The 72,089-nt window shown below is 37.0% G+C and overlaps 1 protein-coding gene across 1 annotated transcript; it reads left to right on the forward strand.

The window, feature by feature from the left end:
* The first annotated feature begins 5,271 nt into the window (after positions 1-5,271).
* ajap1 (adherens junctions associated protein 1) lies at positions 5,272-54,446 on the forward strand. The gene is made up of 6 exons (XM_079898153.1): positions 5,272-6,147; positions 31,821-32,551; positions 49,798-49,885; positions 51,749-51,991; positions 53,026-53,148; positions 54,366-54,446. The coding sequence occupies exons 1-5, from the start codon at positions 6,119-6,121 to the stop codon at positions 53,096-53,098; spliced, it is 1,164 nt and encodes a 387-aa protein (XP_079754279.1). The 5' UTR covers positions 5,272-6,118; the 3' UTR covers positions 53,099-53,148; positions 54,366-54,446.
* Positions 54,447-72,089: the final 17,643 nt, after the last annotated feature.

Raw genomic sequence — 72,089 nt, forward strand, 5'->3', positions numbered from 1 at the left:
ATGCCATATAGGTTTGGAATGATGTAAGAGTGAGTGAATAATGACTGAATTTAAATGTTTGTGTGAATTCTCACTTAAAAAAAAGAAGTGCACTTAATTCTATTTTAGTTTAATGAAATATAAGGCCACTTAAGTGTACTTAAAGAGAGCAAAGGTTCATGACTATAACACACTTAAAATGAAAAGATTCTTAAAAGATATGTTGACTACACATGTAAAGTACTTGATTATGATTTCAACTGTAGTCTGTCATTTACAAATATATGTAAATACATGTTAAGTTCATAACTTTTAAATGTACTTAATTGCAAATTCATTATTACAAATGTGTAATTACAGTTATATTTAAATGCATGAGATACTGTACAAGTTTCAATAGAAATGACAACGTTTAATATAGTTCACCATAAATAATTATTGTCAGTACATTCAACAGGACACTTTAACCATATTTCAAAGACAATAGAAGCAATTATGAAAAATACATATACTAAAGTGGATCAAAAAAGCACTCTTAAAATCAACTAATTGTTTTTAATGTAAATTTAAACTACTGTACATTTCCATTTAATTGTAAATAACATGCTCTTAAGTGTCTGAAAACATTACATTCAGTTTCATTAAGTATTTGTGTTGAATTATTTTTATGTTTGATTATGAGTGTTTTTTCTATGATAACTACTCTTTTTAAATGTAAGCTAAAGTGTACTTCTTTTTTTCACAAGGGATCTCTTTGAGTCTAATATGTCCAGCATCATCATTGCGAACATTTTGCAACTTTTTAGTGACCAATCTATCAAACCAAACCTTCAAAGAGTTAAAACCATCAAATAAGCCCTTTTAGGTGCTTATTGCTCTGTTAACTATCTTGGTCTCACTGCTCATTGTGCTCAAATAGGCCCTTTTGTTTCTCTCATCTCCCAACGTTTCACTATCAGATAGAGGAGATGTCCTCTCTTCAGTCCGGTTGTCATGGTCACTGTCTTATTGTTGTGGCAGCTATTTGTGTCTCATGTTGTGTTCAAAGTGATTTGCAATTATTCCACCTTTTAAGGGGTTATTACAGCTCTGAATATTGTGAATATTGAGCACATAATGCAGAGCATTCCTTGAAATATACAAGGCCCACTGTTCTTTTGTACGAGTAAAACAACTGTTAAAAACTGTCAAAAAAATGTAGTCATAAAAAAAGTTAGTCAAAAACGTATTGTCATCTTGTAACTGATTATTGATTTGACCCTGCATGGCCAAATATTATATTGGTTTCAAGGTGTTCCACTTATAATTTACTGTGTTGCGGGTTCAGCAGAAGGATCAATAAATCATTATGTTGTTTTACAGTTCTTAATATAGAGCATTGATTAACTCCTCAAAATATAAACATGTCTTGATGTATTGATTGCTAGTGAGTATCTCATTAATGAAGTGACATTTGGGGAACGGATGTCTGACATATGCTAACTAGGCACTACTAGTCAAAACTGAAGCTTAAACCGTATGGTCAAGTGACTAGTAAAAATGTGTATGTATTTATCCAGATGTGGACAAAGTAAACTGAATGAGCATCAAATCTGTTAACTAAATATTCCATATACAGTTTCCATATGATAACTGTCTGTATGCCTTGTATAATTCATAAAATTATTATTATTTTTATTACTACCTTTTAAAAGTTTGGGGTCAGTAAATAAAAAAATAAAAAAGTTTAGGGCTGTCACGATTCCTCTATTTAAATTTGAGTCTGCCGTGTGGAGTAAACAGCAAAATTGGAAGTGGCGCATTCCACGGACGAGAATCCATGAAACGCATTATACTGTTTTCTAAGGCTGCACGATAAAGCCATTTAAAAACTACTATAGCATAGTGTTATTGTGAATTCACTAAGGCTGCAATTCAGTTGAATAAAATATATGCCCTGCTGGTTATATATTAAATATACATATTTTTTTCAATTGAATCGCATTTTTTTTGAATAATTATTGTAATATTATTTATTTTGGCTATATGCGTGTAGGTTATGTGTGTCTCAGAGCTGCGCCTTTTGCTTTCTGATGGATCATGCGACACTCAGGACTGGAGCAACGGCTGCTGAAAATGCATATTAAATTAAGAGCTTAAGAGCCTTTGTTCAAAAACAGATTTTTTTTGGAGGGTTTCTTGTTTGTTGAATTTATGGTTCTGGTTGAAGTATTGGGTTTATGGTCACAGTGAATGGTCCATAAACCACTGTTGAACATAAATATAAACATAAATACATAATGTTGAATAAGTTGAATAGCATGTTTGGTTTTTAACATGCTTTACACAATTAAGAAACATCCTTGCAGATTATTCTGGCCTAGAAATGCCTGCAGGCTAATTTTGTCTAGCCCACATGAACAACAGAGCACTCTCTGCATCAACCCTGTACCTTCTAAACACAACTTTATTTCCAGATGGACTAGTACACCCCAAATGTCAGAAATTGCATAGAAGCATAGAACCGGATTGACTTGCCTGTGATTATGTATCAGGCTGTCAGTGGATGTACTGTGGGCGGTCCGACTAAGGTTAGGGATTTGATGGATAGGTTGTTGATCCCAACAACGTGTCTGTCTTGTGTAAATCACATTGGGCTCCTATGGACAGTGTGGTGAACAGTGATTCAATATCTGCAATCTCTTTCATGGTCTGTTTCGAAAAATCTAATCATCATAAAACATCTAAAGCTGAAAAATCCTGCAGCTGCTTCAATACAGACTGTATCTGTATAGGTTTAAAATGAAAGTTTTAAAGGAGTCATCGGATGCAAAATTGCATATAAATGTGTCTTTGCAGTGTGTGGACACAACTACCATACAATGAAAAAAAAAAGCAGTTGCTCATTATCATTTAAAGAGACACGAACCGAAACGTGTCGCTGTGAACAGAGCTGTTTTTGAGGGTGGTTTTACACAACCATTGAGGAAGTTTAACCAAAGTATGTTACAAACTTTACACTAGGACTTTTAAGAATCTTACCAACTTGTGAAAAATTGGCATCCGACGACCCCTTTAAGAATCAAATAAACTTTCATTCATTAGCATAACCTCTGCTTTAAATTCATGACAAAGAATTCTCTTGTCCACGCCTTCACCTTTGGCCTCCTTGACAACATACACTAACTCACAATAACTCTTGGTCTTGACCCCTTAGCCTTTCAAATTAGAAGCAGCTAAATGAATGCAGTAAGATTCGGCTAATTACCAAAGACAATACACTGCGAACTTCACTTAATTTGCATATGATAATACAGTTGTCTGAAGCTGAAGTAATGGCTCAATTAAAACAAGACAGATAAGACCCCAGTTTCTTGACAAGTTTAACTAATCACAGTTATCGAATTATTGCAGGTTAGCAACGTGCCCAAATTGTTATTGAACTTGGAATTGCTGTGGTCGATGTCGTTGTCAAAATGCTTTTTTGAGTCAGCATTTCGGGCTCTTTACATTGGAGGCTTAAATCATCAGTGTAAGGATTACACAGTAATCCTGTGTTAGTAAATACCCAGCCTGATACATACAGAACGTAATGAATAACTCACTCAGCAAAACTGCTCAACTCTTTTCTAAGGACTGAGGTTTCTGTTAGGATTTCGTGTTTTACAGGAAGTGAAATGACTGTATTCTACCATACATACCCACAGAATAAAGATTCTCAATTTGTTTGATTTATTTTCATCTTTTTCAGCGTGGATTGAACACAAAACTGATATATATTTACATACAGGTTAAATGAATTGACAAAGTATTTATCCTTTTTGTTCTCCCATTATATCAGGTTTAAAGGAATAGTTCACTTAAAAATGAAAATTCTGTCATCATTTACTCACCCTCAAGTTGTTTCAAACCTGTATGAGTTTATTTCTTCTGCTGAACACAAAGGAAGATATTTTGAAGAATGTCTGTAACCAGACAGTTGATGTACCCCATTGACTTCCATAGTAGGAAAAAATTTCAGTTTGGTTACCGAATATCTTCTTAAGTATCTTTTAAGAAGATATCTTCTTTTGTGTTCAGCAGAAGAAAGAAATTCATACAGGTTTGAAACGTCTCAAGGGTGAGTAAATGAAGACAGCATTTTCGTGTTTAAGTGAACTATTGCTTTGAGATAGTGTAAATGATCTCTTACATATGCTAAAATATAAAGTTTCTCCAAAATGCATTTCCAGTAAGATTGTAATGGCGATAAAATGCAGAGCTGATGGAATCTGCTGAACATTTGCTGTTAAGGCTGGATTTGATATGCTGTACTGCTCTTTAATGCTGCTTATTTATCTCTTCATTTTCTATTTCCACAAACACCCGATTTATACTGGCACAATTTAAAGCAGCTTTCCTAGATGATCACAGACGTTGTAAACATTCTATGCCTCGCATTTAGAAAATTCATCTTTTAAACTCTGCTCATCTGCTGTAGAAAGTGGTATACATATAAGCCTGCTATTATGTTGATGTCTTTCCTTTGTTTTTATAGTGAGCTAATGACATTTTCTTGATGGAATCCTCGCACAAACCTTTTTGTATTTTTATGAAGGCATTATTTATTGTGTTTATTAAGCCGTTTCCTCGTGGGGGTCATTAGCTGGTCACTACCAAATGTGTGATAGGTTTAACTATCCTTGTGGGGATATTTTGGTCCACAATGAAGGCAAAACGTGACATTTCATAACATAACAGCAAGAGTGTATTTTCTTCATCAGGGTTGTTTTCTCAAAACCATTCTCTCAAACGCACCAGCTTAATGAGCTTTCCTGCTGTTGCCCGACAGTCTACAGAGTTTTTATTCATTTTCAGCCGGCTAAAGCCTGTGAAATAAACAGGAATTCAAGATTATTTAACGCCACCGCTGTCTCTTTCTTCTTCTTCTTCTTCTTATATGGAGTGGAAGATCAATCATCTTAACAACAAAAAAGAGTTTCTATGTTTCACAAGGAAGAAAAATGTAGCATTACACTCTCATGTAATTTTCAGGATATAGCTGTTGCTTCAGTAAACCCACCTGACACTGTATTAACCTTGAGATGAGAAACTGATCTCCCCCTTAGTGGAAACTATGTACTGTACTGGTTGAGCTTTTCATAGCCCATATGCAGACTGATTTATCTCTGCAAGCAAAGATTGGGATAGAATTGAGTTCGGATGAACTCCTCTGAGGGGAAAAGGGGGAAGGATGTCTAAAATATTACATATTTTACTTTAAAATGACGTCACAGGTTTGTCAGCTAAAGCAGGACTGGCAGGTTGTTAGTCAGACGGAGGAGGAAAGGAGAGAGAGTATGTGAGAGAGAGAGAGAGAGAGAGAGAGAGGGTGGATAGCGCGCGCAGTGGTGATAACACTATCTGTCTATCTACCAAATGACGAGCGTTGCTTTCACGCGCTCTACTCATCACGCGCGTCCGTGAAGTGGTGTTTCATTCCTCACTCTTGTTTTTTTTCCCCCCGCATCACCAATTTATTTGGGCTCTAGGAAGATTGCGCGAACTATCGAAGATCTTCTACAGCCGATGAATGACATGCTTTTACGCCACGGAAATCTCAATGTTTTGTCTTGTCGTTTTTTGCCTGCGCTCGGTCTCATAATGACAATGTAGAAAAAGTGCGCGGTGACCGCGAGCGCAGCGCACGGGCGATGTTGACGCCGTCACCTTGCCGCCTGGTTCCCATCGCTTCTTGACTTTTTTTCTCCAGTGGAGTATAATCTAGATGAACTTGCGAATGTAAAAGAAGGCGGCTGTTGAGAAGCAACTGAACCGTCCAGCTGCCCACGCTGTCGCTGGGTCGCTCTGCACGTCCGTGCGCACTTCTGAGGAGAAAACAGCGAGCAACTAAAAAAGGGGACAAGACGCGTCCTTGTTTTTTGTTTGTTTGTTTTTTTGGTGAATATTTCGCACAGTCCTCGTTTGGTGCGCTCTGGAGAGACGTGGAGCTATTTCAAGCGTTCTGTTTCTCGGATATAACATTAGAATGCTAGCATCCATAACATTTGGAGTAAGGTGTCTAACTTAAGGTGACCATTACGCTTGAGCGTCGACGTTTGTTGGAACGCATAAATGGACGAATACCAGAAGGACTGATTCGGAATTGTTGTCTGGAAAAATGTGGCTGAAACGGTGTGTCACACGCAGGTAATAAATATCCCTTTTGAGATCTCTCAGCTAAAGGCTGAATGCAATAAACGCCCATTGCCAAAATCCTGTCATCTGTGAAGAGTTTTGTGGCAAGTTGATGCGCGTCATGCTGTTTTCACTCAACTTGCTTTTAATGTGATGTCTTACTTAAACCTCACAGCTTTGCTTTGTTATTATTCCTTTGGAAACCTTTTAAGTGATGCTGGTTTTTATGAATAACTAGGGCTCGTAATTAACAAGATTGCAATCGAGTTGAAGTTATTCACACAGCTCTCGCTAGGGGCCGCCAAATAACCGCCATTCAATACCAAAGACTTGACGCGCGCAAATTAGGTCGAGTATCAGCTAAACACACCCTCACATACCACAGTATACCATGTCAGAACAACATTTTCTGTGTGGTCAAGACATTTATGCCATTTTATGAGTCACATCTCTCACTGTTTGTGTGACATTTTGATCATAGGGTTCAAATGGTGTGCAATTTGCCAGTGAAAAGTCAAGTTGAGTCAGAATCATATGAGCTGTAATGGCCAGGGGTTTATTTATGGTTAACAGGAGTTCTTAGAACTTATATGGCAAGAGTAGGATTAAATCAGACATGCATGCAACACATCTTTATTATACATTCTGCATGGACAAAAAGTCAGCCAAATGTTAAGTAATACACTATGCTCGTGAATTACAGCAGCCCATGCATATAAGAGCCACAAAAAGGAAGCATTTGAAATGTTCATTACTCCAGTCTAAATAGTTTCCTATCACTTAGGAACCCCATTCCAAAGATGATGAAAACGGCACAGTTAAAAGTTTGGTTATTCAAAGTGGCAGAATTTGACTGCTGTCCTTGCCATTACATATGTTTAGCAGCTGTTCCAGAGGCATGTGGAGAGCATGTTTAAGGTGGGAATGATGATGGAGCCAGGTGAGCATCATTGTTCATTCTCTACCTGATGAATGCAACATCTTGCATTCACCGTTTCTCCAGGTGCACTCTTGCAGTGACATACAAGAAAGTGTATATTTTACATATTATTTTGCTGCATGTTCTGTTTAGATGAGTTCTTACTTTGTAGAGCAATGTCATACTGTCCAGACTGGTCTTCCAACACAATCCAGAATGGTTAGTTGGGCTTACTTAAACATTTGTGCAAACCCGTTGTTGTTTTATGGTCAGAGACAGAAAGTGTACAGAAACTCAAGGATCTTGGTTTTTAGTGGCTTTTCTCTGCGCTTTGTTAATTTAAAGGATCAATAATTATTAACAGTTCAGTATGGTATGACAGCAGCAAAGAAGAAAGTTTAGAGTTTAGCAGTGTGTTACATATGGAGAAAATTAGATATGAAATTGCCGGTAAACCAGAGGAATTATTTTTTCTTTAGATCTGGGTGATCTGCTGTTAAAAAAACACAATGAAATACAACAAATGTAACCTCCCCATGCATTATATATATATATCCACATATTTTTTTAAAATTAATTTTACAATACACAGTGGCATTATTAAGGCATGCTTTGTTGCACACCATCAAGGTCTGAGGTTGATCAGCTGCCAAAGTTATGAGACAGCGGGGAATCTCTCTCTTTTGTGGTTTATAAAATTCCTCACTATCCTGAGTAAGCTGAACAGCCTTGATGAAGATTATTAGCTGCATCTCTTAATTGCTCCATCAACTGCTTTAATATCTTCACATCAAGGTTATGCATCCTCTCACGGTTCTGGCTTTCTTCCGAGAGCCTTGATTCTCCAGTGTACCTTGAGGAATTACGCTGATGTTCTCATATTAAGACAACCTGGCGGAAGGCTCCTCATATGCAACAGACTGGGCATGTATCTCAGTGTTCAGTTAACTGACCTGGAAGCCGTTAGGGGAGTGAAGAGTGACGTGGGAATGTGGGGAATATCAGCCCGTGTACTGACCTGAGCAGCAGCTGGTTCATTACGGGCTCTGTCACTGGAAAGGATTAGCTTGTTTTTTTGCTTCGACACGAGCCGGTGGGTAAATTTCATTTTTTTTGAAATGTTTAAACGACTCAATTTGATCATATTTTTACATTTTCTTCTTCTCCCTGTCAGACGGGGCTCTTTAAGTGCACGCTGTACAGCCGTCAATGTCTTGTATGGCAGCACACAACTATTGCATTACCATGGACACTGTAGCGTGTAATAGCATGCCACTTCTGTAATTTTTTTTCTTCCTGGATGTAAGCTCGCTCGCTCGCTCGCACACAGTAATGCATGCCTGTTTAGTGCGAGGAGTGCTTCTGCTCTTCATTTGGCACTCTTGATGGTTTGATATAATGGCAGGACGATTTGATTGCGCCCACCCCCGCTTAAACTATTATGTAACAATGTCTTCAATGGTTCAATAAGCCAGAAACAACTCTCCATACCACAGCCAATGGCGCAAAAGTCAGTAAAGCTGAAGTTATTTTAATCAGGAGAGTTTTTAAAGGCCAGGAAAATTTGAGTCTGAAAAAAATGTCTACGATTCCACTCAGGAATAGTCACTCAAGGTTTTGACTACTTCAAAGGCATAAATAAAATTGAGACACCGTGTTTAAAAAGTAGAGCTCGACACATACTGGTTATGTAACTTTTGCCATTTCACAAGGGAAATTGCCGGCATTAGCATATGCACATTCAGAGAGTTTCTTCAAAGCCTTGATCGGAGTCAAGTAAAATATTATATAGCATCCCGTCAGATTGAAAGCATATGTTATAGATCCGAGGTAATTAACATACAGACTCTCGAGACGTGCACACTCTTAAAAATAAAGGTTATTTATTGACGTCTATAATTCCATGAAGAAACTTTAACATCTGTGGATCCTTTCCATTGTACAAAAGGTTCTTTGTAGTGGAAAAAAGTTCTTCAGATTATTTTATTTAAAAAAAAAAAAAAAGTCTTTCTATACAGGTTTTTTGGGGAACCGAAAATGGTCGCTGCAACACCCTTTTGTTTGGAACTTTTATTTTTTAGAGTTCAATGTTGAGTCACCATGGCAGCCGAGTGCCCTGTACCCTTCAGCACGGCCTGTCTAACAGGGCAGAGGGGGCACACCTGAACCGCACACACACACGTTTCATGTAGTGCCTTTGTTCAATCAATACCACCTCTATAAAGCCTCACATTTATCCGTCATGGCACAAGACCAGCAGTGGCTTGCTAGCCCTCCAGGGCCATGTCTCTCTCCCTCTCCTTCTTTTTCCACACACAATCTTGAAAATGAACGGTAAACACTTTAATATGAGGTTAAAAGGACTCTGAGGATTTTTCCAAATATCCAGGATGTCTAGGTTCGGCATGAGAGCAAGAAAGGAAACATTTAGTAATGCAGAAGTGTATGTTTTTTTTTAAGCTTGAATGTATGTGCACATGTTTTATTGAGACTGTGGGCCGTGTACACAGTTGTGCTGAGGGATTTTAGTAATGGGTCTGTAAATGCCGGTGGCTGTTCTGGCTCTTTTATCTGCAAACTTTTCGTTTGGAAGATCCCTGCAGTACAAATGCAATGCAGATCTTTTCATCCGTAATAACAGCTGATCCTCTCCTCCAAGCCATGTTCTGTATTAGACACAGATAGAGAGTTAGGTTGTGTGTGTGTGTGTGTGCCTGCACATTTTTGTTGTTGTTTACTGTGTTAAAGAGCCACTTGACTGTACTTACTTGACCTACTATAACACACATACACACACACATATAAGTCATCCAGCGTTGGACACAGTCTGTTAACGCCCATGAAGAAAAGGATAGTATGCGGGTTCCTATTTACTTTCGAGGCAGTTTAAACCAGTTTACGTTGGCTCAATGTCATTGGAAAAGAATGTCTTTACTGGATTATTTGTGCATAAATGACTAAGTGGGGGCATCAACGTTCATTTTCACCTGAACATCTGTTTAACAATCCGTAAAATTACATCTGATAAATATCTATTCTTTACCATTACATAACAAAATGTGTGTAGATGCTGAAGAGATTCTCATATCATTCACAAACATTTTTTTTTTTTTTTTTGCACAGTTCCACTTATTTTTATTTATTTATTTGAGAGGTGATCTCCATTTCAAACTATTTAATCCGCTGAATAATTAGGCTGAATGGCAGAATGATTGGATTACAATTTGGATCATTCGTCAGGTTGCTGTTTGGCGTTCACTGTAGTATTTGTTGGATCTGATCTTAGCATTGTCTTGGCATTTTGGATTTAATGGGAGTAAACAGAATGCAGAAATATGACATTTCACGATTCAGCCAAACAGTTGTCCTGGAGGAGATGCTAGTGGCATCAGTCCATTATTCATCCACTCAAGAGGAAAGAAAACCATTACATTTATTACGATCAAATTATGTCATAATTTTCCACTAATCTGTTCTTGTGAATCTGCTAGTAGCAGAGGTGGCAGCTAGCTGTAATGGCTCACAGACTTCTATTCATTCATTATCCATGGCTGGCCCTTGCTTGAATTTGAATAATATTTAATCTACTCGCACTGAGTTTTTCACTTTCACTTATGACTGGTTCAGGGGTGGATCTATGGGTGGGCCACAGCTTGCCTCACCCTGTTGTTTTTTTAAAAATATAATTTTCTAACATTTAACAATTCTTCAATAATTATTTTAAATGTGATTTGTTTGATCATGCATTAGAACTGTATTCTAATATTAAGTATAAGCTATATAATCTCTTCAGTTACGTGCCATATGGATTCCAACATGCAGCGTCCTTTTTATGTTATTACAAAAATGTGATGTCCATCTGTGATGCATTTAAGAAAGAAACACGTCGAGACAAAGATGACAGGACGCCGTTACAACTTGCCACTTTTGTCTTTTGAAAGAGAACTAACAGATAATTAAGATTATGACAATATCAACATCTCTCTCTCCTGCTTTGTTTTTGTTTTCATTTTCACGTGCAGACCATTAGCATCATATGAGGAATACGTTTAGCTGTGTTGCTATGTGTCACAAGTAAGCAGTTAAGTAGGCAACACTGGCTATGTTTACATGCAAACATTTTGTTTCAATTGAAATGAGTTCATTCCGATAGATGAATCTGAACGTAGTGTTTACATGAACGATAAATAAAGTGATCAGGTTGATGTGCATGTTTGTCACAAGCTTCAAATCAGAATAGATTTTTTTGACATGCAAATATACAGAGTTTCCCTCTGTATGTGCATACTATCAAAATCCTTTTCTGTATATAGTATTTGACTCTATTCTCTTACATTGCTTCTTTTCATTGTTTTAAAGAGATTACTTAATATATATATATTTCGGGTCCTGATTAGGAGACAACAAGCACATGAACAGTTATGCTGTGCTGCTTATATTATATCAAATTGTTATTATCAAAATATAATATATTTATCAAACAGTAAAAATGGCCCTTACCGCACCCAAAATAAAGTGTCTGTGGATGAGAGTATGAAGTGAGGACTGATGGAACGTTGTTCTGCTCCACTTCACAGACAATTACTGGTAGGAGAATTTTAGAAATTTTATTTAACAACAACAACTGCAGCTCGTTCCACGTGTCATACGTGTGTCATTACGCCATTTCTACATCATTGCACATGTGCAGTCTTTTCCGGTATCGGTTTTCAATCCGATCAAGTGTTTACATGTGCTCTCAATTGGATTACAAAAGGAATAAACCACCCCTTTTCAGTCCAAATGAGCCGTCAATCAGATTACTAATGTATTATTTGGTTGCATGTGTCTCTAGAACACGAGCATCTCGCTTATAATAAATCCATCCAACATATCTGCACCGGGAGTATTTTTTGACATGACGCACCACAACTATTTGAGGCTGTTTGCTTTGACGTGTGCATGACCTGTTTAATCTTTATCTTGCATACTTCACCTTTAAGTCATGGGCCTTTATAGTGCCGTGCAGGGACCAGTCCGTCAATTTTCTTTCTTCCAAAAAGAAAAGATGTGAATTATTCCAGCCCACCCACACTTTTAGATGCCCACCCATCATCCACTTTCTGCCTCTGCCAGCCCTAATTCACATTTACAATAATGTCAAAAACCTGAAAAATATTGAGATTGAATTTTTCTATAGAAACATTTAATCTCAATATTTTTCAGGTTTTTGACAATATTTGACATATACATCTCAGTATTTATTTATTATGTCTGAAAATGCTGGGTGTTATTTATTTATTTATTTATTCATTTATTTATTTTGACCAAAAAGCTATTATTGTTAAATAAATTCAAAATATGTAATGCAAAAACTGAAACACACACAAAAAAGATGTTTTCCTTACTATTTTTCACTAAATTTACACTTGGAGTGATATCTAATCCTTATATTGACTACATCAATATTCAGCTTCTTCAGAAAACTTTTTTTTTTTTATTGACTATGCAAACGATTAAGAAATGATTCAATGAAACAGACAGTTAGAGATTCAGAAAAATAAAATAAACTTGCCTAACTAACTAAAAATCTTTGCTCTTTTTTTAAGGTAGCAGTTTTCTATTTTGTTTTATATATTTTTCAGATTTTATTTTTCATTTTATATTCCTAGGATTTTTTCAGTCAGCCCTATAGTTTGATTAATTGAATAAGTGAAACATTTGTCCTCAGTCTTTAAGTTTCTTTCAGGTCAATGTTTTTTTGCCTGTGATAATGATTTGCGCTCGAGTTCCCCATAACACCACATCAGAGTGCGCAGACAGGGGAACTTTAGCTTACATGCTAATTACAAGTCTCAGATAGTTTAGAAATGTAATTGGACAGTGTAATTGCTAACTATGCGTGACAGCAATATGGACACCAGGGACACATAAACTGCCACAGAGAGTTCCTGAAGCTAACTGGATGTTTTACATACACTGTGACTTATTGAGGTCAAGCAGGGATCGTTTATTTAGCGTGACGAAGCATTAATGTGCTGAAATGCCATATATCATGTTAGTCCAAACATGAGCTTCTGTTGGTATAGGAGCTATCAGAAGAGATATAAATGAATGTGCTCTGTGCACCAATGAATCCTCTGAGTCCATATCAGCTGGTGCCCAAAGAGTTGTTTGCGTAGCCATATACGTTGCACACTGAGGGTATGGATATACCAATAAAGCCATCCTTTCACATTTAATACATAGCAAACAGAGGTAAATCTAGTAGGATCAATGCACTCTTCCATGGCTTGGATTGTGTGTGTGTGTATAAATAGATTATTGGTAAAAAGATTTTGTAAGGCCTCATACTCACTAAGGCTGCATTGATTTGATTAAATACTGTAAAACAACTGTTTTCTATTTGAATCTATTTTAATATCTCATTTATTCATGTGATGGCTAAAGCTGAATCTTCAGCATCATTACTCTAGTCTTCAGTGTCACGTGATCCTTCAGAAATCACATTTGTGCTGATTTGGTTCTCAATTATTATCAGTTATTATTGGTGCTCAATTATTAATAATGGTTCTTATTATAAATGTTGAAAATCAATGTTTTGCTGCTTAATATGTTTGTGGAAACTGATACATTCTGTTTAGGATTCTTTGATTAAAAGAGTTTAAAAGAATAATATTATAGAATATTTATAACATACATGTCTTAACTGTCACTTTTGATCAATTTAATGCACCCTTTTTTTGCATCCAACTTTTGCATGGTACTAAATCATGGTTTCCACAAAAATATTAAGCAACTGTTTTCAACATTGATAATAATAATAAATGTTTCCTAAACCGCAAATCAGCATATTAGAATAATTTTCTGAAGGAGCATGTGAAAAAAATCAGCTTTGCCGTCACAGGAATAAATTACATTTTAAAATACATTAAAATTGTTTATACAGTTAAAATTATTTAAACACAGTATTACTGTTTTATACTGAATTTTTATCAAAACGAAATTGACTTAATGAGCACAAGCGATTTCTTTCTTGCTTTGAATTTTTTTCCAATACCAGCATATTCAACATTTTACTCATGCATGCAACATCAAATAAAGGATTTATAGGATATTGTTTAAAACTTTTTTTATTTTATTTATTAACATTATGAACAGTAGTACTTTGCCATTACTGGAACTAAACACTAGGCTGAAACTCAATCAGAATTGGTAAATCAAAATTAATTCAATGAACTTGCGTTGAAGCTTATGATGTCTCTATGGAGATTTGATTGACATCACATTTGATTGGACATGAACAGTAATGACAAAGTAGTATAACGCTTGGCAGATAGCAGTAGAGTATGACAGAGAGAAAATAGATGACTCTGCCCCAGATTCTGTCCAAGGAGCACGCAGAGTCATCTGATGGACACTTTTGAGGTAAACATATCCAGCTCGGGGGTCAGTTAGGAGTTGCTTTGATCCAGCGGTTACTGATATTCCATATACTCAGATCCGTTAAAAGGTCTTATTACACGGCTCTGTGGAATACTTGATTCTGATTGGTCAATCACGCCATCCAGCGGGAAGTTATTCCTAGATGCAAGCGCTCCAAACAGATAACGCAGGCTCATCCGGGTAACTGAATTCAGCAGTGCTATTTGCCGGCTAGGAACGTTTGGTGAGCTACTAAAATATTAAAACTCAGTCGAATCAATATTTTGTGTACATCCGTGGTCTCACTCTATCTTGTTTCATACAAAAACAGCTGCTGCCATTTTGTGACTATTGTTTTGTACACTGTTGGATTATAAGATACAAACAGGTACGATTTTAAAACAGTTTAATCTGAAATCAATATATCTTATCCCCATAATTATTTGTGTGGTGAAATGCTGTGTAATAAGTGATATGAATGACGGTATATCTCTAAATTGTCCGTTTACTTTCCAGGTTGCATCGGCTCTCTCCGCGGAAGCTTTGCTTTTAAAGACCTTATCAAATATTTAAACTCAGATCAATATTTCGTGTCTAATTATTTACTTATGTAGCAAGTAGCCGTGTAATAAGTGGGATAATGTACATCCAGCCGGTGGTTCTCTCAAAATAACCCCCTGACAGGATGATGAGGACACCGACGCGAAGCGGAGGTGGATGTTCATTATCCCTTACCTAAATGTTGATGAATCTCGCCCCTTTGAAACTTGATGCCCAGTTTGAGATTTGAGTCATGACCTTGAAACCAGACAGTATTTTAGATCAAATTCAGCTTCAGTGACGGTGTCAGACCCCCACGGCCCTCTCCACACTTTTCCATATTTGCCTTCAATGGGGAGCTTTCTGCTTAAAGATGATTCCATCAAACCGGCTTTATGCTTGGTTAACCAATTAATTTTCTACTGAAGACTTCAATATGAGGAAGATTTGAACATCCTCACACGGGCAAAACTAAATCTTTTCTCCCTAAGAAAAAGAAGACAGTGGTATTCCTTGACAGAGCTCAGTGTTTTGTTCCTGATTAGCAGTCGGTTGAGAAGTCAGGGACACACTTAACGATTATAAGGCCGATTGTGAATGTAATTTTATACGTAGCCTACGACTGTTCACAGTCGGTGTTCACAGTCGGTGTTTAAAATCTGCTCCAGTCGTTGGAAACAGTCTGAAAGTGTGTTAAGTTCAGTCTTAGAATGTAGTTAAGTGTATAAGTTAAATGCTTTGATATTTGAGGCATGCTTCAACAGTAGGCCTATGCAAGTATGACGTTGCGTTGTGCATCAGGGTTCCTGCTGTTTTTGGAATGCAAGTCAGTTTTATTTATGCCTTTTTTCCCTGCAGTTATGCAATACAGCATAGTCAACATGAATCATTTATCTATCAGATGACTGATTCTGGAATGCTTCACAAAAATGTTTTAGATGCACTAGCATGAATTTAATATGTTTAAACCCAAAGGTAATTTTAATAATATTAATGTATGATACCATATTACCCTAATTTACTTATACCCAAGTTTAATATATTCAGTAAATATTTCACTTTCACTTGGCTAACAAAATAAAACCTTTAATTAGTTGAGCTAGTTTAAATTCTTCATTATTCTATCATTAGATTATTTATTGAAATTTTTTTTTACATTCTTCTTCTGGCCCAAAGACTATAGAATAACACAAGATTGTAAAAAAACAACCATAGACTGTAAAAAAAAAATGGACGTAGTGTCCGTGACGTCACGCCAAAAGTGGGCGGACCCGGCCGTCTCCATCTTGGCAGCGCATGACTCCCGGATAACAGAAAATGGGAAAAGAGGCGGGGCGTGGGTGGAGCTGAGGTGCCTGGTTGCTGAAACTACGCCCGCCTAGCTCGACGTGATCAAGTTAGCTCAGTACAGTCGCAAGGGCTGTGCCAAGTGTGCGACCGCACAGGGTCTTGCGCTAAAGTGATAGCTGACTTGATGATGTAAAGCCAATAGTTAAAGTTCCTGTTTTTGCCCTTCGAAATATTATAATAGTTAAAAGACATAGCTAAAAGTGAGACTGTGTATCGTGTTGCTGTATTATTCTGCTAGTTTAAAATGTATTATGCAGTAACGATATTGCTCTGAGCGTGTGCGTGTGACTGTGATTCATGCGCATACATGTCAGTCAGCGCAGCATCGCACGTCGAGTTCGTAGAGAGCTTTATTTAGTCCATTTTAAATTCTGATTTTGGTCACCTCTCAAATGGGTCAAACCATAGATATTACCTAAGAAGTTCAAGTAAATGCGCTAGAAATCAGCGCTCATTTAAGGATGTGCATTTATTGCATGGACAGAGAAAGCACCGACACCTGGAGGATTTCATCTGACGTTAAATAAGCATAAAGTCTATCTGTTCCCTGAGAGCAACGGTACCGCAGTGTAGCCTCTATATCTATAGACGTTTTTAATGAAAACTCAAAAGCAACAAAATTGTCAGACATCCATTATCTAATTTTGGACGTCCAATTTGGGTCCACTAAAGGGGTTGTTTTGTAACGCCAGGCGTTACAAAAACAGTGCTGGTTGTTCCCTCGATACTTGACAACGACGGAATTCAAAGGCGTGGGCGAAGGTATAATGGGTGTATTAAATTGCATGAAATAATCCCGAAAAAAAGTACAAACACGGCAGAGATGCCAAGTTCAGTGGCTGAAATTAGCTGAGGTGACGTGACGCTAAAAGCCTCTATATCTATAGACGTTTTTAATGAAAACTCCAAAAAGCAACGAAATTGTCCATTATCCAATTTTGGACGTCCAATTTGGGTCCACTAAAGGGGTTGTTTTGTAACGCCAGGCGACGTCTTTTTTCAACGTCTACCGCACGTCTAATGTTGACGTCCGTGACTCCGTGGGACCTCCGTGTAAGGGCTATTTATAGTCCAAATGTGGTCGGTTGTGGACGTCTTTTCAACATCAAATTTAGACTAATTTTAGACGTCGTTTTTATACAACTTCTATAACTGTAGTCCCATGTTTCAAAAGGGTGGAGGACATGTTTTCTGTACCATGTATTAACATTTACATTTATGCATTTGGCATACACTTTTATCCAAAGTGACTTACATTGCATTACACATTTACATTTCTATCAGTTCTTGCTTTCCCTGGGAATCAAACCCATGATCTTGGCGTTGCAAGCTTTGAGCTACAGGAAAGCTATATTAAGCTGTATTAATTTTCCTGTAGCTTTGTTTGTCTCAGCAGCTAGTTTCAACAGAAAATGCATTACACCTTTGTATGCGTCTCCAGTTATCACCTGCTGCTGAGACAATCAAATGGAGTTTTTGGAAAATGATCTTAAATAATTATAAATAATCTGTATTCATATGTATTAATCATGTTTATAACAACAATGTTGATATTTGTAAATAAAAAAATATTACATATTAATCATGTAAATTTCCTGCACCTGTCATAGACGTCCAAATGATGTCCAAAAAAATTACTCAGTTCGGTCAAATGTTGAAAGTCAATATGACATCCAAGTTGGGTCATGGTTGGATGTCCAAATAGTGGACCTAGTTCGGATGTCGAATAGATGGACTGACGGACCCAATATAGACATGATCTGCACGTCTATCCGACGTCCAATGTTTAACTGGGTAGTGCATGTTCTCAAAGGAATCCAACTGAAAGACAGTGCTGGTTGTTCCCTCGATACTTGACAACGACGGAATTCAAAGGCGTGGGCGAAGGTATAATGGGTGTATTAAATTGCATGAAATAATCCCGAAAAAAGTACAAACACGGCAGAGATGCCAAGTTCAGCAGCTGAAATTAGCTGAGGTGACGTGACGCTAACAGCAGACAAACTGCTAGTAGTGACAGCAGCGGCAATCCACCTGTCACTCAAGTGGCCACGCCCTTAATTATGCAGAACTTAAGGCTTGATATAATTTAAATGGATGAGTTCAAATTCACCCCCTCACAGTTTTCATGAAGGGCAAAATTAGCTATATAGACCAAAACCAATTTTTGTACCAGGCTGTAAATATGTTTTTTTTCTGCTGTAAAGTTGGGAATTTTAACATGGGGGGGATATATGGAATTGACTCCGTTTTGGACTCCCTTGTCTCTAGCAGCCAGTCGATGAATTGCAGTCACTTCCGTATTGGCTTCAAGAGAGAGACTGGAAGGTTGCCGCTCGCACAAGATGCATCACTCGTATTGTTTTGAATGGGGAAAAGTGAATATGTCTTAAATTATGTCTGAATAAGTCCCGCCTTCTCAATCGCCAGTTGGTTAAGTCATCGCGTCACTGCAGCTGCCGTTAGAAGCTCCGGTTCCCATAGTAACAGTCAGATGCGCGCTTCCACTGCGCATGTGCAGTAGCTTGATCCAGCCTGAAAATTTTCGTTTTCTGTCATGATTTGAGCGTTTAGAAACAAAATTTATGAGACAGTTGTTGTGAGATTTCATTGGTGATTTCAAATATGTAATTTAATCGTAAGATTGGTGAACAGTTTTGGAGAATTTGATGTTTCCCCATTCAAAGAGATAGTAGCTAGGATAGGACTAGGATAGACTTTAAGTGACAGCTAATGTTAAGTCTTGATTTTGTTTCGGGGGTCTATAGAATATGTTTTCATGTGTAAATGCTCTAAAAACACCTTATTTTACGTTGTTGCAGCTCCTCTTTTTTCCAGTCTGTCAGTAACGTCTGTTTAGTTCCTGTCCCTATGAAGGCCCTCCTTCCAAAAAGCGCAATGTGCTCTGATTGGTCAGCTGGATCAGTGTGTTATGATTGGTCAACCGCTTTGAACGTGTTTCGGATATGTCTCTCCCCTTACCATAACCATTTTAGATCCTTTGCAGATCTTTTTCATATTCAAACAGCAACATTACACACTAAAGAAAGTTAAAAATGTAAACAAAAGCATAATAGGTAAGGCAGGTCAGAGCCAGAGAGTATTTTAGGTAACATAAGAAAATGAGGGTGAATATTGTTCAGGATTACTTTCTGAGTTGCAGGCTCTCTCATCTGTGTGTAATTTATGTATTGATGAATTTTCTGGTGTGCCGAGTCGTAAATTGCTTTGACCATCAAATCAAGTTGTGGCATAAGGGCACATTATACACACTCACTCACACACAGACACACACACACATCCACATTCATCATCTCAGCAGCGCTCTGGCTCCTCTACACTGATCTTCCTTTATGTTCAGTAAGGTCAGTAATCTCATCTCACAGATCTGCTTAGGGAAACTCTCTCTCTCCTTCTCCTTCACTGTCGCTTAATTAGTGTCTTGTCTTTAATGCTCCATATGTGTGTGGTGGGAGACTCGTGAAGTAGAATGGCAGGATTAATCTAGCAGAGGCGGTGCAGAAGAAAATGGAGTCCAGCACTGCTTATAATTTGCTTTTTTGCTCCGCTGGACAGGCGTTTTGCTCAGACGCTTGAGCCAGAACTGACCTTAAGGCTTTAAAATGCAGCAGTGTTGACCTCTCTCCTCTCTCCAACCGTTATTATTCTCGTCCACTCTGCCTTAAAGGTATAAACTCTTATTAAAGACAGTGAAAAGAACAAGTCATTGTTTCTTATCTATTGTGAATCCTTCGTCTCGGCTATCTCTCTCACTTTTTTTTCTCTCGGGAGCCATTTGAGAGCTTTTTGGAGTCCTGACCAGCATCTGATACCAAGAACCAAAAGAATAGTTTCTTTAGTACAAGAAAAGACAAAGACTTTAAATAGTTGCTATTGAGATACATTTTGTAAAATATACAAATATTCAAAAGTTTGGAGTTGGTAAGATTGTTTTGTTTTGTGTTTGAAGTCTCTTATGCTCACCAATGCTGCATTCATTGTAACAAAATACTCTAAAAACAGCAATATTGTGAAATATTATTATCATTTAATCTTCTTGGGTCAACGGATACGCCGGCTCGTCCTTCTGGATTTTTTTTTCTCATAACAGCGGAAACAGCTTAAAATACTCCGTCACTTTTTGTGATACAGAAAACAAGTAATGCATGCATCATACTTTTATTTGTGTACTCTCACAATAACGACAAAACTTGCGCTTTATTTGTTAAAAACAGGGTGTGCTTTCTGCCTCTCAATCTCTGTGAACTTCTTTCTGAAACACGTGACAAAAATGAACCGAAATCCAGCGAATACTTGCCACACAGACATGAGAGATATGACTTAGAAAAGTTGAAGTGTCTACTTTTAAATTTAGTAATTCATATCGAAAACAAATATTCTCTGTTTATGTAATCCGTATGAAACCAACGAGAGGTACAGTTTCTCATGTGTCTTCTCATTATTTTTAATGTGACCACACGCTGCACAGGCTATTCACATGGCAATCGTCCACGTGACGTGAATCACGCAAACCTGTAAATGCCCCCTTCACCTCTATAAACTGCATAAAGCTTCATCCTTCCTCTGCTTTTCAACGAGTTTTGAAGTAGATGGGCTGTAGATTTTTTTTTCTATTTTGAAATATAATTTATCCCTGTGATGTGATGGCAAAGCTGAGTTTTCATCAGTCATTACCCCAGTCTTCAGTGTCACATGATCCTTCAGAAATCATTCTAATATCCTGATTTAGTGAACAAGAAACTTTTCTCATTATTAACAATGTTGAAAACAGTTGTGCTGCGTAATATCTTTGTGAAAACTTTTTTCTTTTTCTTTTTTTTTTTCAGGATTCTAAAACAGTATTTATTGGAACTAGAAATCTTTTGTAACATTATACATTTCTTCACTTTTGATCAATTTAATCCTTTTTTAATAAAATTATAGTTTTTTTTTTTCAGTAAGAAATCTTCTAGTTCCTCTCTTCTAGTTGTATTTCATGCTCCCTCACGGCTTGCTGTTTGTCCAACCTTAGAAAAGCCTGTGGGCATCGCAGACAGGTTACAGGTGAGGCCGTGTGCAGGTGAGACAGCACATTTCCCGTCTTGCTCCCACGCCCGTGCTTGAGACAACCTCGTAGTGCAGCCGAGCTGAAAGCATAGATTATTAATAGAGCATATATAGCCTGTGGTTTTAGGACCAGAATTAAACAACGTTGATGCTTGTCATTTAGAATTACACTGAGCCACTGAGCATTAAAGAGGCCTATTTTATAGACAGGTACTCAGTGATCCGGAATAAGCGAGGACATGTGGGCTGTCCATTCCGTTTTACTGATGAATCCACAGAAACCACATTTATTTCGTTATTATTATAGGTCTTTTTGCATACATTTTTTGCAGAGGCGGTTGTCAGTATTATTCCTGTCAGGCACTAAGAAATCCATCCTTTTCTCTGTCCGAGTGTAGGGGAGATGCCAAAAGCAAACTTTAAAGTCTCCTTCTATAATGCAAGAAGCGAGGGATAAAGCGAATGCACTATCTAATGTACTATCTGTTTTCCATCAGACTGCTTTTGGAAAAGGCAAATATCACTGTCAGATAAAGAGAAGAACGGTTGATGCTGTTGTCTCTCTGTTTCTTTCTGTCTATCTATCTATCTATCTTTCTGGCTTTTCATTAGGCAGTTCCATCCAGTCAGATGAATAGGCATGTTTGATCACGAAGAGTTGCCCCCGGAGCAAGAAATGCATGAGGGGAGTGAAAGAGAGAGAGAGAGAGAGAGAGAGAGAGAGAGAGAGAGAGAGAGAGAGAGAGAGAGAGAGAGAGAGAGAGAGAGAGAGAGAGAGAGAGAGAGAGAGAGAGAGAGAGAGCGCAAAAGGACCCTCATGGAGCTATTCATGAGCTTCTTCTTGTAACGCAATGCAAATGAAAGGATTCTTGTATCTGCAGAGTTCTATTTTAGGTGTGTGAAAAGCAGCATGGAGACTTGCTCAGGGAGATACTCACTATACAACCCAGGAAAGATGGGCTGAATGGACAGGAACTGTGTGTGTGTTGTGTGTGTGTTGTGTGTGTGTGTGTGTGTGTGTGTGTTCTGGCACACATTTACTGTATGCATGTGCTGCTGTGTATGTGTGTACAGTGCTGAGTGTTTGGAGGATCTCATCATTTCAGGGCTGCTCAACCCACTTGCTCACTAACACTTATGCTCTCTTGAGCCACAAGCCATGATGCTTATCAGAAATCCCCAACACTGTATGAACACATGATGGATTATGCCGCTGCGGTTTTCAAAATTACCTTCATCTTTACTGATTTTTACGTTTTCTTCTCGGCATCTTCAGCATAGTAGCATCTTCAGTCCTACTCCCTGTCTGCCCAGAGAAGATGAATGCTATGTCAAATAAATCAAGAAATCTTTTGATCACCCTGGATGACATTACCATCATTAACATGAAGACAAGTATGTAATTTAATGTGACTGAATTGACCTGAATTTCTTTCTTTTTTTTATGATTAACCTACTACTGAAAGGTAGTTTATTTCTTTTATTCAGCAAGGACACGTTACATTGATCAAAAGTGTCTTTAATGACTTTTAAACTGTTAAAATCAATTTTAAATAAATGCTGTTGTTTTGTACTGTTAATCAAGGAATCCTGAAAAAATGTATCATGGTTTCCACAAAAATATAAGGCATCAACTGTTTTCAATATTGATAATAATAGGACTGGGCATTGACACAAATTTCACGATTCGATTCGTTTCAATTTACAAGGTTGCGATTTGATTTGAGATTCGATATTGATTAATTAGGGGCTATCATTAGCAAATTTAAATATCTCTCAACTAATGCTATAAACTATACAGGGAATATAGTATTAACACTATAATATTAAAGGTTAAAATTAAAACTTAAAATGACACAAAAGTAAGTTTTTAACGTTATAATAATACATTATACAGGTTACATTATTATTTAATGATAATTATGTTTCTACTTGGGGTTTTTTTTTCCGGACCGAATGCAATGATTGGAGGTTGCAAGATGTATACGTGAGTGCAAGTGGAGGTTTGCCGCTCATTCAGAGGAACAGAGAGGGTGAGGCTTCTAGAAAGTCTCATTGTGAAGTCACAACCAATTTACTGACAGTAAACAAACAAAAAAACAACAACCCATGCCCACCCATGCCTTGCCCTGACATCTTTTCCCAATGTTGTGCAGTTGTGACTGGCAGCCAGAAGCCGAGGCGCTGTCCAAGGTGCTGAAGAGAGACCTGCTGCTCATTTGATTTGAGTCTCAGCTCCAGACAGCACCAGCTGTCTAGCACGTCTCTGAAACAACTCAAGAAAATGTTGTTCAGTGTAATCCCAGTGCACTTTCTTGGGACTTTTATGTCTTATTTCTGCAGGTATGGCATTTTTTTTTTTTTTTTTGCTGATTCATAAATCTGTTTGGAGAAATAACATCTTTACACTGAAGTGCTCAGGCATGTCTTTGAAAAACTGGGAAGATAATCTCACTGATTTGCTGTACTACTTAAGACCTGTCAGCAGATTAATGTGTGAAATCTTTCCTACAGCGAGTAAATGGCAGGGCTTTGCAATGACGTCACATCTCCCCAATGAGAGAGCAGGGATTTGTCCTTTTCCTTGGCTAAGCCTCATTACACACTCACATACGCAGACACCCCTGTCATGTCTTTCCAGTTTGCTTCTGACGCTTCTATATTCATATAATTACTAAGAGATACTTTCTGAACAGCTTTCCACTGGTCATTTCTAAGCCAAACAAATAAGCACTGCTGTCCAGTTCAATACAGTATATACAATGTGGTATTTGTGTACGTGTTCTATTGATCATGGTAACAGTAGGTTTGTTTCCCTACTTTAATACTTATAATACTAATAATACCAACTTTAATACTAATACTTAATATAATACTTAATAATACTTAAACATTTAAATTAACTTTTTTATATAAAGGTAGCATTTAGCTTTTGCCGCAGCATTTCATTTTTGCTGTGGTTTCAAGAAAAGGTTTAGAGAATCTGTAAAGTTTCATTGGCAATGATTGGCATACTAAAATTTTATTATCATTACAAGCCTTAAGACTTTTAGTTCTCTCTCTCTCTCTCTCTCTCTCTCTCTCTCTGAGACATTGTATGTGTGCGTGTGTGAATGTGTGAGTGTGTGTGTGTGTGTGCGTATGTATATGTGTGTTGAGAGGGTGTATGTGTGAAGAGGGAGTCATGTTCTGTCATCATTGTGTCAGGGATATGAAATGTCAGTGCAAGGCTGTTGGAGATATCTCCCCCACAGTCACAACACACACAAACACTCACACAGCTGAGCTCTCCAGTGGTGCGCACACACACACACACACACACACACACACACACACACACACACACACACACACTCACACTTGTTCTGTAGCACACAGATCAGAGCATGTGAAACAGCCATTTATATCCCAGTGGTCCAGCAGGAAGCATATTCTGATGCGGCGCTACCTATACGCTCATGTGCTAATGGGCCAGTGTGAGGGCAACAGCTGCCTGTTCATTACTGCCAGTCTCTAAATATGTAACGTGAAATCCTTCCAGTTCATTTATGATCCATATATGAAAGACAAGTGCAATTGTGTCCAATGATGGTATGTTTTTGCAGTTGCAATTGGTATTCACGTTAACTTTTTTTGTGCATTTGAATTGAGCTACATTCTCAGCTTATATTTAATTAGGTATGTTTCCATCCAGCTATTTTTATGCACATTTTGGGATATCGCATAAAAAAACGTTGGATAGAAATGCCAAAATATGCATACATTTTAAAAATGCACATAAAAAAAGTGTCATTCTGCAATGCCTGAGCAAAGTCTGATGTCAAAGTGGTTTGGTATAATTACCTGGCAAGACTGTTACACGACTGTGTTCCCAAACAGCAGGCATCCTCCTCAGAAAGCAAGATAACTTTATTGCACTTCTTCTGCGTGCTCTGAGGGGCGAGTAAATTATTATATACGAAATTGCTATATACAGTGGCTTCTCCTATACTGCAGCAACTTCCATTTTTCTTAGTGATATTTAGCGCCAGTTTATCAGGGAGTGACATTGTTTTCTTTCTGTCTCACTGGATGGAAACGGTGCTTTGTTCACAAATATTTATGCGATATTACAAATTTGGATGGAAACATAGCAATTGAAGTTGGCATGAAATGTAAGTTGTGATAGTCTTTTCTTACCTATTGTGACTTCTGATATCTGAGTTAAACGGCAAAAAAATGTAGGCTGGGACTTTATTGGATCATTGGATCATTGTGGTTTGCTATTGCTGTGTTCTCTTGTGAGTGACAGGTTGTTGTTACAATTGAAAGGGAAGGTATTTTTATTAAAGATTATGAGAGCACAAGTATTCCATAAAAACAAGAATTGTCCATTTTGATTTCATGGTGACTTTAAATTCAGTCAAACAAAGGGTGCATATGACTTTTGTTGGTCGTATGGTAATCATACAAAAAATGCATGTGTACACTTTACATACAAATAGCTATGAATACTAATCTGATCACCCTGTTTTTTAATAAGCAAAACAGCAGGGGGACTGTATTAGTAGGCATATATTCATGCATTCCATACATTTTTATAAATACAGACTATAAGAACTGAATTAGATTGGATATCTTCATTATTATGTGTCATTGGAAGTAAATATTAGCCAATTTGATGCTTTCAGACTACCATGGGTTATCTTATAAAATAGATTAGTAATATTTGTAAATACAGATAATTCTACCTGTTCAATTACATTTCCGTTATTTTCACTCTGCTTAGTATAAACCAACTGACTGATCCAAGGATTCAGTCGGCTGTATGAGGATCAGACTGACTCACATTTAAGCTGCCTGCTTATCCAAAATACAGGCATGGAATCCATATTTATTTGCAACACTTCTCTGAAGTGTAATTTAGCTGAAAAATCGGACCATGAGTCATATGTCAGTGAGCATTTGGCTTGCCATCAGAAACCATTCGAGTCTGGTTTCTCAAGTTGCGTTTCTTGTGTCTGGAGAGAGTATGTGTGATGATTCGTAATGGAACGAATGAGTTCACAGCACTTGATTGTCTTGTGTGAAGACATTCACTCATCGGATCTGAACACAGCTGAGTAACTAGTACTGGATGTTCCTGTATTTTCCACCAGCCATATGCTTATCTACCAAACGTCTGATCTCATTAATAATAACCTGGGACAGTGCTTACCATAATCCCTGTGGATATACTGTATAAGGCTTTGCATGCATATGTTTTTGATATTCCTTTGTGTAACATGTGGTCTCACATTGACAATATGAGATTAAAAAATTCATTTAGACCTGGAAAAGTTTGAGAATTTCGAGCATTTTTTTTGTAATACTTTATTTTACAGTGTGCCTGTCACACATCTTACATGTACTTACTATAGTAATAACAGTAAATTATGCATAATTACATGCAACTATGCCTAAACCAAACCTAAAGTTGTTTTTAGAAAGGAAGTTAACAAATGTCTTGTTTTTCATTCATTTAAAGGTGAGGTATTGTGAGTTGCTGAACTTGATGGTGTTTTTCTCTCCATATATGATCTGTTCTTCCATTTTGTAAACATAAGAGGACCACAATGAAAATTAGCCTTTGGCTTTTTTGTGTATATTATCCTCAACATTTTTGAAATGTTGTATGAACTTTCTTTGTACAATTTTTTTTTCATACATCAAACCATAAATATATAGTTAGTATATGTTGTTAATTAATGTTACTCAGTATGTATTTGTGTAACTACCCAGTAACAAGGACACCTAAAAATAAAGTGTAACCCATTTTTAAATAAATAAATAAATATTGTGTTGCAAAAGCAATGAAGATGTATTTAAGATGCTGCACAATTTCTTGGTTGTCAAATTTGTGGCATTGTTCATGTGAACCACTGATGGTCAGATGTTCTTGATTCCATTGAAGCCCAAGATGCTCTTTGAATCGTTTCAAATCATGCAGGAGAACATGATCATTAGGTTTTACACAAACTTCATGCAGATTGAGTGCTACTGTCGTTACAGCAATTAGGTAATCAAACTTGCGTATTACAGAAGGAATCTGCCTTCCTTGAGGTATTATGTATTACTTAAATAGCTGTCGGTATTATTTGCTGGTTGTAAAAGTACTGTGTGATGTGTTAGTCATAGCTGGATTTTGACATCTAGTCCTGAGAGGGGCAGTAAATGACTGTCTATAAGAGGGAGTCAAATAAGACCGGTTCCACCCTGCAACACTAATCAGAACTGACTGAGCAACACAATGAATCCACATGTTAATGTAGAGAAGAATAGAGAAATGTGGGAGAGGAAGGGATGAAGAGAGGGAAAGTTCAAGTAGTCAAAAGAGTGTTCTCTCTTCTCTGTGTAATGGTTAATAAACCCTTTTTATTGTATCATTCCCCATCATTTGTTGCATCATCAAACTAAGTGTCTGTAACCTTTAGCTTCAGAGCTCTAGGAACAAGTGCTTCTGAAGTTCCAGATTCTGTATGAATCAGTGAAACCACAGACAATATGAAGAGGAGGAGCCAGGCCAATTATTCAAATTTGCTGAAATTGCAATGATCAACAAATGCAAGATGAATGGGATGGGAACATGATATTGGATTACACTGGACTTCACTACAATAGCAGATCTTTTACACAGAAAGACCAAAGCTGTAAGTCCTCCTGGAAATCACAATATATATACAGTGTATATATATATATATTAGTTTATATTATTATTATTATTTTTCTCAGAATTGCATGAAATAAACTTGCAATTGTGAGATAAAAAGTCGCAAAAATAAACTGTTTATATCACGCAAGTCTGAGAAAAAAGTCAGAATTGTGAGTTTACATCACGCAATTCTGAGAAAAAAAGTCAGAATGTGTACAATTGTGATAAAAAAAAGTCAGAATTTTCGAGATGTAAACTTGCAATTGTGAGAAAAACAGTCAGAATTGTAAGATAAAAAGTCGCAATTATGTTTTAAATTATATATTTTTTTATTCCTTTGCGGAAACAAGCTTCCATAATTTTTCTTAGGCATAGCTTTTGTTACACTGGCTAATTATTTTAGAAACCACTAAATTATGTTTCATTTATGCATAAAAACTATTTGCAATATATAAATAATACATGCATTAGAACATATTCTCTGAAAATCTCTATATCTCACAATTTTGCTTCTCATTAAATTGATCGTTTTTACGATGTTTAGATAATGTTACTAGAAAAGAAGACAAATGCTGATAAGGAAACTAGTTTTTTTTTTTTGGCAGTGAATACTTTTTTAGCCTGATTTGGTCTAAAGATATTACAATTCTCATATTATTTTGGCAGGTTTTATTGGTGATTTGTTAAATGCTATTGAAATAGAAGCTTGGCATTAGTTTTGGAGATTTCAGGCTTTCCACAGAGCTGGAGTCTGTTTTGCATATCTGACTGAAAGTAGCTGTCTGGTGTGTTTCAAAGATGGCCTAAAAGGACTTTGGTCAAACTCATGATCAGTTCAGTCAGTGTTTTGAATGTTATTCCCTTTAACAGAACGAGATTTAAAAGGAGATGGTCTTATCATAATCTTTCAGGCTTTTTCAGATCACATATTTTCCATTTAACTTTTTAGGAACTCCCAAGTTGCTTCTTTTAACTTGCTTGTGTCAGGAAATTTGTTATTTTGGCACTTTCATTTATTAAGTAAATTATATATTTCCCCCCATTATCATGAATATGGATGAGAAAAGAAATTATATATTCCCAGTGAGTCTATATTTGTGCTGCTGTTAAATCTAAGCAACTAAGCACAAATCTTATGCAAGCTTGCAAACATAGTAAACATGAACCTAATGAATATTCAAAAGGGGAAATTCTTGTAGTTTTAATTTATTGTATTGCCTTCTTTATTTTATTTTATATTTTTTTTCAGAAAAACTGCACAGAATGCAAGTTTGTTGAGTAAATTAAATAAAGTACTGTTATTCACCAGTTGGCTGGTAATTTTATTAAGAACTTTTACATTGGGTTCAATGCTTATATATGCTTAATGCAATTAAATCAGTTGTTGGGGAACAAGTTGTGGTTAAAACAACCACATACCTTCATATGAATATTCATATGAATGGCAAGTAATGGGAAGAGGTTTCCCCATGTCGTCTTAATTGGTCAGTATGGCAAAAAGCTCATTTTGGATCCTGAATGTGTGTGTTTGTAGTCTGGAAATTCAAATTGGGTACTTTGAAAATCGAAATAAAAACAAGACCTTTGCTTTGTGGCTGACGTGTTGAATTGCAATGGAGAATCTAAATGGGTTGCACAATGCTGAACTTACCCGAATCGTAGCTGATACGTTATAAGAAAAGAGCAGGGAGGGGTTGTTCATGAAAAAATGTCCTCAGTGTTTCTCACTCTAATTCACACCCTGTCTTGTGTGACTCTTAATTTAGCCCTCATTAATATCATATCAGCCTCCTTGAATTCACAATGCAGCCACCCAATTTCATCAAAAACCAGAGGGCGGTGATCATTAATAGCACAACATCGGTTCCGTTAAGTCTCCTTAAGTAAATACATTGAAGTTCCTGACAGGAATTACATTTTAATGTAACACATTAGCACTGGGAGTGTGAGTCAGACCCCTCGGGGTCCAGCCCAATGGGTTTGAAGGACCTTATTAGTGGGGTAAAATCTCTGTTGAGTGGCCAACCCAAGGTTCTGACCCAGTTCAGTCAGACCAGATACCACAAGTGCGCTTTTTTTCTGAATAACAACGGAGAAAAATGTAAAGAGAGGCTAGAAGAGGGGAAAATGGAGAGCAAGGGCCCTCTCATAGTGTGCTTGAAGAATCCATCTTAATCATGAACAGATGAAGCAGCATGCCAAGCACACTCTTAAGTACAGGTAAATGAAAGAGCTCTTTAGATGAAGGGAATTTATTCCTCTTTGGAATGGAGGTTTTATGAACTCTTTTAGTATTTTCAAATATATGATTTTCAAATATTACACTTTATGTTTTGGACTTGTTGGTTCAGACAAGCTGGTTCACCAATAGGTCAGATATCTCAATAGAAATCCATCACCTCTGAACTCAAATCAACAGCAAAAGCCATTAAGCCTAGGCCTAGGTGTGGGCTCTTTAATCCCTCTAAATTAGCCTTTGACCGTGACCAATAGTGGAAGGACAAGAGAGATTACAGAAATGCCTTGATGAAGTCTCTTTCTGTTTGGATCAATAGAGACTCTTGGCTTCTAGATGAGCTGAGGGTATGGCAGCTCACTCCAATGTCTTTGAGGTTCTGAAATTAAAAACAAAACAAACAGCACCCTTCAAGTAGAAGTCCAGCTAAAACAAATCATAGAGGTAGATTCACATTGGAAATGGGACATTTTATGGTTTGAAGAGTCTGTTATTTTACCAGTGGTTTTTAAACTGGTTTCAGGGATCCTCAGGGGACCACAAGGGGGTGCAAGGGTGTCCATGAAAATATTGAGAGAAATTGTACAAAATGCTTTTTTATGGCTCTCATAACAATGAAAATGTGATATTATTATTATTATTATTATTATTATTATTATTTATTTATTTTTACAACCACCAATTTGATCATATTACTAGTTCATTCTGCTTTTAAAAGACTATAGAAATCATGAGATTAATTGCTGCTATTTTATTTTATTTGGAAATAGTTTGTGGGGAAAATGATATAAATATATAATATAATTAATTGTATTTTTTTTTAAATTTGTACTTAATTATTTTTTTCTCTATATAATATAAATGGGTTTTCATACATTTATTTTTATACATTTTATAGCTATGTTTATATTTAATAAGTCTGTTGCTCATCAGTAGATCACTGACAGACACTAATTTTAGCAGATTCCGAAACACTTTTAGCCAAAGCAACATACCATGCATTCCAGCAAGACATTTTTTCAATACATTTAAACCCATGACCTTGATGTTGCTAGTGCTATGAGACCAATTCAGCTACAAGAAAATTTGTTTACAAAGCCAAGTAATTGAAGAGTGTGAGGGTTAATACTTAGAAAGTAAATGTCTTTGAAAACAACATTGAAGTCTGCTTTTAGCATCTAGCTGTTAAAGGACAATCACACATCTAATTAATATTGGAGTTCAATTTATGAAAACTTAGTGAGTCACAGAGCAGAACGAAGCCTAGAGCAAAAATCACTAGACTGGAAAATGGTGTTGGAAATAAGGACATTACAAAGAGTGCCGTAAAGCCCAATCTACTGTAGTCAGTCCTACGATCCCATAAGAGAGTCTTTAAGGTAAAGAAGTTGTGTAAATTGTGTCGAGCACGCATACTCTTTCTGTGATGCAGAAATCACGCACTTTGATTGAGATTATTCAATGTGGCTGATTTCTCTCTCCTTTTTTCTGCTCTCTAGTTCCATGGTTGCTTGGAGACCTGGAGGAATGCTGGGATGTAGAATGTGGATCCTCTTCATCCTTGTACATTTCACAATGGATCTGTCTCTGTGTGCACCAGCGGGCCAGGGGCTTACCCTCAAACTACTGCCCAGATCAGTGCCCCGCCGGCAGCCGCACCCTCTGCCCACCCGGGACACGCTCAACGGCCAGCACTTGAGGACTCTGGGTGTCTTGCTTCATGGTGTTCCCCCTCCCTTGCCATCACTAGGTAACCATGGGGAGCTGGGGGGCAACAAACTGTGGGGGCGGAAAAACCGCCGGTCTCTCCAAAAACGACAACTTTGTTTGGAGTGTAAATGGACCCCCTCCGACAAAGGGAAGTTGGTTGCAATACCGGAGGGGAGTAAATCTGATTTAAATCTGCATTTATCTCGCTCACGGAGGCAGCTGAAAGGGGACGGCTATGACTCCCTGGAGGGGAGGACCACGACAGTGGCAGGATTTATTGACTGGGGCCCCACAGGGGCAGACGAGGTGATTGAGGAGGAGGCGAAGGTGACCCCGAACACCACCGTCACCTCTTTAGCCCCCTCCACCACCACAGTTACCATAACTAGCACTACCACACGCAGCCCCCAAAGGACGTATGCGGTGATTACAACCGTGCATCCTAAGAGGCACAGCACCACACAGCCAAGCAACTCCAGAGTGACTGCCAAACCACAGAAACCTTTTGGGGAGACACCAGGTAGGACATAAATCTTAATGGCAACTGTTATACTTTTTTTTTTTTCATGTAGCTTTTGTTTTCTAATCAGTGTAAGATATTTAATCAGCTTTTGGTGAAAGGTCATTCATGAACATGGCACAGAGGTTCTTGGATCACAAACCACAATGCAGTGTATCAAAAACACTGTGTGGGTTCTTTGAAAAACTGTGGGTGGAAAATACTCACGAAGCTGTAATTGGCACACAACTGCCCAGTTATTTACAGCAAAGAAGGTGTTTGAATTGTTGAAGGGCCAAGAGCGTGCAGCTAGCTAGCTTTTTTTGTAAAAATATTGGCTTAAAATTTTAGTTTGGTGTGAAACACCTCAGCTGCTGTATAATTATGGAAAACAAGCAAATAGGGAAAAATAACACAATGTACTGGTGTTGCAATTTGGTTATTTTGGTTCTTAGGCTAATGGGAATGTGGTGTCCAAGTAGAGATTATCAAGATTACCAAGTAGTAGCGGGACGAATACAGAGGAAAGATGGCAATCCAGTGTTGGCTCTTTTTTTTTTTTTGTCTGAACGTGAATTGAGATTAAATTTATAATGAATTGGCCACTCATAGCATGAAGAATCGGAATAACAGGAAAAGGAACTGGTAATGACATTCTTGGAAATATAGTGTTCTTCCATGCTGTTCAATAAAATGATAAAAGTCAGTGATCTTTTTACACACACACACACACACACACGTAACATAAATTATTATATATTTTATATTATTTAATATATAATTATATATTTTATTTAAACACTACCGTTTTATATTTTTGAAAGATGTCTCTTATGCTCGTCTAGTCTGCATTTCTTTAATTAAAATCATAGAAAGCTGATTTTTCAGCATCATCATTCCAGTCTTCATTGTCACATGATCCTTCAGAAATCAATCTGATATGCTGATTTGCTGTTCAAGAAACATTTCTGCTGGGGATCAATGATGAAACAGTTGTGCTCCTTATTTTTGTAGAAACCTTGATGCTTTTTATACTTCAGGATACTTTGATGAATAGAATTTTTTGTCTCAATGTAAACGTCTGCCACTTTTGATTCATTTTCTGAAGAAAAAAGTAATTCCTTATGAAAAAAACACACAAAAAAATGGTAGTATATACCAGTTAGGTCCTAACAACTGTCCTGCAGAGGTTAGCTACAACCCTAATCAAACACACCTGAACAAGCTAACCAGTGTCTTTAGGATTACTATGGCTATAGTTTTTTTTTTTTTCAGGGTTGGAGCCAAACTCTGCAGGACAGAAGCTCTCTAGGACCGAACTTGGCTACCCCTGGTATAAACAGTTTTTTTTGTTTTGTTTTGTTTTTTTAAATGTTGCCTATTTAGTCTTTGCACGTGCAGAGGCAGCAACAGGGTTTCTATGCACTTCTAGTGTTACATTTATCATTTTTGGCTCCATTGCATAATCTAGACTAGATATCATGTCCCTGGCATGACAGAGTAGCCTACATATGTTAAACTCAGTATCTGTCTGCTGTATTTGTGTATGCTGGGATGATTATTCTAGTCTCTGTCCTAGAAAGATGATGATTGGCATTAGCTCTCATGTATGCCATTAGGCGGCAATCTGTCCTGTCTGTTTGGTATTGCACAGTATTAGGCTAGTCATCCATTCAATGCAAAGTCCTCTGATGTGTTCCATAAATCTGTGCAAAAGGGGGGAATGTCTTGACACTTTCTACAAATTGGCTTGACTCTATGTATGCCGTGCATTGAGATCTGTTATAGCCTGCAAAGTGGACAAAAGTTTAATGCACAATTAAGTTTACAAAAGAGCGTGGATCAGTGGCAGACATAATAAAAGACAGATAGCATGACCCTACGTTGATGATTTGCAGAAAAAGATGTTTTAATCCCTTAATTCTACACTACTGTGAAGTTATTAATCTTCACACGTTTTGCACATTAGCATGTCATAGATTATATTAGCTGCAAAGGATATTAACAATAAAGACTCCCATAAAATTAGATTCATGGTGAGTAATATACAAGCAAGAATAGTTTTACTACTCCCCTGAATGGAAACTTACATACATCCATGCATGTCAAATTATATTTCAGCACAAAGGTCAAACTCCAATCAAATGTCAAGGCCTCATTAACCATAGGAATGATTAGCAAAATGAAGTCAATCTGGAGTGACGACAGCAGTGTCATTACATCTAAAGGCCAGCGCAAGGTTTCTCTTAATCTCTAAAGTGCTGTTCCAATAATCCTCTCTGCCTTTCTTCTTCTTCATTTCGTCTGATCTTTATAAAGGCGAGGTAAAATATCAATCGCACCTGACAGTTCACAACCACCCAGTCTAACAGACTAATAGAGGACATTGTAGGATAATTTCAAATGTATGTCTCATATATTCAATTCAATTCAATTCACATTCGTTTGTATTGCGCTTTTCACAATACAAATCGTTTCAAAGTAGCTTTACAGAAAATGCATGAGACAAAACAAGCTTTTATCCCACTATGATACAAGTGTGTAATTAGTGGCATAAAATGGAATTACAATGTATTTAAAAGGCCTGACTGGCCTGGACATAATATAACAATGGGAGAGTGTTTGAAACGTGTTAATTATTTGTTATTTTTGCATTATTTATTTATTATTAATTATTTTTGGCTGGCCTGATTGCTGATGCCCTATCTGGCCAGTGCTGTAGGCAATTACTGTATCATCTCATGTTTGCTGACATGCATTAAATATATTTGTTGCAAATTCTGCTGACTTAAATATTAGGCTGGCTATCATAGTTGAGATTTTGAAATGGCTAAAATAGTATTCAATTAGGATCAATTAAAAATATATATAATAAATAAAATTCATGTTGTATTTTTTTGTTAAGATGTTACATGTAAAAAATTAATGACACAATAACATATGGCTAAAAATACAAATTATTATTTTTGTGGTGAAAATGTTGACATGGCAAGTTAAAATCTCAACTTCTGGGCAGACCAGCAGAAAAAAAAGAGCTATTGTACCAGTGTTACCTTATATAAATAATTTGCCTGATATAAATCATTTATATAAAAAGTGGATGTAAATATGCTGGTTATTTTGTGCTTTGCGGGAACCCTGAGGTAGTGGCTCACGTTCGAGAACTGTCACAATTTGTGCAGTAAGCAGTTTAATCTAATATTTGCCGCTAAATTAATTTGACTGGTTTGTGTTTTTTTTATTTTACATTTTTATGCTCCTGGGTTTAGAAGCAAGTGTAATGGGTTCCTACAGACAATACTGCAGTGTTTTTGCATATTTTAATCATCTGGTGAATAGGAAGAATAGCGGTGTTAATTGCAGTTTTAATACAACTGAGGCGTGAAAATTGAATAATTTGTTTGCTGCACACAGTCCGTATAGCTCTTTTTTAAGTTCTATTTTGCCATGGGGGAAAAAAAAATGGTAAGTCACTCGTCAGTGACTCCAACAAATAACAAGCAACCTGAGAATATTAAAACTTAATGGAACTGCAGATGGAAAAAAGAGCTTGCTGATAAATAAATCCCTGAACACAATCATTCACTCTGTTCTACGCTGTCCACATGGAAAGAGTAGTAAAAACATCAAATGCTGTTTGGTGTCTCTTGAAGGTCTTATATTTGTCTCAAATGTCAAGTGCATTATGTAGTATGCTGCTTTGGCATGTCTTTCATATATATATATATATATATATATATATATATATATATATATATATATATATATATATATATATATATATATATATATAGTATGAAAGTGAGTTCTATGTAGTGCCCTTAAGGGATGCCATAATTATCCATCTCTGTCGAGCTACAGCTGAAACTGTCTGATGAAACGAAATACCTATCAAGGTGAAATCTCTCCGCTTCCTCATTCAGCGAGCATCCCGGGTAAATTTAGCCCTTCGTAAACACCTGGACCAGTACTAAACTGCTTCTGACATATAGAGTAATGGGGGGAAAATAAGCAATGGGCTTTGAATACAAAACTGGAACATTGGACATGCATACGAGCTGGTGTTCAGCTGAGTTTATGTCAGAGCAAGGGAAGTGCATGGAGGTCAGTGTAACTGTTCACATGCCAGATTTAAATCCAGGACTCCAAAAGCCTCAAATCCTTTCATTCTGGCATTATAGATGTTTTACAATTGCTGAAAATGTTGTTATCATTTACTCACCTTTTGTTCCAAACCTGAAGGACTATCTATCTTTTGTGGAAAAAAAAAGTTTGTCCATGCAATGAAGTTCAATGGGGTCTAAAACAACATCTGAACTTTTGAATTAGTGATTGTGGTACACTTTAGTTTAAATTCACATTCTCACTATTAGCATGCATATTACTGGGATATTGGCTGTTTATTAGCATATATTAATACCGTATTCTACATTCCTTAATCCTACCCAATACCGAAACTTAACAACTTCCTAACTATTAATAAGCAGTATTAGGAGTTTATTGAGGCAAAAGTCCCAGTTAAAAGTTAGTTAATGCTGAGAATTGGACCCTAATCTAAAGTGTGACCGAATTTACTTATGTAACCAGGGACAACAGCTAGTTTCTATCCATTTTTATTATATCAAAAAGAGCAGCTTGGACATTCTGCAAAATACCTCATTTTTGATCCACACACACACAAAAAAAGTCATTTAGGTTTGGAACAAATATATGACAGAAATTATTTATTGGATGAAATATCTCATAAATTTTCTTTTAATAGCGGTCAACTAATACAGTCTAGAAACCCTTCACTCAGTTTAATGATGAACTATATCAAGCTTTTCCCCAAGGACCATTGCTTCTCAACTGTGTGCAATGCATCAAGTACGAGCTTCTCTCCATCAGCTCATTGCTGACTAGACTATAATCTAGAGTCACGTATTATTCCTGCTGGTGACAGCCTTGACTTTGCGGGTCTGTTGATACAGCACAAGGCAGATTTTATCGCTGCAGACCAAACATGATTCAGCTGTTTACCCATCAGTTTGTCTGTGTGTGTTTGTGATTGTGTATGTGCATTCAGAGAGGTCAAGGTGTGGCTGGTTAGCTTAGTCCAGTTAGTCTCTGTTTGTAGGGACCGTAACTACACCATCTTGTTACATCTTTTTTTTCCATTGATGGCCAACCCAAAGTAGCAATTTTTTTTTTCTTTGCGAGCAACATTTACATACACAAATAATTAGTTTTGCTATATTGTATATATGGAAAAGTGGAAAGTAAGTGAATTAGAAGTCAGCACCCATGAGTAAAGATGTCATATTTCAAGTGGCATACTTTCAGGGGTCATGTACCTGCTGAGATGAATAGAAATTCGAACAAATTGCTTTCTCCTGGTTTTATAAACGTGCATACCTGTGTATGTGTGTGTCCTTTGTCTCCATCTAAGATGCTAGCATTAACATGAAGATCACAGATGGAGCCGTCAGGTTAACAATGTGCGTGAGTTGATTAAAATGCCTTACAGTCCTGCTGTTCAGCACTGCATGCTTGTTATCACGTCCCCAGGCTCAAAGGTTAATTGAACATTTAATAGGGAAAAGTCAAAATTATGCATTTATCCAAGCCATCTTGTGCTTAAAAGTTAATGGTTGGAGAAAATATATTTTTAGTTAATTTAGTGAAATTATGTTGTGATATACAAATAACTCCTAATAACGCTCTGTTAAATGAAGAGTGTTCAATGGTAAAATAAGATTTATAATAATTACTGGAGAGCTGGAAATATCATTTCTATGTTCCACTCAAATGCATTTTCTCTTCTAATCCACACCTAATCCTTCTTTTGTAGATGAACAACAGTAAGTTCTATTTTACTGTGGGGAAATACTTTATCTGACCTGGGTCTCACATGTGAGTGTTGAAACTTTCGCTAAACCATTTACGTTTTTATTAAACTTTTTTTTTTGTTTGTTGGTGTTTTTCACCTCAACATAAGCTCTAGCCTAATCGAACGGGACTAGTTTTCCAGGGTGACGTTATTTAATTTGCAAATTTAATCCCGTTCGAATCTGCCAAGTCTGTGTTTTTCTCACACAACCTCTGTAAAAATTCCAGAGCAAATTACCTACTGTTTTTCGGCAAACCAACGGTCCTCTGAGAAGTCTAATCCAGTCCGAATGCGAATGTCTGTGGCTGTGGAAATGATTGTGATTTCATTCAGATATGATATTTTAAAAAGACCAACAGTATGACTGCAATCAAACTCTTAAAGTGCATATCAACATACTGTCTGATAAACGTGACACACACACACACACTCACTAGAATTATAATACCCATAATGCTCACATACTATAGCTCTTCAGTTTCTCCCACCATGGGGCATAGAAATGTTTTTAATTGTGTTTGTCAGTAAATAAGACAAATAAATATAAAAGTCATGTGAATAACTTAATTGAAAAATATATGGTGTAAATGTAACGGTAACACTTTAGAATACTGTTCCTTCATTAATGAATAATTACACAGGAACAAACGAGTAACGAATTATTAACATTCTAGTAACTACTATTAACTAACAAGAAACTCTGATTAACAAATTAGTAAGTAATAGCGCTCAGATGAATGTAGTAGTTCACTATTAGCTAATCAATAACTACTATTTTTTTCATATCTCCCAGAGAACTACTATCTACAGGTTCATAATTAACACGAATAATACATAATTTACAATAAAAGGTAATGGTAACCCACATTCTAAAGGAACTACTAATTATTTGGATCAGTATTATAAGTGAAAAACATGATAACTACCTAATATTGACTGAAGTCATTGTAAGCTTTTGAGATTTTTGTAAGATTTTGAATAGCAATTCCTTCCAATGGATTTGGTAACACTTTAGTCATTACTAGTGTGTTCCCATGATCTTCACTTTAGAATACTGATCCAAATAATTAGTAGTTCCTTTAGAAAGATGTAGTAACACTTGATTCATTACTATCCAAAACCTTACAAAGGCCTTAAAAGCTTACAATGACTTCAGTCAATATTAGGTTGTTATCATGTTTTTCACTTTAGAATACTGATCCAAATTATTAGTAGTTCCTTTAGAATGATGTAGTAACACTTTATTCATTACTAATGGGCTACCATTACCTTATATTAAACATTGTGCATTATAAATATTTATTAACCTGTATATAATAGTTCTTATAGTCTTTAGTGAGGTATGAAAAATAGTAGTTATTGATTAGCTAATAGTGAACTACCACATCCGACTGAGCGCTATTACTTATTAATTCATTAAACAGAGTTTCTTGTTAGTTAATAGTAGTTACTAGAGTGTTACTAATGCATTACTCATTTGTTCCTGTGTAGTTATTCATTAATGAAGGAACAGTATTCTAAAGTGTTACCAATGTAACACAAAAAGTAGCATTACTTATTAGGTTAATGACAAAGTATGTAAAAAGAAATTGTCAATATTGTCAAAAATGACTATAGTTATAGATCTACACTATGACTTTACAGAAGACAACAAAAGAAATGTTAAATAAATAAAAAACAAATATGTTAAATACACTTTTACCTCCATTCACACTACTTGTAACATATTATGTCCAATGATCTTCCATTGTGCCACTCCACCCTGGACGTTATTATTCTGAAAGAAAGACATCATTTTAGGCCTACCAGATGACCTAGTATTGTAGCCGCATACAGGGTTTGTGAGATGTTTTAAGGTGCGCTGACTTTAGGTAAATTGCTTTAGTCATTGCTTTCAGTTTGATGTGTTCCAGTTTTATTAAAAGGCGAAATTTTACTTGTCAAAGGTGTGCTAAATTCACTCACAAGTCCTTAGGGATGTGTCTTACCTGCATTGTAATACATGAACTATAATATTTTAGAAGTGCTGTCTTTCTCAAAATTGTTCATCCAATAGGACCGTTCGGTTTCACTGAGGTAAACCTTTTAAAGATGTGATAAGCTCACAAGGCTGCACTGACAGACAGCTGTGAAGTAGTTCCATCCAGGACAACTTCATTATCTGTTAAGTAATACAATCATAGAGTCTACTTTGACCACCCCTCCCTCCCGCACTGTACAGAGCGATTGGATTATACAGGGGAGCCTTTGACACTGGGAAAAGGCATTTAGAATAATTGCTTTGGATTTTTTTTTTTTTCTCTTTGCTCTATTTCTCTTGGCCTTCTTGCAGTAAGGGTTTGGGAACGCTGTAGCTCAGTGGAAGTTAAGTGAGATTGACACCTTGACATCTACGTTAATTGGCAATCGTGAACCATCAGCAGGTGCGATGAGAGTTTTCCAGCGATCAGGTGGGGCGTGTGGGAGGACAACAAACGGAGCCAGGGGGACAAGGTTAACACCAGGAGGAGGAAAAGACTTCAAACACTTTCTCCCCTCAACAGCTCCAATGCATTAAAAATTAGAGCTGGATATTTGCAGTTTGTGGGTGTCAGTTGGTTTGCAAAGATTTTTATCTAGCCAGTTTCCACAAATGAATGAGAGAAGGGCACACAGCAGGAGTCAACAGCTCTGCGAACAGAAAGCTGATGCAATCAAACGTAAATGTAGCTCGATTCACAAAGAGCTCAAGGATGTAACTGATAGAGATTTAGTCATTCTCACTGGTCTGCGAGAGGAGAACTGGTGCAGAAATAACAGTTTTTTAAATAATGTACTGTGCAAATAAGGTTTACACATGAGAAAGCCTGTACTTGTATTACTATTCCTATTATTGTCCATGAATAAGTTATGATTCCATTCATAAGTAGAACCCTCTCATTCACATCCATTTTTCGGTCTACGCACTTTAAAAACTTTTGAAGAAGTAATATTCAGTGGCCATGAAGCACATTCTGTTCCTCTGCTGAATTATAAAGCATCATTCTAGAACTGTGGGCTTTCTGTGTTACATCACACTTGTTATGGGACATAACATAAAAGAAGATATTTTGAAGAACTTCTTTTATGTTCCTCAGAAGAAAGAAATTTTGAAAAAACAATGATTAAATATCATGATTAAATGATATGTTCATTTTTCCATCTTTGAGTTCAAAATATATATAAAAGAAATGTTTCTTATATTAGAATGATTTCTGAAGGACTGAATTATCAGCAGCTAATACTCAAGTTTTCCTCCTCACAGGAAGAAATTACATTGTATTGTATTAATATGTCCCATTATTATGGTTTTACTTACTATTTTTTTATTAAATAAATGCAGCCTAGTGAAAAAAAACAAGACTTATTTCAAACACTATTTGAACGGTAGTGGGCATAGAAATTCTTATATAGAAGATAAAAGTTTGCAAAAATAAACAGTCAAAGAAGTTCAAACAGTCAAAGAAATCATAATATATAAAATATAAAAGCAGCTAAAGGGTTAAAAAGGTCCATAAGATGTCCTCAATAACTACTGTATATTCCTATATCTGTCATTAGAAAGAGGGGTGCAAGAGGGACTTAGATTCTGAATTTGGCTTTCCACTGCAAATCCCCATATTACAGAAAATGCATAATTGCTTTTAGAAAATGATTTAAAAATAGATTCCTAAACCCCAGAGATTCTGTATGCACAGAGAATATATGCATAGACTCATCATTTTTAACACGCAGTGAAAAGCGAACAGTCATCATGGAAGAATGATTGCTCTTGCCGTCAGTCTCTCTTTCTCTCTGAGATTTCACTTATAATCAAATTACAACATTCCCATTAAAACTAAATCCACTTTTTAGATTACTGTGAAAAATCACCGGTGTTAGTGCTGGGATATGCACCGAACAAATTCCAAGGTGTGATTTTGGTGAGATTGGTGTAAAGTCAAATTTAAACTTGGCGTCTGCACAGCAGTTCATTTGAAGTTTGATGGATCTGGATACTCATGCATACTAACTCTGAAGTTACATTTTCACATTCTTCCCTTTTGAATGTGAACTCAAAGCTGTTGCTTTGCCATGAGTACTCCTTCAGCCAAACCGCAAAATGATTGAAAGCACTCAGTGAAGGCATCTCCTTTCCACTTCATCTCACTAGCCCTTTGCAGCCATCTGTAGCTGCAGATGCCAGGCCCGGGCTGCACTAATAGTGCATTTAGCTGACAGATCCACACTATGTCCCGCTCCAAACCTCTAAATGTCCTTTAGGTGGATAGAGGAGTGTCTGTCTCTGTGGTCTCTGCTCTATGGGGCCCCAGCAGCACAAACTCATAACCTTCAGTTAAAATACTGCCCCCTGTGTATGTGTCTCCTTTGCATACATTTTTTTCAAGGTCCTGTCTGTTAAAACTGTGCTATTTGGGTTTTATATTTGTCCTAGATTTTTAAAACTCTTTTCTTTCCACTACTGTCCTATTTTAATGTCAGTCTCATGACATTTCACTTTGTTAGGCCTAATTTTGTCTGGACCAGTTAACTCTGCTCTTATTGGCCACTAGTAGGTCTTTGCTAATGTGTGTTGTATACATCCTGGTTCTAAATATTTTTTTGTGAAGAAAACACTACATGGCATATGCAATTCAATGTATTTCCAATTTAAACAGAATAGTCAGCAGAATACAGTATCTTTTATGATTTGATTGGATTGCAAAAAAATGTCCTATGGTATTATTGATATTATTGATCGCAGGGATGTTGTGGAGGATAAACACAGATTTACATTTCTTTTGTAGTACAACATATTTTTAAAATATGAAGTTAAATTAATTGGTGGACATGTGTCGTGACTGACTAATGTGATCATTTGTGAATCGTTTAACAAAAAAATATATAGTTTTGACAAACTAGCAACCTCTCCCAATTAAATTCAAATACACTGGCTGACCCAAAAAAAAAAAAGAAGGTTACTGTTTGGATTAAATAGGCAAATGCATCTTTGTTGTCAATAATGTATTGGCAATGTCTTCCTACATGGTTGTTTAAGCTACATTCTCCATTAATTAGGCTGTTGCCAAACATATAGCATGCTACAAACATAATAATCACTGCAATAATGATCCAATCTTAAGTATTTACTATCTGAAGCATTTCCCTTTTTAAATCCAAACAGTGACTTTTTTGTCGTGTATATACATGAATTATTGTTATTTATTACATTTTGATTTGAACTCAATTCAATTAAATTCACAATTATTTGTGTAGCGCTTTTCACAATACATACTGTATTGTTTCAAAGCAGCTTTACAGAAAATGCATGTTTCTACAGTACAATTTAGAGTGATCTGTTATCAGAGATGACTGTGTCCAAGTAATGTCCAAATGTACAGTTCTAAAATAATACAAATCATGTAGTTAGCTAACATCATGTATTCATTATAGGCAGAAACATTGAGCTCATTAAAGCAATTATTACAAGTTGTGATCGTAATGATTACAATAGAAAATTTGGCAGTTGTGTATGTCGATTTAGAGTTGGCGTCATCTGAAGTCCTCGCAGGAGTTGGCATCATCTCTTCACAGGTGTTCGGTCACCTGAAATCCAAACTGGAGCTGGCGTAATCTCTAGTTCTCTAGAAACAGAAAGCAAATGGAAAATAATTAGCATAGTTGCTTTTCATAACATTTCAAGCAAAAGATGATAGTCATACGCATTTCATCTGATACAACTGGAGTGCAAGTTTATGAGATGTATTATGTAAACGCTTGGCTAAATAGATGTGTCTTTAACCTAAACATAAAGGCTTAGAGGGATAGTGCCTCTGAGCCCCGAACATTATGAAGGAGGCTAATCCAGAGTTTAGGAGCCAAATGTGAAACAGCTCTACCGCCTTTAGTGGACTTGGATATCCTAGGCACTACCAAGAGTCCAGAGTTTCATGACCTTAAAGAGTGTGATGGATTGTAAGGCGATAGAAGATCAGTTAAGTACACAAGAGCTAAACCATTTATGACCGTATAGGTCAGTAGCAATACTTTGTAGTCGATATGGAACTAGGTAACCATTGTAGAGATGATAAAATTTGGGTTATTTTATCATATTTTCTTGATTTTACTAAAAAGTCTTAACATACAGTAAATTGACTAGTTTTTATCACAGGAACGAACCTAAACTGTCTTGATGAATAATTGAATAAACTTCTCTTGTCATTTCAGTTTGAGGGGTGAAATCTTTTACACTCAACCATGCAAAATGAGGATTCTTTTTTCCCCACACAACATGCCTGATTGGTTAACATTTAAAAGAAAATATATTTTCCTTTATCCATGCATCTTTCAGCATAAAAGAAATGTAATGAATGAGAAAGTTATTGCATTTTGATGAAAGATTACAAAAACAAACATTTTCCTTTAGAATAACATGCACTGATGGAACATGCACAATAAGACTAGGAATGTTTTATTAAGAAAGCATATCCAGGCAGTTTTGCATTTTATGTTGCATTTGAATCGTCACCACCACAAAACACATTCTGAATTTATTTTTTTATTTTTTTAATCAGGTAATGTAGTTACAGAATCAACTAACTGGGGCTAAATAGATCATGCTACTCAGCCAAACCTCGAACTCTTTGAAATAACTTAAACAAACAGCACTCCAGAAAAAGTGTAATAGTTCAGCTTGTTCTAGTAGAGACATTTAGCAGTATCTCTGGGTCTCTGAGGTTTGGTGAGTTTGGGAAGTATAGTGCCTCTGAGGGTTGGGCTCTTTTTTTTCCTGATTATTGGCAAGGCGCCCAGGGAAACAAAGGCTCACCCCAAGCACCTGAAGCAAGGTGACTCCATCACTGGCAGAGTTAGGAAGGAGGGGGTCTGATACCACAGCACCAGCCTGTGTTCCTCTTTTGACACTTTCCCTGATTGGAATTGGTGTGCCTATCTCTCTCATTGCAGGGCCAGGTGAGACAAGGTGATATACGTCCTGTTCTCTGAGCCTGGGCCGGAGTAATAAGAATATAATGGAGATACATTTGCATTTGTCTACTCTGGTATTATAAAGCTCTATATTACACAAATGTGATGGGTTCGGTCGGGGGTGGGGGTGGGGGAATGAATCTTTCGAACTGAAATCAATACATAAAACAACAGGCCTAGAAGCCAACGAGCATTTCGACTCAGAGCAAGGTCGAGGACGGAGAGCTTGTCTCATAAAATTTCACAGATGCATAAACACCTGAATATATCACCCTATACACTCTCTCAATTTAACCTGCTGCCTTCCATTTCAGAGCAAGAGGGACAGAGGGAGAGAGAGGGAAATTTAAATAGCTGTCCGATATGTTTATGTGTTGGTGTAGCTGGGGGACTCCATGCCAAGGAGCAGTGTTCAGGCCAGGGACTGAGATAAAATTAATCCAGCTCTGACCCGAACGCAGGACACAGGGAGGGAAAGTGAAGCAAGCATTTCCCAGATGCATCTGCATGCTTCCATCACTCATAGTGCCAGCTAAGCAATCAGGAAGGGTCAGAACATCAATATGAAGTAAACATGTGCCTGAACTCCTCTGAACCGTGACGAATTTTCCTCTAGGTCAAAAAACAAAACAAAAAAAAAGGCGCTGCCAAAGACTGGGAGAAAGTGTAACACGCAATATGGTGGAAAAAGTAGATTTTTTTTCAATGCTATTTGAGCACAAGATCCAACATTTATAGTAAAGCTGTTGTCAGATTTCATTGGTGATTTCAAATATGAAATTTAATCATAAGCTTGGTGAACAGCTTTGGAGAATTTGATGTTTCCCCATTCAAAGAGATAGGAGCTGCATTTGAATCCCTGAGAGGCGTTTCAATGATGGCCACCGGATTAAATGACTTGTCTTGAAGAGACTTTAACTGTAGTGAATCAAAACTGCATTGGAGCATACAGATTATTTTCTTCACAGGTTTTGTTGGAATTTTTTACTTATTTATTTTTCTTTAATGCTATTAACAAAGGCTGTGATAATAGTTAATAATGAAATGTATCATTATAGAGAGCAGGGTCTGCGGGCTGTGCAGAAAACCTCTACCAGTAATGTAATTTTACAGTAGTGAAAATGTCTATAGACAAAACGCATCTAAAAAATAGTGGAGGTCACAGAGTAAGCTGCTGCGGGAAACGTGCACAACGCAAGACATCCAAACACGTGAGAATGCTTTACACATGTGAGTTTGATTGAAGCCCTTCATTTAAAGTTCATCGTGGCTTGCCATTTCAGATGCTTTGACAGGCGCCGTTCAGTGCATTCAGCGTTTGACTTACAGCTATATCCTTATACATAAATGTTTTCTATTTCTATTTTTCATAAAAGGTTCTTCCTGACGGCAAACTTCACGGACTTCACTGATCGAGTGCAACAAAAAGGGAGCGCAGTTTTTCTGACTGAAATACACAATATGATTTTCCTATTGTCTTATGGATTATTCTTGCAGAAATTAATTTGCTCTGTGAAAAACAAAAGTTTATGATTCTTACGTTTCGTTCGTCATGATAATCTTCACAAATGGACCCAACGTCTATGAACTTTGTAGCCTGAATACAATCGGCAGAAGTAAAAAGCTAAACGTAGGCTATAAATGAACTACACGGTTGCATGACTTCAAACCCACCACCACTAATATTCTGACAACTCTTTCAGTCTTTATTTAAAAAATATTTTCCGTGAAAGTTTGAGGTAGAAAAGTTTGCAAGAGTGGACTAGTGAGTAGATGAAATTACCTGTTCAGTGTGATGTTTAATGTCCCTGACAACTTCTATTCAACCCCCCATTTAGCCATTTGTTAACAACCACCTTTTTCAAGACAAGTCAAATCCCAAGGGGGTATTACTGATATATTTTATGTCATAGAATAAAACATGAAAAAATCTTGAGCTTATGTTAACCACCAAACTTATTTTAGGAATTTAAACAAAAACTGCTTCAGTAAAAACCTATTTGACTTCTGGATGATGGAACTGGAAGTGCTAAAACGTGATGTGAAATTTACTTAGATTTTAAAAGCCATTTCATTTGCATTTATTTGCATTTCTTTTTCAGTTACAAAAACATAATTGAAGCACCTTGATTGTAAGTCTAATAAGTGTTTTGTAACATTACAGTTAATTCTCTTAGACAAATATTTATTCAACTTTTTTAGTATGCTTGCTGAAGTAAGACTAGTTAATATGAGGAGTTTGCAATTCTCATACATTCTCAATGTAATATTAAGAGCACAGCTCAGCAGAGCTTGTTGGCCTTCAGGGCTAATGTAATCTGTCAGAACTGGCCCAGATGTAACGTCACATTCACACATACATGTACAGGTGTGTAAGCGTGCACACGTGCACAAAAGGCATTTAACTATCTTTCTCTTCCCGTTGTTTATATCCCTCTCTCTTTCGTCTCTCTCTCTCTCTCTCTCTCTCTCTCTCTCTCTCTCTCTCTCTCTCTCTCTCTCTCTCTCTCTCTCTCTCTCTCTCTCTCTCTCTCTCTCTCTCTCTCTCTCTCTATTGATTATTCAGTCAGAACTTGAGGGACTCAGCACCCCACAGGTCTCTAGGGTTAAGTAAATCAGTCCAGCGTTTTTTCGTACAGCAACAGAGTATAGCGCAACTTGACCCTTCCTGCCAGAACTGAGACATGCCTGTAATTGACTCTAAAATGAGACACGCCTAATACAAGGGCACTAGAAAGAGAAATGATGTGCAACTTGACAAACGCACACACATAGCACAGGCACTTATATGTGCTGCCCTGTTAGATAAATAAAAAAAATGCATTAGGAATGCATTTGTGAGATGATATATCTCTTATATTACTATATACTGAATAATGCAAACAGTCAGACAGTGTAGTGGTTGCAAACTGAGGACTGTGGTTTAATTAATTATTCTGTTAATCTCCAAAAGAAACTCCTGAGTTTGTTTTTGTTTACGGCCAAACACTGTTTTCTCTTAATTTTTTTTTCTTAATTTTTTTTTCTGGCCACCCCAAATATACCCAAAATCAAATTGAGAAAGATCTCTTTTTGTTCAGATTCCTTCCTAGTTATGATACGCCTGATGCAGTCTTCATGAAAGCAGATACAGTATTCCACGCAGCACAATATTTATGGCAGAAGCAAAGTATCTGGGTAGTTGATGCATAAAATGTCAATTTAAACTAAAATCAAGATGCACAAGTTATGTTTTTCATGTTTTTTTTACCTTCATTCATTCATTTAAAGGGTCCTGTGGGGTGATAAATAAATTATACAATTGTATAAATATTGCATTTAGTCTCTCAATTAATATGCGATCATAAAAACTGCATGCATAATAATTGTACATTTTAAATGATTTTAATCGTCAATGTCCCAAAAGGATTTCATGTCAGCTACCCATAGATCACACTAAGGAGCATTTGCATAGTACTGTACTTGAATTCGTAATGTACAGAGGTGGCATAAAAATATTTGCAGTGTATGTCTTTCAATAAAATATCAAAAACACAAAATGAGTAGACAAATGTAACCACGATAACATTATGAAAGAACTTGCATAGCAAATTAGTGCACACTCTTATGCACTGTCCTATATTCCGGTTGATGCTTAGTCCCATGTGAAGCTTCTGTGCCATGTGTAGAAAGGTTAACTAGTGTTATAACTCTGAAATGGTTCTGTGAATAAATTAATGTTGGAACTGTGAAACAGTTTCACAGTTCCAACATTAATTTAGGAGTTTCACTGAAACTCCTTTTGGTACTGCAAACTAACCACTTAAATAAATGCACCAAGCTGTAATGCATTCTCATTTCCTAGATACTTTAATATGGATGCTGCTGTTCCTCGCAGACCCACACACAAACACTTTAATATTGATGGGGAAATCCATAAAATTGCTTCCTTCACTCTTATCAGCTCCAGCAAGAAATGGAAGTCGTGGCACTCTTTATATCTAAAAGTCTGTAACTGCGGCTCCCCGCGGGGTCTCATTTCTATCCATTCAGGAGTGACGGAGTGAGAAAGACAGTGTAGCTCATAGTTCTTGTGACACTCTTTATTCTGGAACAGAGAGTTCTTGTTCTGCATTAATTGTTGTTTGCTGACCTTTAGCCAGCTGGTGTGATTGCCATCTTCTCCCTGTTGCTTTCAGTCAAGCTGTTTCATAGTCCAGACTTTGTGAAATGGTAAAATAAATGGACCGACTGAATTACTTTCATGGTGGCAGACAGGGCTTACAAAAAGCTATGGTGGCGCAGAGGGAGCAGTGCATGTTAAGATGCAGTATCAGTGTTATTGCAATCAAATACCTTACAAAAGGCACTGGCGCTCATGTTAGTTGCCATGGAGACAGTGATAACTATGCTCTCTTTGTTTTTCTCTTCTTAGGTCTGGCTGTTCACCAGATCATCACCATCACTGTGTCCCTCATCATGATCGTCGCAGCCTTGATCACTACTCTAGTCCTTAAAAACTGGTAGGAAACATTCTTTTCTTTCAGCAGTGTGCCAATGACTTTTTTGTCTGTCTGTCTGTCTGTCTCTCCCTATTCCTGTCCCTCTATCTGTTTATCATCTTTTCAATCTGTCCTTCTCTATCCCTCTGTCTGTCAATGTGGACAGTGACCCCTTATTGCACCAAACAATGCAGACACAATCGCTTTTTTCCCAAACTCAGTGAGCTTCCTCCTTAGGCAGCATTTTATGGCACCTAAGATAATTTCTTCTTTTGATGTGAAAAATCTCTTGACAATAATTATAAACTGTAATGTTCATTACCGAGATTAAATTAAATACAATTACATACATTAATTGTTAGTAAACATACTATTTTACACCAGTTTGTGTCATATTTATATTTATGCTAAAGTACCCATTCTTCCTCAAGTTATTGCAGTGAAATCAATCGCGAGTCGAGTCACTTTTGCTGCCTATGTAAAGTGTTTCAGATCAGTCATAGCCCCTTTCACACAGTCAGTCTTTACTGGTAAATAAACAACACACCTGGCCCTCCCAATCAGGAGCTTGACCCACCCTACGTCAAATAACGACCGATTACAATATTGGTGCGATGTTCGATTCAGAAATCATGCTTTTCGGGGTGCTTGGTTTCAAAAATCTGCTTCCCATTCATCAGTGCTGTGACTCTGCAGTTACTATTGTGTAATATAGTAGCTCTAGTACTAAAGTAACTATTATTCATCTTGTGTTTCTAAGAGCAAAATAACATTCTGAGTAGAGATGCACCGATACCACTTTTTCCAGAACGAGTCCGATACCGATACTGTCATTTTTGGTACTTACCGATACCGTAACCGATACCTGTATTTTCACTGCATTTGTAATTTTTAAATGTATTAGTAGAGAAACCAAAAGAATATCAATCATATTAGTTGGCTAAGTTATTTGGCTGAGTTAACTTAGTTGGCTAATTAAGCCTGCTAAAATGCATTGTATGAGCTTCTGTTACTTTCACTGCTCATATTGTTCTATCATATTTTATCTTTCATTTAATAGTACAGCACATATTTAGAGCTGCTCCAGCAGGGCTCAGTGCTGAGGATTGGGTCAGTGGTACAAATGTTTAGAGAAAAGTGATATTTATTCCAATTTTGATACTACAACAAAAACTACAGTAATCAAATGAGAAAAAACACTGCATATTTATTACTGTATAATAAAATATAGATGCAGCTTTTTGTAAAGTTACTATAGGTAGCCTATTTAGTCAAGAGCAGTGAGTAATTTATTTGTCCTTTGTTTGATTGAACATTAAATTGAACCAGTATCAGGCTCATTTACTCGTACTCGTAAAAATGCTCCGATATGCATCCCTAATTCTGTGTGATCATCCCCTTACGGGATAAGGGGAGAATGTTCACTCAGAAGTAAAAAAAAAAAAAAAAAGTAGCTAAAATGAAACTAAAGTGCTTCACCTCATCTAGGTGGGTGAAGAAACCAGCTCAGCGTTTAAAGGTCATTTACGATGATTGAATTCAGAGTTTGCCAGTATTGTGGTACTGGTGTGTTAATGGTATCTTACCAGTAAAAAGAGAGAACACTGTTGCTTGTGTGAACAGCACATTTGTGTATTTACTTAAAGTCATTCTGATAATTTTACGTTAATTTACCGGGATTTCTGTGTGAAAGGGGCTTATGAGGTTCCATTTCAATTAGGATGCCTATTTATGAAATTCACAACAAGGCAGCTCACTAGGTTTTTGGAACAGAGCTAAGATGTCTGTGTCTGTCTCCCCAGTACGTGTTAAATGTAGGACAGACACAGCGGTTCAAGGTATGATTTTATGTTGGCTTTGTGAATTTGGTGCGTGTTTTTGTAGTTGTGCGCAGTCCGGGAATGGCCGACACAGCAGCCATCAGAGAAAGATCAACCAGCAAGAGGAGAGCTGTCAGAATCTGACCGACTTCACGCCTGCCCGCGTGCCCAGTAAGGTGGACATCTTCACCGCCTACAATGACAGTTTACAGTGCTCACACGAGTGCGTGCGGTCCGGCATACCGGTGTACACGGACGAGATGATCCAGCACACACCCATCTACAAGACCTCCTACAATGGAAACAGGCAAGAGGACATGATTCATATATATTCAGTAGGATCAACTGGGCTGGATGTTGGAGCTGCTGACCAAGTTGTTTGGAAAGCGAGTCGACTGTATTGACAGCCCTGTCCGTACTTTCTTACAGGGTTTGGCTTCCTCATAGCTTAGAGTGTTTAGTGCTGGCAGAAATAATGTTCATTCTGTGACCATATTATGCACAAATGTATAAATTGCTGTTTAAAGTGCACATCACATTTGACCCCTGCAGTTTACCATTTTGAAACTAAATTTCACAATCCAGGTCATCCAAGGTCACCTAATTTATTTATAATCTTTTTTATATATTTCGTTTTTTTGATTTTTTTTAACAGTGGGACTTTTAACTATCAAGCTGTGTTTTAGCTTATAGACAGTTTGCATGTTAAAACCTTCTCAGAAAAGTTCAATTCATCCTCTTTAATGCACCACCACTGCAGCCATTCACACGCAGACAGACTCTTTGGCATTGCATATTGCCTCATGCTGCATGAGCTATTTGTGAGCGATTTATGACAGCTTGTCAAGTTCAATAAAACTTTTAAAATGCAGTGGTCTCAAAAGACCTGCATTCTGTTCCATTCAAACAGTTTTTGAATGTGTCTTTGTTTGAAAATACATAGTTTCATATTTTTCTTTGCTACAATCGTCAATTATAGAATAATTTAGTCTTTAATGTGCATTTTGGAAATAACCAGTTTAATCTGCCAGAGAGTCATTATTTTTCAGATAAGCATGTTGAGACAGTTGTGTAGTCTTGTTTATTGTCCTTCCATTGCCCTCGCCTCTATAAAAGACTGAGCATGGGCTTAAATTGTATGAATAATTTCAGTGCTGCTTCATTTAATACTGTATGCTTCAGAATACAAAACCTAGATGAGAGGGTTTAGAGGAAATGTAACTGTGGGCGCTTTTGTTTGTGGTATAATGCCATTTTAAAAAAGAGAGTCTTGAATCAGGGAGTGGGACAGAAGTGCTTATATCTGCAGGATTGAAGAGCTGATCTGTCTGTCTATTTCAGACCGTCGCCCACTGAAAGGCAGCTAATCCCTGTGGCCTTTGTGTCTGAGAAATGGTTCGAGATCTCCTGTTGAGGCCCTTTTACTACCTTTGGGTTGAGCCCACGTCTTCAGTTTGTGCCCTGGTACGTACTAAATTTCGTATGGCTCTAAAATTCACATGGTGTAATTTTGGCATGGTATTCCAGTGCTTGTGTTCTTTCTAGAAATTCACAGTTCCTCGGGGTTCAAAAAGAATAGTTCACAAGTCATAGAATTTAAATGAGTTGCAGGCTTGTACTGTAGCTCATATACTTTCAAAAATTGTATCCTCCATACACCTACAGCAGAAATATTAGGTGAGGTGACAATATACAATGGTAACACTTACATTATATTAGGTAACATGAACTAACAATGGTCCCATTAGTTTGTGTTAACAAACATTAACAGTGAGCAATACACATGTTACAGTATTTATTAATCTTTGTTAACATTAGTTATAAAAAATACAACTGCTGACTGTTAGTTACCTCAGGTTTAATAATAATATTAACACATACAACTTTTGATTTTAATAATGTATTAGTAAATGTTGAAATTAACATTAAGATTAAGAAATTCTTTAGAAGTATTGTTCATTGTTAGTTTACTAAAAATAAAAAAATAGAACCTTATTGTAAAGTGTTACCAATCTAGTTTAATGTTAATTTCTACATGTACTAATATACTTTTTTAACATTTCAAGTTGTAACATGTCAGTTAATGCATTATATATATATATTAGAGTAGTTTATTTACAAAGTTATACACTATCAAGTGTTGTTCTATTTAAAGGGATTGTTCACCCAAAAATTCTGTCATTAATGACTCACCCTCATGTCATTCCAAACCTGTAAGACGTTCATCTTCGGAACACAAAAAGATTCCCTTTCTATCCCTTCATAGACAGCTACACAACTGCCAGCTCCGTTTTCCACAACTGACGTGTGAGTTGATGAATGTTTAAATGTGAATAAAAGCCTAAATTCAATCTGTTCATCATATAAAGCGATCGAGTTTTAAGAAAATTTGGACTAAGCCACTCAATTTAAATGGATTAGTTTTACGATCTCTTTCGTCAAAAAGAGGGTCAAACTGTCAGTTGCGTAGGCTGTCAATGGAGGGACAGAAAGCACTCAGATTTCATCAAAAGGATCTTCATTTGTGTTCCGAAGATGAACGAAAGTCTTACGGGTTTGGAACGACATGCGAGTAATTAATGACTCGACAGAATTAAATGATTTGGGTAAACTAACCCTTTAAAAAGTGATATCAGTTTAATATTCAAACTCAGCTAAAATTTTATCTTCTGTACTTTCAGGATCTCATTGGAAAATCTGTGAATCAAACACAAAAAGACTAAAACACAATAAAGCAAAACAAAACCACAAGAACAACAACGACAAGCAATCACAGAGATGGGAACTGAGACGAACTGGCAGTTTTGTACAAATGTTGGATCTCTCTAGAAATGGACTGAAGATGTTTATTTTTCTAGACTGATGCAGTGCTATGGAACCACTCCCAAATTATTTTCCATAGACATGTGATCATTTTAGAGATGATATAGAGCTGATATATTATATACGTGTATTACTGCACATGTGGGTGTGCTGGAGTGGAGTTCGGCTGCGGAGAGGCCGCGGGGACGCTCTCTGACACGACACGTCTGCTTGTGTGGAGAAAACACTCTCCTGAACTTTGTGCCAATAATGCCATTATGTGCCACTACATATATAGATGGGACGCGTTTAGTTTCGTGGAAAATTACTGACACAACATCAAGTAATTTCAGTGACTGTCTCCCAATATCAATCTGTCATCCGTTTTTTGTATAAAAAGTATGAATATGTATTTGAAACATGTTTTGAAATAGCTGAGGAAATGTGTTACAAATGTCCAAAAAATATTTATATGGAGCACTATTCATTTAGATGAAAAAAACCAACTAAAAAAAGAACCCAGTGAGGAATAGTACAATACCCAGGTTTTAATTTCACTACATTGTTACTAGACCCCGTTTTAAAGGAATAGTCTCTATTTTTATACAAACGAGGACACTGAGTCAGACAGACCTAATTTAACTGGACTGTTGGGACTGTTAATCTGCGAATGGAAGTTCAATGAAATGTTAAAGGGTTTTTCTTTTCTTTTTTCCTTTTTTGTTAAAGCTACCAAACAATGTGGATGCCAGATTCAGTATTCATTCAAAGCTTATTTGATTTGCCAAAGCCATGCTTCAGACGCTTGTTGAGTTTCTGTTTCTTATCACTGATGAGAAATTACCTGTACTGGTTAATCATGTTTACGGACTCACAGACCCTCAGAGAGCTATTAGTTTGAGGGTCGATCCTAAATAACACAATCAGTTGCCTACCGTATTAGAACATTATAAAATAGCTAATAAACCACAACATTTTAATTTCAAAGCTTAATTTGAATAAAGACAACATTCAACAGTGATCAGCTTTGTGCATAGACTCAAAACGAACAAAATATTGTACGTGTACTTGATTTTTGTGCCTAGTAATTTGTGCCAACTTGATTTAATTAGTTTACCTCTATATTGGAATCTGAAACAAAACCATGAATGTCACTTTCGTTGTGTGCTACGTTCTACTTTTTAATTTAAGCTAATAGTTTATTATTTATTGTTTTTCACAGTTTGATTTATTTGAGGAGAACTGACTGAAAGGCAAATATTCCATCAGCAGAAACAGTAACGTCTAGTGCCAATCATTTTAATAGCAATCAAAAATGCAGTAATATAAAAACAGCTCGAAACTTGCCAATCAGTTTCAATTATTGATAAAGCCAGTGGAAATAGACAAAAATTTGGAGGTGTGTGTGTGCGTGTACGTGTACGTGTGTACGTGTACGTGTGTGTGTGTCTGTCTGAGATCACAACACTCTACTCAAGCATCACTAGACCAAAGAGCTCCATTGTGGCTAGCAGTATTCTGTACATGATAAGTATAGAAAATAAGAGGGAGGATAACTACATAATGTTATTCCAAAAACAGATGTTTAATGGTTACAATTACATATTGTACAAAGGCAAACACTGTGAAAGAGGAAAATAGTTGTTTGCAATAGTCTGTCTCTGAAAGTGAAACGTCTTGGAGTAAATTTAATCATAGGTTTTCAGATGTTACTCAAAATGTTTATAACCAGTAGAGAGTTGTGATTCCTGTTTTCATATTCAGAAGACAGCAATACATATAAAGTTATGTCAACCCCCACCCCAATTGTCCATAATTAATTGACCAGTTTACCAGTTCATGTGAATCACACTGGCCAATCAGGTTAGATATTTAATAATCATATATCATATTGAACACTAAAGCTCTGTATTATGTACATGTGTAAATGTGTTTTCTATATATTTACCTTTATTCTATCTTGTGTGATTTTTTTTTTAAGCTTTCTTTTTTCACAGGATAAGTGGAAAAAGCTTTGAAAAAGGTTTTTGTTTACATTGCATAAGTCGCTGCAGATGTTACAGACGTTGTGCCAAGCCTCAAAAACACTTGTTTCTGCTGTAGCTGTAGTTCTCTTAATAATTAGGATATTCCAGGTCATTTGCGTCACATTTTAATACTAGGAAACTTCATGGGAGATGCATTGAAGGCATTTTGCCGGATTCTAGAGTAAGATTGTTTTTTGTTTACTTGATTGTCCGGCAGATAGGCAGTTTGAAATCCATCCGAAGAAGAATGTGCTAAATGAGACACTTTTTGTTTTGTTGGTTAAATTGTATTAAAAAACACTTCAGGTGTTACTTTGTCATTCTCTTTCTCCCAGAGAAGGAAAATGGCTCCAAATCATCTCAGTCGACAGCTCAATAAACTGAACGTCAATTTAAAAAAAACAAAACAATAAACCTGAATAGACGACAGGCCCATGTGACTGCCGGCACAGGATGAGAAGATTTGTGCTGTGAGTCTGATAAACATGTCTGGAGTTTGACTGAGTGTGGAATGTTGATTTGCTCTTCAGTCTTGACACAGAGCTCAGAATCAGTTGAATTAAAATCAGCAGGATTAAAGGTTAATTGACTCATGCTAAGCCCCGCCTTAAACTGACCTATTCTACCTTAGCAACTTTTGCCATTTGGCATAATAAGACAACCATTTGCTCTACTATAAGTTTATTGAAGTGTGTTTAGATAGTTTTAAATGCAGTTTTAAGGAAATAAAAAATATAATATAATATGTCAATATATTATATTATAGTAAAACATTAGTCATTTAGCCTTGACTTTGCCTAGATTTCATAACATTATTACATAATTAAATAGATCCTTATGGGTTTAGTTCACCAAAAAATGTAAATTCTGTCATTAATTACTCACCCTCATGTCGTTCCAAACTCAAATTTCCAAAGCGATCGTGTCTCTTCAGAAAATTTGGACTAAACGGTTCAATTCATATGGATTAGTTGTATGATCTCTTTATGAATTTTTTGAAGCGTCAAAGTGGTAGTTGCGTAGCTGTCTGTGGAGGGACAGAAAGCTCTCAGATTTCATCATAAAGATCTTCGAAGATCTAACGAAAGTCTTATGGGTTTGGAACGACATGAAGGTGAGTAATTAATGACAGAATTTTCAGTTTTGGGTGAACTATCCCTTTAAAGAATGGAAAATACCTTTCTCTTTTTAAAAAATGGGGGAGAACTATAATTTGCACTTTTCATGCCAACCCATATAAGAATATATATATATATCTTAAATTTAACTGCAAGTCATAATTTTTATGTAAATCTCCAATCACTTCCTATGGTAGGTTCTGAAAGTCTTTTCTGAGTAACGAGTAACAAAGGGGGCGGAGCTTAGCGAAATGGTCAATTGACCGTTTTCATCTGTGCGTTACACCTGAATGTGCTTTCTCATTCATTTAGAGTTCATCAGAACGTTCTCTGAATTATACCTGCTGAATCCAGTGCAATATATTGTTTTTCTTATATATATATATATATGAAAAAATGCTTCTAAATAAGAGCCCTCCTCATTGTTGACATGTAAATCACACACACTGCTTATTGTAAAGGCTTATTTTGTTGTGTTGTAATTTTTTGTTTTCATGTTGTACTATACTCAGGCATCATCTATCTATGAACATGTTATTTTATAAAAGACAAGTATTTAATGTTTACGAACAGGAATCTGGCTTTGGTTCTGTTAGACTTTTTTTTCTATTATTATTATTATTATTAGCAACGCACATTTGCAGAGTCATGTTTCACGATGACAGGTTTCATATGGTGCAGAACGTACTCCCAAACCCCCACCCCTCCCCAAAAAAAGCCCAGGGCTGTCAGGAGAGATTATGCCAAATTCCTCCTTGTGTGACAGAGATCCGTAAAAAGCGCTTAAACATAGAAACCGGAAACTCTTTGCTGAGGCTTAGTCAGGGAGTATCTGAGATGGTCTTTGGCTTTTGATTTGCTGCAGGTACAATTTATTACATTGCTCCATATTCCAGTCGAAAACAACCTGACACATGTCCTGTTGTTGCCATAGAAATAAAAACTTTGTACTTTGTGTACCTTAACTTTTTATATTTGTGTCTAATATATCGATGAGTACCTCTTTTTTCTTTTATATAAGATCTATGAATATAGTACACAACACAATAAACAAGAAAACACATGAAAACACATACACGGATGCTGTATGAACTAACAGTCTCTGTGTCAAAATAGTGCTGTGTACTTTTATTTTGTGTCTTTGAGTCTCTCTCTTTCTCTTTTTGTAGGTATTGGTAAAGTTACATTTCCAGGTGACATTGATTTTGATTCTTGTTCTAAAGCTCTCTGTGTTTTGGCCACTGTAAATGCAGCTGTCATCAGAATGAATCTGTACATTTAGTACTCTCTCAAGTTGCTATTAATAAGATGTTAAAATGAAATGGGCTGTCTTTCTATAAACACCATCAAATGTTTGTAAAATGATTATGGGGTGTTATTTGGACTGGGAAAATGATATTGAAAATAAAAGTCATTCAAAAAAGAAAATCGACGTATGCTGGCATATTACTGCTGATTGTTTAGTGAAAATGTTTATTTCAGGTTCCACACATCCAGCGCTATTTGCGAAAATTGCATTTCGTGAACAAGATTGTTGGGAGCTTCGAACATTTAATCTCTTTTTGACTGAGCCAGATGAGATTGTTTTCCAGACATCTTTGTATTACTTTGCTAAACCATCAGGACTTGTCCCACAGCAGCACCAGACATGAAAAAGTCTTACCAGGTTTTAACCAGATGGACCGCTGTATGATTTCCCACAAAATATGACATTGTCTTGCCATTTATCAAAAGACTAGGCCTAATGAGCAGCATTTCTCTGATGATGATCAACATGAAAATGAAAACACTCCATCATGCTCCAAGGAACAACAGGAGGCTGAGAGACAGAACGAGATTGTGAAAAGTATTGTGCCATGAAATCAACACAACAGAATGCCAAAATATTGTCCATATTGATGGATACCCCAATAAGCAGGTGCTTTACGAAAAGTCGCTCATTAAAGTCAATGAAAATGGCAGACGATAAGTTCAAGGCATCTCAGATTTGATATGAATCTATTTGGCTCATTTGAATCAAACTGATTTGTATTCTATATTCTGAATTCTGTAAAAACAAACCTACAGAATCTACTCAAAGTTTAGGTAATTTGCAATCAATTTGTTTGGGTAGATTTCATTCCATGTGTTGAGTAAAGATTCAATTAAACAGCTATGACACGCTAAAAGAAATTAGGTGAAGGCTACCATTTGTCAATACATTATACCAATAATTACTTAAAGTGAGTAAAATGAACTTGATGAAGCCACCCACAACCTAACCGCATTCTACTCTTCAGCACAATGGTAACCACAAAACCTAACATGGTAACCAGATAATCTTTTAAATGTCAAATATAACTTAACATTAATCATTATGTTCCATTTCTCTCCCATCATAGTTATTTTAGTTCTAACCATTTGTCAGGCAGAATGCTTTTGTTGCCTCTCTTATCTAATGTCCCCATTGAATGGGACTCTTTAATCTGATTGGTTCTCTTGACAGGGCGCCTCCTCGCTGGGGTGTTGCGAGCGAGAACAGGAGAGGAACACCTGTTGTCAGACCTGCTTACATCTCTGCTTAGAGCTTCAGTCAGCCCCACGAAAGCATCACCCCGGCACCAGACCGACTCGCATCCACAACCCTCGCTTATTTATTGATCAGTTTTTGCTACAAAAAACTGATGGGGTGTACGTGCAGGTAAACGGCACACAAGGCAACTGATGATGGGATCCGAATTGCATAAATTGCCTCTTTATTGCCAACTTTCCCATCAGCCGGCTGCTCGTATCTTCATTAGCGCTGCAGCGGTGTTTCGGCTGTCTCTCTAGTGGGACCCCAGCCGCTCCTGTGACCGGGGTACTAACACGCCTACATTTGCATTAGCTTCATCGTTTCTCTCTGTCACACTCGCCAAATAAATATCGAAAGGCTTTGTAATCATGACAAGTGTATTTGTGTTGCTAAAGCAATTACGCGTGATAAAATCAAGGTAAATATTACAAAACATAAAAGCAAATTGCGTTTCTCTCTCACACTGCCTCCTGTTGCTCCAGAGGATTCCTCACTGCATTCATATGAGGCTGTTCTGATCCCTAGACTGCCTGACACACACACACGCACATTCTGGATTCTCTATTCGCACACACACACGCACACGCATACATGGATTCCGACTGACAGCCACACTTGCATCTTTTCCACCCCTTGACAGCTGCATACACACTCCAGACTAGCTGACAAAAGGCCATCATCTCACACACACACACACACACACACACACACACACACACACACACACACACACACACACAGAAGATATGACAGACATCCACAGAAATGTGCACTCCGCACACTTCTGTGCTCAGTGACTCCATCACACACTCTTTTCCAGCTGTAAGTCTATTAATTGCGATTAAGCAGGCAGTGCCCACGTCCTCATCACAGTGGAGGACAGCAGCTGTAAGATGGAGCTGAAATACCTTCAGCCCACTGGAGCTGCTGTCACTCTCGCTGTCTTCCTGACAGTCACGCCCTGCCACTTCAGAGACCGTCCTTCACACACACATCCTCTAGCATCTACTCTTCTGCATTTACCTCCATCATTCTCCATTGTTCTGGAATCTCCATTAAACCGAAGACAGCTATACATTTTCATGTATAAGACTGTGTGAAAAAGCATGACATTATATACAGTTCATTTATTTGAAAAAAATGGCAGTATTAAGGGATTTTAATTTTAATATTGACTTTGTGGATTGTATAGTGTTGCTATACTGAAGCCAGAGCAAATCTGTTTTTCTACCCTTAAAGTTGAAATGAAACTGAGTTACTTACATATTGTTATACATTTGAGTGAAACAGATCATCTATAAAGAAAAACAAAATTGTTATTTGAATTCAAGTTAATAAAATGAACCGTAATAATATCGTGTTAACTTTCGCCAGCCCATTGGATTTACAAACATTGTGCTGACTCAATCCGACAGGACAGAGATCACACCACAAACACAATATTTGTCCACAATTGGCACGTTAACTCTGATCTTCATCTTTTCCCTACAGAACAACTGACTCAATCCACACGGCCTGACCTAAATACATCAGCCTGTGGCAAACTTCATCAAATGGCTAAACAAAAGATCAGCTTTCTCTGCGGTAGGCTTTGTGCATGCTTGGTAAACAAGCACTGATCTGCAGCTCTGCATGACAGTAACGGGGCAGATCCAGTTTCCACCAACAGTTGTTTTGGTTAGAGTGGCTGGTTTACAGCTACCGCCTGAAAAGGACTCTTCAAGACAATAAATATTCACGTATATCCCACAAATCGGCATCTCCCATTCATACGGAACACAATGAAGCCTGATGGGTGGCTCTCATTTCTACATTTTGTAATCAGACATGTTGTGATTGCCTCGTCCTGTCGTGATTCCTCTCCTTAGAGGAGAAGGAGGAATGTTGTGTGATTGCAATTACAATGAGAGATTTTCATATTTCCCAGACATGACTCCGCCAGCATGACCTTTCCCATTTTCCTAGGACAGGGTGGATCTCTGAGCAGCTCCCGGCTGGACGTGTGGGGACGCGGCGTCTTCCGTGCATGTATTAGACTAACAAATGGCTCATCCACAACTAATTCACAAGGCTCCTCCACAACTAATTCAAGCACTTTGGGGAAGCAAGACCCTCTCATGTAACACACACGTTTTCTTTCACTGCTTGTTATTATACTGTCTGTCAAAATTTGTTTTGTTTAATGCCATTTCTTTTGCCAGGCTTGTAATTTTGCAAGTGCTATTTTGCTTTCAAGAGATAAGTAATTATGTCAGCCAGTAGCACCCAAGTAGAATTTAATATTTTCTGAAGACAACAGATGCCTGTCCAGACAAAACCTGCAGCCACAATGCTAAATTGTTCTGGCTGGTTGCTAAGGGGTTTTGAGTAGCCTCTATCATAAGTCTCTATCATATATCTCTATCATAAGTCTCTACCAGGTTCATCCACCAGGCAAAAATTGTGAGTCTGATTGCTCAGAAAAAATTGCTCACCTCTACTCGAAGCAGCACAATGTGAGGCATTTTATCATCAAATGTTTGCAATAATAGCTGGAAATTATACACACTGGGAAAAAAATGTGGTAGATTTAATTTAAAACGATTTGCACTCAAAAATTGCTAGCAAATTTCACAAATAATTACAAAGAAATAGCAAGTAACACATTGAATGAAACAACATTTTGAAGTAGAAATACTAAAAGTGTTTTCTAGTAAAACATCTTGTTTTATTTACAAAAATCCTTTTAATAGTTTCATCCTTAAGATAAGACAATAAAGACTAAAAATTAATGAACACTGCTGGAAAATGATGACATGCGTGTCAAAACATCACTGATTTATTTGCCATTTTATCTAGGCAATTTTGTGACAAAAACTGTCAAGCGATTTATCTTTGTTTGTGACCCAGAGAAAGGACTGTGAAGAAAGCAACAGAAATGATCGCTACAGTCTTCATCATTTACAAATATGTCAGAGGAAGAGTATAGGATGTGCGTCTGTGTGAGAGAGAGTCTCAGCGTTCTGCTCTGAGGTACGAGTGTAATCCAAATGCTCTTTTCAAAAACATATCCTTCCTCAGCTAACATAATATTAATCTTGAGCCACACCAAATTCCCAGAGTGTGAATCATTTCAGTGTGGGCACATGCTGAAGAAGACTATCACACGCACCACGCTGTGTTTACTAATGTCTGAATAACTGTGAGTATCAGCTCTCTCCATCTCTGACCTGAATAAACAGCACCATCCCACCCCCTTTCACTATAGCTTAATCTTTCTAAAATGTTTCGTTTGGAAGTGTTAAGAGGAAGAAGGCTTGCCAAGGACAAGGACCAGTTCCTGTGGTGTCAAAGTCACTTCCTGCGTCTGGCTCTCTGTGAATGACAGCCGGATGAGTTGCGTCTCGAAGCTGCCGTGGGTTTGATTGGTGTGGATGAATGATCATAGTGTTGAAATGCGTCTGCTCGAATCTGTCGCCACGATTAAACCATGCACAACGGCACGCTTCAGCACAGATGGACGTTAGTGAGCTTGTGTATGTGGCGCACCACGGTACCAGACATTTATCCGTGTTTCGCAGGCCTGCACCAAATATTAATGGAATTCTGTCGTGGCGGAAATGCCTGTCGTGCACAGTAAGCAGACATCAAATATAAAAATGGAATCCTTGGGAGATGTCAACGAGGAAAAAGAAAACGTCTGGAAGGCTTGTCAGTCTTGGGATATTGCATCTGTCATTGTAGGCGATTAAAGGGATTGTTCACCCAAAAATGAAAATTTGCTGTTAATTTACTCACCCTCGGGCCATCCAAGACGTAGGTGACTTTTTTTTTTCTTCAATAGAACAGTAAAGCAGATATTTAGCTGAAACCATAGTCCTTGGTGATTCATATAAAAATTATTCAGACACCAGATATAATTTTATATTTTTTTACTAGTGGGTGCAGGACACTATAGTTAATATTTAATTTATGAACAGGCATAGTTCATTTATGTAAGTGAGGATAGCAAAATAAAGTAACTGACATATTATACCCAAACATTCTTCATACAGTGGACTGTAACATTTATAAAAAAAAATAAAAAAAACTGGGACCAAACATTATTCAGGCACTTTGACCTGACCATGTTTTGCTTATGTGTTTTTTCTTTAATTGCTAATGCGACCTTTTTACACAGCAGACTGAACAAAATTAAGCATTGCTTGGTAATTGGTATTATCTAACTGTGTACTTAAATTTAACAGCTGACAGTTATTCAACTTAATTCATTTGTGAGACCAAATATAAACTGATTCAGCTGAGTTATTGTCATATTTTATTACCATTTTCTAAACTATAGCGATTAAACCGTGATAATGTGAGAAATGTTGAAGGTGTCTAAATAAATTTTGGTTTGACTGTAATGCAAGTCAGTGGCTAGACTCAGTGGTCACAGTCAAAAAGAGCTATGATGCTTTAATAATAATGTTCAGTTTTTTTTGAGTGATTTAATGGGTCTCAATTGATTAAACCCAACACACACTCATGGCAATTCGTAATTATTTTACAGTTTGGCAAATTTGGTGGCTAATTTGTGTGAATTTGTATGATCTCATTTGTATGTTTTTGTACGATTTGCTTATATGCCCCATTTGTATACCTCTCTCAAAGAAGTCCTAATATTTGTAAAAACAAATGTTTGGGAATGCATCCCTCATTAATAAATCCTAAAAAAATAAAACTTCATGTTTCCACAAAAATAGCAATAATTTTCAACATTGATAATAATAAGAAATATTTCTTGAGCACCAAATCAGCATATTAGAATGATTTCTGAAGTATCATGTGACACTGAAGAATGTAGTAATAATGCTGAAAATTCAATTTTTGAATATATTAAAGGAGAACTCCGGTCAATTTTAACATTGAGCTCATTTTTTTGTAAATTTGGAGTGCTGTCAGTACAGAGAACAACGACAAAAATCGGTGTTGCCTACACCGTGTTATCCTCTTTTTAAAATTTGCACCCTGTTGACTTCAATGGGGCAAGTTTTAAACCTGCTTTTAGCCTCTTAACATCCTTGATGTGTCATTACAAGTGCCCAGCCATTGTGAGTGATTCCTTCAGAGTGAACACGCGGTGAGTCTGACTGCAGTAGATGTAAAAGATATGGATAAAAATGATAAAATTTCAGCCAGCGCACATACCTGTATTTACATCCTGTTTTCGGCTGAAGTCCAGAGTAGTCGATTGTCGAGTTCACGCGCATAGGTTTAGTACGTACGATCATGCGCCCGAACTCGACAATCGACTACTGTGGACTTCAGCCAAAAACAGGATGTAAATACAGGTATGTGCGCTAGCTGAAATTTTATCATTTTTATTCATATCTTGCACATCTACTGCAGTCAGATTCACCCACGTTCACTCTAAAGGAATCACTCACAATGGCTGGGCACTTGTAATGACACATCAAGGATGTTAAGAGGCTAAAAGCAGGTTTAAAACTTGCCCCATTGAAGTCAACAGGGTGCAAATTTTAAAAAGAGGATAACACGGTGTAGGCAACACCGATTTTTGTCGTTGTTCTCTGTATTGACAGCACTCCAAATTTACAAAAAAATGAGCTCAATGTTAAAATTGACTGGAGTTATCCTTTAAAATAGAAAGTTTAAAATTGTAATAACATTTCACAATATTACTGTTTTTACTGTATTTTTGATCAAATAAATGCAGCCTTGGTGACTTCTTATTTGTGTTGTTCTTTCATTGGTCCCTGAGTCATCTCTTGAGCAGAAGGAGATACAAGTTTGTGTTTTGTTGAGTTCAGTAAAAATGAGGGCGCTGCAGTTTTCTGGCCAAAATGGATCAGCTCCAGATAACCGGATATATAATTCAAAAACACACCCTCTCGCACACACATACACACAAATTTAAATCATAACTCACACACAGTAAAGTATACTATATATTCCGCATGATATATAAAAGGTATTGTATAAGGCTGTTTGATTTGTGGTAAATTGAGGTTTGCTATACAAGGCACAATCCAGTTCCAGTGAATTGGCGAATGTATGGTGACAGACATGCACTTTTTCAAAAAGACAAAATTTCCAATAAAACGTTTTCATATTGCATCATAAAGCAGTCCGATCGGATCAGGCCCTGTTATTGCTATATTTCAGAATCCATCATACCTCCGATGGGACAAAAACACAAGGACAGATTGGCTCGCTGGAGGGCACCTTTCCTCATACATCAAGCAAAACAATACACACCTGCTCCATCACCATGGCAACACCACACTGAGAATACCATTTTGGTGCACCTGTCTAACTTCACCTAAAATACCAGCGAATCATTGCACTCTGCTCTGCCAAACTGCATTATTAACGGAATTTTGGTCTCTCCAAAAATGAAAACTCTTGTCATCTTTTACTCAGCCTTAAGTTGTTCCAATCCTGTACAACTTTCTTGCTTCTGTAGAAATTGAAGAAAATCTGAAGAACTGTCACTCTACTCCATGCAGTGAATGGAGACTGAGGCTTTCAAGCTTCAGAAAGGACATAAAAGCAGCACAAAACTTGTGTGAGAATCAGAGAACAAAGTGAAAGTGAGTAAATGATGTGATCTATTCTTTTAAATTGCCGTTATTGATACTAACCATATAGATTTATTTTCAGAGTAAGACTCAGGACTTTGGATTGATCTTCCTGGTCCACATGATTTCTAGAGGCAGCAGAATGATATCAGTTATCTTGTGGCCGATGAGTTCTATCATTCTATCTCATTCTGTCTTCCCCTCTTTTCTCTCTGAAGTGGAAACCGTTTTCTCACAGCATGAGGTGGTGCAATATCCTCACAAAGGTTTCATCTCTTTGTCACATTCAAAAATAATTCCCTCCCCTTCTGTTCCTAGAGTAGATTAGAGTAGACTGTCTCTTCTCTACTGACAACTCAGAAAGTAATTCATTTAGTGTAAAAAATGTATTAGGTCAAGAAAAAACACTTGCATATATTATTAGCATATAGCTCATGGGCATCAGTCGTATTTCCACAGACCTCAGATAAACAAGTCAGATGATGGTAGATTGTTTTCTGTCGTTTCTGGACGGTCATTAGTAGGTCAAACCAGGGGGGTTCAAATTAGGCTGTCTGCAGAAAAGTTCAGAGTAAAATTGTGTAAAAATGTAAAAGAACAAACAAATGAATGAATTTAACTTTGCATTCTAAATGGGTAAAATAGTTTTTTATAATCTAAAATTTGATAATAAAAAGAACTAAAATAATAAACACACACAATTATGTTCGAGGTAATATTTGACATTCATTTTAATCGAAGTGTATATTTAAAATAACTGCTAATAGCCCATATTGTTAGTTGATAGGGACATGTAAGGTCCCAATAAGGTGCCATCTATTTAAAAAATTTAATATGATCATATATACACATAATATGTTGTCATTATTATAATGTTTAATAATGTACTGCAATACACTGAGATGCAAATAGTAGCCTATCTGACTGCTAATTAAACTTATTGCAAAGAAAATACTTTTTAAATATTTACAGTGTAAATACCATCCATCGATATTTGTTACTATGTGTTATCATATAAATGTCTCTTTATGCTAGAAAATATATAGCTGACTTTATATTTTAGGAAAGGGTTCCCTCATGTAATGAAGGGGGTTCATTCAGTGTTGGGAATGTTACTTTAAAAAAGTAATTAGTTATAGTTACTCACTACTTGTTCCAAAAAGTAACTGAGTTAGTAACTGAATTACTCTAGAATAAAAGTAACTTGTTACCAGGGAAAGTAACTATTTGCGTTACTGTTAAAAAAAAAAAGTTGCTATAGGCCTATGTCAAAGAATTTGGAAACACTTTGCAGTTTGAATGTCCTGTATAAACAAAATTACGGAATGTTTTTATGTTTCCACTGTTCGATCGCGTCCGCGCCTCACACACACACACACACACACACACACACACACACACACACACACACACACACACACACACACACACACACTCACACAAATCTAAACACTTTGCGACTTTTCGATCGCGCCTGCGCGCCCGTTACTGAAAAAATAACGTCATTACCTAACGCCGTTCTTTTAAACGGCGTTATTCCAAACACTGGGTTCATTAGCCTACATCAAAAAGTCTGTAAACCCCTGAGCTAGACCACCTGCTGATGAATCTGAAGTGAAACAAACAACACAGTACCATGTTCCAAAAACCAGCCCCATGCAAATCTAAAAGTTCGCAAGTTTAACAAAACACGTTGAAGCTAAGTTATCATATTGGCTGGAAACTGAAGGTTGTCCTCACACATACAGGCTATAGATAGATTTGGCCATTCCATAAAGCTGTTCATAGGCTGTAATAAGCAGAGACGCTCCATACATCAGCTCTGGCAGGACAGGAACAAAGTGGGAGACCGCCAGCAAAGATAGGCATTCATAAATCACAGACACGCACACATACAACAGATACGCACACACCTGACTCCATATTGTGCTTATATACAGACTCAGCAATAAACTACAGAGAACCAATAAAGAACCTACTGAAAACACACCTGTTGAATATTCCCTTCTTGACTCATAAAATGGTTTTACAAACCCAGCCCCGGCAACATTGTCAAACTTACAGATCAACAATCACAAGGCACTGATTTCAGACTGCTATAAAAAAATGCATTTTGTTTTGTCTGCAGGTGCTCGTGCATGATTGCAGCATGTGTTTCGTTTGACACTTGATCTGTTCAGATCGCTCCCTCACAGCTGCTGAAACTCAACTCATGTGATTTGTAAATGAGTCTATGTGGATTGGCCGCCGTAACAACGTGCAGAGAATGCGATGTCTCCTTAATACGCCCGAACGGATGGATATTTAACACCAGATCAAAACCATATATGACGGTGAGTGATCACAGAATGCAGTGTGTGTCCCCAGGCCAGAGTGATACATTTAAAGCATCAAAGCTGATACAGATGAAGATTCATCATGCGTTCTCTGACTATCTTTTATTACATTGTGGGCACGGCCTGTGAGGAGGACGCAAGAGCTCATTTAAATATCACTTCAGCAACGAAATGTGATTATGCTACGTGGGGATGGAAAGCAGAGCCGTGACTTTTTGTTTTGATTGTCTAACTTGAATCGTAACGATTATAATTGTGACCTTTCTGGCATATCAAATTCATTCCATCCTTCCTGTGCCCACAGATTAGGCTATGACCAGCTGAGAAAAAAAAAAATCTGTGACACAGAGTCAGATAAGTAGCAAAGCATTAATGGTACTTCTGTCGAAGTTGTGTTGCGACAGATTGCCTTGTTTATTTCATTAAAATGGACAAATATTCAAACAAGCAGAAGTGGATTTCAATCCAAAAACAGTTATTAAAAGTGAGCATTTTCCACTTCCACTCAGAGGCCTACTTATCATATTTCAAACATAGTGCCTCTCTTTTCTTGCTTTGCATCAATGTACAATAGATTGTGAAAAGTGGAGCTTGTTTTGAGCAGCTGTGCTGAGCCTTGGCTGCATCTCAGCTGAGGTTTTCCTAATTACCTCCCAAAGGAATGAAACAGAGAGAGAGAGAGAGAGAGAGAGAGGTAGTACAGAACAAGTGAGAAAGAGCCTTGTGTGAAATATGCTCTCTATCTCTCACCTGATCTAGATCAGTGGTTCTGAATTGGTAGGTCGCCACCCAAAAATGGGCCGCAGGTCTGTTCTGATGGGACAAATGCAAATGACAAACCCCAACCAGCCATATAATCATGCAGAGTTAGGAGAGCAAAACAAATTAAAATTCTACATGTATTTTATCGTACTGGCAATGTAAAATCTGAGTCCCGAAGCAAAAAACACTGATCAAGATAGCACTCTCTTCCATAAAGTGCTCTTAAAAAATGCATGGACACATTGCTTTTACAGGAGCCAGGGACCTGTTAACTCTTCATAATCATGGATTTGAGAAGACAGACACTGAAACTGCATTATCTGTTCCTGTCACATGACACGGTCTAGTTTCTGTATCTTATCTTCTACTAGCTCAATGTTATAAAATGATTCAATGACATCAAGGCTGTAATGTGATTGGCTATCAAGGCACACGTGATCCAAGTTAGCCTTTACGCTTTCTCCAATAGAGCCAATAGTCTCTCCCAATAATAAGACCATCTCTGGCCATCTGCTCTGTAATCGCTCTTGCAGTACTTTGATGTCATACAGTGATCGGTCTGTCAAAGAAACCCATGACTTAGAAACTAAACCGAACAAGGCAATAGCCACGTTACTATTACCCTTCAAATTGCGCAAATTGAATTTGCGAATTGAAAATACGCCCAATGAAACGCGTCAATTTCGCTAACCCTAACTCCCATATATTGCAAAAAAGTTTTTATGCTCACATGAGGTGGTTTTTCAGGCAATTCGAAAAAGGAATATTTAGCAAAACTGCAATGGAAACAGTTTTTGCGCATGTACAGATCACCTGGCATAGATGGTGCGGTATGTTTAGACAGAAGAAGAGACAGAGTTCTTTATTAAACTCATAAAAGACAAAAGAATTATGTGAATACTGGATTTTAAACCACAAAGAAATGCCACAATTTATCAAGAACTTGAGAAAAATAATGGCTAGTGTGGTGGCTGAGATACATGTAAATCTACCAGCATCCATTGCCATAATTGTTGGAATGACTTATCGTGCGAGAAAAAAGTTACGTTTTAATCGCATAACATCAGTTAATGGAAACACTGTCATTTCGCAATAGTTCTTTTTCAACATTTAGAAAGTATCGCAAAAGTTTTGCGCAAATCTGTAATGGAAACGTAGCTTATGAAACTCTGAACTAGACAAGACATGAATGTGACAATCTCCTCAACTAAAACAAATCAAACATAATGGGGACACATTTGGTTGTATTTTCATTTGTGATTTCACCGAATTGATTACATTGATAAATGAAAGACTTTTTTTTTCCATTGGAAGACACACAGCAGAAGTAAGATGGGGATAACACATGTGCAGAAAATGTTACACATACAGCTCTGTAAAACGACGGTCAAGCGGAGAACGTGTCTGAAAACGATATGCAGAGAACATTGCTGCCCTAGGTGGTTGCCTGTAGCCTCTGCCAGTCATGATCTGCCACTGAATACAATGAATGATAATGAAAAAAATTAAAAAATAAAATTCCAATTACAAGAAAGAATTATATAAGGTCAAAACCAAGTCACAATTGGGTCATGTAAAATCGCAAAAGGTATCATAACATGTTTTGAACTCTTATTTTTCTTTTTTTCTTTTAAAGGCGCCATTCAAACCATTTGTGCCCTGGGTCCTTGTACTGCCATAATCCGCCCTAACAAGAACTTAGCTTATACTGTCATATTTGGTAATGTACGATAAACTTTAGATTATCTCTATTGAGTACATGCCTCTGACCTAGAAGTACCCTCTATGATTATGCTGTTGAATTATGCACTAATAATGAACTATGAAAATGCAAAATATCTGAATATCTGCCTCTGAAGAAATTGCACAACAGTCCTTGTTTCCATCTGCATAACCTGCTGTTCACCAGAACCTGTTCATCTATCAACAGGATGCACAGTGTTGAAAAGGCAATGATGATTATGATGGTAATGATAATGACAATTATAATGTCAATGATAATAATAATGTCAATGATCGTATGAGCAATTTTGATGATGATGACCAAAACAGAAGTAAAGCATCTGACATAAGGGCACGAGAGTGTGAAAGAGAGAGAAACACCAATGCTCTGATGTCGACAAGAGGAGCCGTTCGTGAGCACGCAGGGCCTCTCTCACATGCCGATTACATTTACGAGTCTGAACTGTTGTTCAAGCGTGTGCGCACTGTTATGCAAAATCTTTTGGCATTCATTAACATGT

This window comes from Squalius cephalus, assembly GCF_949319135.1.
Source record: "Squalius cephalus genome assembly, chromosome: 16".
NCBI lineage: Eukaryota > Metazoa > Chordata > Actinopteri > Cypriniformes > Leuciscidae > Squalius > Squalius cephalus.

What these genes read in the sequence shown, in the direction of transcription:
- ajap1 (XM_079898153.1), top strand. Translation starts at nt 6,119, where the DNA reads ATGTGGCTGAAACGGTGTGTCACACGCAG. An exon ending in ACCTTTTGGGGAGACACCAG is followed by an intron (nt 32,552 to 49,797) that starts GTAGGACATAAA and finishes TTCTCTTCTTAG; the next exon opens with GTCTGGCTGTTCACCAGATC. An exon ending in ACCTCCTACAATGGAAACAG is followed by an intron (nt 51,992 to 53,025) that starts GCAAGAGGACAT and finishes TGTCTATTTCAG; the next exon opens with ACCGTCGCCCACTGAAAGGC.